This window comes from Silene latifolia, chromosome 9 (genome assembly GCF_048544455.1).
Source record: "Silene latifolia isolate original U9 population chromosome 9, ASM4854445v1, whole genome shotgun sequence".
NCBI classification, from domain to species: Eukaryota; Viridiplantae; Streptophyta; class Magnoliopsida; order Caryophyllales; family Caryophyllaceae; genus Silene; species Silene latifolia.
In genome coordinates this window covers 130,462,996-130,535,084 of record NC_133534.1, presented here as the reverse complement: position 1 = coordinate 130,535,084, position 72,089 = coordinate 130,462,996, and the positions used below count along the sequence as shown (strand labels likewise).

General features: G+C 39.6%; 2 protein-coding genes and 3 non-coding genes across 5 annotated transcripts; 2 read left to right on the top strand and 3 right to left on the bottom strand.

Annotated features, from left to right (window-relative positions):
* Nucleotides 1-11,092: 11,092 nt before the first annotated feature.
* Nucleotides 11,093-11,199, bottom strand: LOC141603026 (small nucleolar RNA R71). Its single transcript, XR_012524926.1, has one exon. It is a non-coding gene; the product is annotated as a small nucleolar RNA R71 (small nucleolar RNA).
* Nucleotides 11,200-20,514: 9,315 nt separating this feature from the next.
* Nucleotides 20,515-20,621, bottom strand: LOC141604382 (small nucleolar RNA R71). The gene has a single exon (XR_012526084.1). It is a non-coding gene; the product is annotated as a small nucleolar RNA R71 (small nucleolar RNA).
* Nucleotides 20,622-32,217: 11,596 nt separating this feature from the next.
* Nucleotides 32,218-32,324, bottom strand: LOC141602935 (small nucleolar RNA R71). Its single transcript, XR_012524838.1, has one exon. It is a non-coding gene; the product is annotated as a small nucleolar RNA R71 (small nucleolar RNA).
* Nucleotides 32,325-50,393: 18,069 nt separating this feature from the next.
* On the top strand, nt 50,394-52,231 carry LOC141601593 (uncharacterized). Its single transcript, XM_074421888.1, has 3 exons — nt 50,394-50,564; nt 50,657-51,289; nt 51,518-52,231. Exons 1-3 carry the CDS (start codon nt 50,394-50,396, stop codon nt 52,229-52,231), a joined length of 1,518 nt encoding a protein of 505 aa, XP_074277989.1.
* A 469-nt stretch (nt 52,232-52,700) lies between these two features.
* On the top strand, nt 52,701-53,657 carry LOC141601592 (uncharacterized). Its single transcript, XM_074421887.1, has 2 exons — nt 52,701-53,054; nt 53,109-53,657. Exons 1-2 carry the CDS (start codon nt 52,701-52,703, stop codon nt 53,655-53,657), a joined length of 903 nt encoding a protein of 300 aa, XP_074277988.1.
* The last annotated feature ends 18,432 nt before the right edge of the window (nt 53,658-72,089 follow it).

Genomic DNA, 72,089 nt, shown 5'->3' with positions numbered 1-72,089 from the left:
GTCTTAAACAAGCATCAAGGAGTTGGAACCATCGATTTAATCATGTTATAAGAGAAAATGGTTTTACTTGAAGTGTTGAGGAACTATGTTTATACATGAAGTTTAGTGGGAGCAATGTTGTGTTCCTAATATTTTATATGGATGACATACTGCTTATTGGAAATGACATCCCTATGTTGTCCTCCGTCAAAGAGTGGCTGGGAAATTATTTCCAAATGAAGGATTTAGGAGAAGCACAACGCATATTAGGTATCCGGATCTATAGAGATAGACCCAAAAGGATATTGGCATTAAGTCAAGAATCTTATATTGACAAAGTTCTTCGACGCTTCAACATGGACCAGTCTAAGAGAGGCTTAATTACTATGGGTAGTGGGATAATTTTGAGCAAGTCTCAATCACCCACCGAACCCGAAGATGTTGAACGCATGAAGTTGATTCCCTATGCTTCCACTATTGGATCACTCATGTATGCCATGATATGCACTTGTCCAGATGTCTCATATGCTTTAAGTATGACAAGTAGATATCAAGATAATCCAGGTGAGAGTCACTGGATAGCTGTTAAGAACATCCTTAAATACTTACGAAGGACTAGGGATTCTATCTTAGTGTTTGGAGGAGACTCCGAGCTTTGTGTTAAGGGTTTCACAGACTCGAGCTTTCAAATAGATAGAGATAACATAAAATCCCAAGGTGGGTATGTTTTCATGCTCAATGGTAGTGCCGTAAGCTGGAAAGCTTCAAGGAAGCTGTGATTGCGGATTCTACTACGGAGGATGAGTACGTTGCAGCATCAGAAGCTGCCAAGGAAGCCGTGTGGATTGATACGTGCATTTTAAATAGTCTTTATAAGCCTTTTATGCCCGTATTCCTATGCGATTTTCTTGGTTTTATGCTACGAAATGCCCCGAATATTCTACTTTGGTTTGTTTTTCTTTATTTGCAGGAATGGACCCATAAGTAGGGGAATCGAGCCTTTTATCGTCCGTTTTGCAAGCATTTAGAGGATGAGTGGATGTGGAGCGGAGATGCTACTGTCATGGGACACGTGAAGTCATTTCGGGAGCTAAAACAACAAGTCAATGCTGAAATTAACGATGCAATGTTGCTGGCTGAGTTAAAGTCACTCGATCGAAGGTTCTATTGATCGATCGAGCACTTTTGGAGAAGAGAAGACCTCGATCGAATGCTTTATGTGTTCGATCAAAATCTGCTTTTTAGGAGTTCCTCGATCGAGTAGCGTGTTCACTCGATCGGGTGATTTTTGTTGAATTCTGTTTGATCGAGCAGTTTCAAATGGCTCGATCGAGTAGTTAGTATTGAACACGGGCTTTTTAGCTTAATAATGTGCTTTTTAGTTCTTCTTTTACCTCTGGATACTGTTCGACGTTACTGTGACTCTACTTCCCGGATCTCTTAATTTGTAACTCTCCCTTTTACTCTTTCTCTTTCTTTACTCTCTCCTTAATTTGTGATGTTTATTATTCCTCTATTCTTTCGCTCTTGTTCTATTTACTAATATGTCTAGCTAATTTACTTGCTAGGATTTAGGGGATTCAATAACTGTTGTTAGTTGCTAATTAGGTTTACAGATCTTTTGTTGTTATCACGTCTCTGTTGTTAATCACTGCAAGTAACTGTAAATAGCTGCTTGAATTGATGCATTTAGCTAATTAACCTTGGTAAGCCTTGACCTAGACCAGGAGGTTGGAAGGGGTGAGACCTACATTGAACATTAGGATGCTTTAGTGAGGGCGGAAGCTAAGCTAATAGTATTTTAGAGCGAATTGAGACCAGAAGGAGATATTAATTGCCCCTTAGACCGATACAATTGACCGATCTGTGACCTTAGCTGCAATTATTTGACATTCATTAATGACCCGACAATCCTAGTTCTCTCTCTCTCTCTCTTGCTAATCTCTCTTGTTATATTCTCTCGCTTTAATCTATTTTAGTTTAGCTTAAACAAATCAAACCCCTAACTGTGACCTTAGACAGACCGAATAGACAAGTAGATAGTGACCGCCTCCCTGTGGAGATCGACCCTACTTACCGCTGACTTCTGTTAGTAGCACTTAGGTATTTATTTTTGGTACCTGACGACGGTATCAAATTTTTGCGCCGTTGCCGGGGAGGCAACTATTTTATTTTCTTGTTTAATTTTGTCTGTTTTTAGCCTCAAGGGATTTATTCCTTGAGGCAGTTCTGATCTTTTTCTCTAGTGTTGTTTTGATAGGCCCTAGAGGTCCTACCTAGGCAGTTCTAGGTAAAAGATCATCAAAGGGAAGGCATGAGTTCCTTTGATCTTCCACCTATGTTCCATCCTATGGCGCAGCAGGTGGTTTACTGTGAGAGATGTGGTGCTGCAGGGCACAATGCTGTCGTCTGTCTAGCGGGAAATGACCGTGTAAAAATTTGGCGCGACGAAGTCTATGCGTTTAGGCAGCGTAGACAAGATAGTCATTCCGTTACATATGTGCCACCACATCCGTTTCAAGAACAAGGCTATCAAAAGCCTCCATTTGCTTAGCCACCGCAACAAGAAGCTCCTCCTCCTGATAAACAGAAAGAAGCGATTGCTGAGTTGAAATCTTTGATTAAGACACTTGCACTTAAACTGCAAGAAGATGATAGATATAAGGAAGCTCAATTCAATGAGCTGGAGTCTCAAATAGCTCGGTTAGCTGCTGAGTCGAACTTTAGCCACTCAGAGAAGGTACACGCTGCCTACACCGATATAAGTCTTTCCCATGAAGGACCCGAGTTGCCTATCGATACTGATGATTTGTATGACTCGGAATACAAAGATCTATCTGAAAATGACGCATTACTTGAAGATTTATGCACTGTATAGCAACAAACACTCGATCGAACTGGTTATATTGTTCGATCGAGTAAAATATTTGAGGAAGTGTTCGATCGAACAGAGTTATCCACTCGATCGAACAGCTATTATGAGGAAGATCTCGATCGAGCAGATCTCTGTGTTTAATCGAGTGATATTCAAGAGGAAAGCTTTCGATTGAGTTCCATCCTTTCTCGATCGAACATATTGGGCATGGAGAGCAACGATATGTCACTTTGGTCCATTTTGGATGACGATTTTGAAGAAGACAATGGTTATGGTGAATCCCCCATTTTAAAAGCCAAGCTGGATGCCTTAGAGGCTGCGATTTATGGGATAGAACCCACAGAGGAGGGGTATGAGAAGGTAGCTGAGTCTGGAAATGTTCCTAGCACGGTAGAGGTAATACATTCTTTTATCAATGATTCCGACGTTAGGAGCGACCAACCTGAGGTAATTAGCGATCATTTTATTATTATTGCTATAAATAGTACGTTACCTCATATAACTTCTGCTCTGTATTTCAATACTCCACCCCCTCCTAGTTGGACAGATAGGCAACTAAAGATTCACCATATTTGTCATCGGAAATTTGTTAGGCTGAGACGGTACTCCAGATTGCTTTCATTTGCTCCTTTTCTATTTTGGTGCTACTTATGCTCTTGTGTAGCACATGCGCAGATTTATGATCTACTGCTAAGAGCCTTGAGTTGCTTTGATCGTGACCACTGGATTGGCTGAGGTGAAAAAGAAAAGATGGTCGAGTTGGGACCTGTCTGAAACTAGCGCTACCGGGGAGGCAACCCGGAGTTTAAATTTTTAGTTGATTTGCATTTTAGTTTTTGTTGTGTGTGTAATAAATGGTTTTTACAACCATAGACTGGATCAATTAGCTTGTTTTGTTAGTTCTGCGGGCTGTTTATTGCGTCTTTGTAGGAATCTATCGTGGATGGCTCAATCGAGTACTTTATATACTCGATCGAACTATTTTGTAGCTTATTTTACTTGATCGAACATCTGCTCCCTTCGATCGAGTGCCTGCAAAAGAGAGTCTTTCGATCGAGTAACCTTTCTCCACGATCGAACAGTTTTGCAGCCTCATGTACTCGATCGAGTACTAAATCCACTCGATCGAGTACTCTCGAGTAAGTTGGCTTGATTTGCTTCCAATGACGCTGTTCTGGAGCTGTTTGTGACCTCCCATGTTGCTGGCTGGTTTGGGGAGGTCCCTACTTCGCGTATTCTTGTGAGTTTTCCGCATCTCTACTCTCTCCTTTTTAGTTTGCATTTCTTTTCCCTATTTTTGGGTACAATGAGGGCATTGTACGGTTTGGTTTGGGGAGGTTATGCATCCATATCTGTGTCAGCATTTATGTTTTTATTGCATTACTGTTATCACGTTTAATTTCTGTATGCATTGTTGGTTATTTTTATAAAATTCAAAAATCTCATAAAAATTGGAATTTTTCAAAAAAAAAAAAATCAAAAAATTTCATGTTTATTTTTGCATGTAGGTTGAGTTGGAACGGTGGATTTCAATGATGATATTGCACTATAATTTGTCCTTTTACTTAAGCCTTGCATAAACTATTATATTCTTTTAGCATTGTCTTATTGCATATCTACGAGTTTATGTTAAAATTCAGCTGAACGAATAGACTTGACCTGAAATTTTGGCAACCGATGGGACCAGAGTTGGTCGTCACACATCCAATCAAACATATTTATAATACTCAACATCCAACTAGTTAGTGGTAAGTCGAGGTCGATCCATGGGACGGTGTGCTTTGGGTTCTAAGTCTATCTACCTCAATTTATGCTAGTGTCACGATTTGTTTGGGTTTGTAGTTGTGTCTAGACTAATGCAACAACAAGTAATAAAAGGAAGGATGTAAACAATTGATTAAAAGTGCTAGGATGTCATGGGTTCATAAGGGATTCATGGGAGTTGATCATACAAACATGTTCACATAGTTGCAAGCAATTAATGTTGTGGAGGAACCGAGTTGGTTTATGTCTTACGGTTCATAGGAAGAGCTGGGTCCCGGAGCCGAATCGATTAGATTGTACAACACCTACAAGTCGACTTACTTTCCTTCTATTCAACTTCGATGCATGGTCTAACAAGGCTCAAGTTGGTTTATATCTTACAAGTCAAGTCGAGTAGATAAGAGATGGTTGTAAATGCAAGGATTCATAGGCTTAGCATTTCATCAAACATAACATGTGCATAAAGTTGACATCACAACAAGCAAGCAATTTGATCATGAAAACATATTAGATTAAGCATGAATCATTCCCCATGTTTGTTTCCCCTAATTACCCATTAATTCTAGCTAAGTAACTACACACTCATGATCAAGTTTAACATGTTAATAAGGTTGTCAATCATACTAACAAGGTAAAACATGATGAACAAGTAAGAAAGATTAATAATAATTAAAACAAGGATTAAGAGAATTATACCCACGGAGATTCCAAAATAATAATGCAAAGAATAATAGAAGAACTTGATTGATTGATGAAGGGTTGTCAATCCTCCAATAATAACCCAATAATCTTCAATTACCCAAAAGTAACAAGCTTGAACAATAATTAAGGAGAGATTAATGTGTAATTTGTGGAAAGATTAGAGATAAATCTATTCTAATCTACTCCTAATTGAATCTAAGGAAAGATTTGTTCTTACTAAAAGAGATCCCCCAATTGATTACTACAAATGGGGTATTTATAGTAGGGATTAATTAGGTTAACTAAGGCTAAATTAGTAATTACACTTTTGAGTTTAGAGCAGGGAAACGCTAGTCTTTTTAGAAGGATGGGCATCTTTCATGGAGAAAGAAGACGAAAGTTGCTGTAAGAGAATCCGGGCGTTCAAGGAGGAAGACGGGCGGATTGTTGTGGTGGTGCACGGGCGTCTTCGTGGGAATCCGCTCGGATTCTTTGGAGGAATCCGGGCGTCTTTGTTGCTGGGACGCACGGGTTGTCACTTCAGGACGGGCGTCTTGTGGGTAAGCCGCTCGTCTTCTGTGACAGAATCTTATTTCTTCACTTCCTTTTTATTCTTGTGGTATTGGTCTTTAGCTCTTGCCTCCTCTTCATACTAGTCCATCAAACATCGCCAAATAGCTTCCGAATACGCACGAAAGACGGGAATTTCCGCCTTATTATCTTCTTTCCTACAAATCACATGAAATGCGATAGAAAAGCAAATAGGAAGGTTTTGACGGATAAAATGACCAAAGAATGTTATAATAGTATGCAAAATAGGCTCAATTAGGGGACTAAATGTGCTCAAATAATGTTCACATCAAATATCCCCAAACCGAACCTTTACTCGTCCCGAGTAAAGAGGTGACAAAAACTAGACTTTTATTTAAACTATCCTACTAATATAGCCGATATGAGACAATTAGCGGGTCTCACTCCGCCCTTTCAACTCACAACAAGACAACCATGAGGTAGGATGCCTTCTTGCAAGGCAAGGTGGGTCTTGCCAAAATGGCGACATATCCAAACATTAAGCACACAAAACAAGTAATGGATGCATCTACAAAAGAATAGCCACTTTCCTCATCTAAGTGGCGGAAATTATCTACAAGGGAAGCAATTCAAGGGTACACACTCCTTCATAGATGAAATTTCTTCAAACTACTAAGCCTAGAAGAATACCAATAAATCACCTCCAAGTTATGTCAAGCTAGGGTACCTTTGTCCTCGATCGTTAAATGCTTTTGTCAAGAATAGACTCCCTATGGTGTTAGAAACACTGGAGGATCGCGGAATTCCCCCTCTTGCCTAGACAAGAAGAAGGGTCGTCCTCTCTCTACCATGCACAAAAGTGGATACGATGGATAAAGGGATCAATAGATATTTGAGTTTCACTTTGGGAGTTTGCTTTTGTTTTTGTTTTTCCCCCCAATTTCTTGTGGCATATAACATTTGAGAACACTTCCTTGCCATTCTTTTTGATTTTTGGCATTTCATTACTTGACAACTTTTCAACTTTTTGCATTTTCTTTTTGAACATTTTCAAAGTCACCCCATATGTAGTGAGGGTGTCTTATATTTGAAGCTTTAGGAGTTCTATTTTTGCTCCTCTTTTCATTAGATGCATTTTTGCAAACTTTCTTTCACTTTTCATTTCATTGAACTCAAATTGATTTTTTTTGTGCCCATTCCCTTTTATGACAAAAATATGGTAGAACATGGATGATGGATGGATGGATGCATGGTTTCAAGGGTCACCTTGGAATAAACGGTAGCCAAGGAGTTATCACACCACAAGGTACTCTTGACTAGGCCTTAAACCATGGGTCAAAGGATACTAGCATGACACATCCTAGGGTGTTTTACAAGTATTCTAACAAGCAAAGTTTTAAGAAGAAAAAGCATCTACTAGGGCCTATATACACTTGTCAAGCTTCCCAAGTAGACGGTTTCGCAAAATTTTTCTAACATGCAACTACATGCCATGATGCAACTAACATATAAACATCCTAATGCAAATGATTCTACCAACTAATATGACATATAAACTAAATGCAAGTCCTAAATTCACATTGTTATACCGCATCAATCAAAATAAAGCCACATAGTCATTAACATAAAGAGGAAAAGGGAGATTGGAAAGATCATACCATGCGGTCATCATGATCCTCATGTCTCGGATGTGGCGCAGTCGATCAATGTGAAAAGGATGAACAAACACAATATATACAAACAATATATACAAGACTACACTACAAAAGAAATGAACATGTTTTTGGATTTTTCAATTTTTCAAATTTTTATGGGTTTTGTTTTTATGAAATTAAAAGACATATTTTTGTATTTTTCAAAATTTTCAATTTTTATGTGTTTTTTGAATATGTGTTTTTTGAATATAAATTCCCATCCCCCACTTTATTTTGGACATTGTCCTCAATGTACATGTAGGAGTAGGAATGAAAAAGAAAATACATGTTTTTGAATTTTTTTGATTTTTTTAAATGAAGTGCAAATGCAATGATGTGATATGAATGAATGCATGCTCTAACTAAATGCAATTCTATATGATATATATAACAAATGAATGCAATCTACATTACACTAAATGATGCATGATTTCTATTAAACTATGGTCACCTATGATCAAACCTCCCCAAACCGATTTAAACACTATTTCTAGTGTAGAAATGAATAGGTTTATGCATGAATGCTAGTCTATATGAAACTATCTACATGAATCATGTGGGATATATTACAATGCAACTATACTATATGAACTAGCTAATGCAAATGAAATATGATACAAATGCATGCGAAAATTACACTAAATGCAATGTATATACAAAAGAGAGAGGGAGAGAGGGGTATCATACAAATGGAGGTGGTGAGGTAGGCCTTTTTCACTCGTCATCCTCCTCATCTTGGTAGCCATATTGGTGAGAGCTCCCGGCTTGGTCATACCCTCTTGGTTGGCCCCAATACCCTCCTTGGTCAAACTCTCCTCCTTGACCCGAGTACCCTCCACCTTGGCTAGAATGCCCTCCGACGTCGCGATCCCAAGCTTGGTTCCCTTGATTAGGGAACAAGTGTTGTGGTTGGGCCCAAGTGGGCAAAGGGCCATTAGGGTCAACATACCCTTGTTGAGCCATGTTATAGTATTGGGGATAAATGGCTAAGTAGTTGTCGACCCTCCCTTCATGTACCCCGATATCCACTATATTCATGAGTGCCATCAAATCATTAATGCCCGGGGTATTGGGGATTTCCGGTTCAAATTTGGTATGAGGGTGATGTGACCATAATTAGCGCATATTTAGCCCCCGAATTAGCCTTGTTCCCATGCTTTTTAGTGCTTATTTGGGTCATTTCTTATCTTTAGTTCTTTGTTTTGCATATTCTTTGAGATTTTGATCCCTTGGTAGGAAAGGAGTAAGAATCTTGCATTTTCATGGCAAAACGAGACTAAATTGATCGAATTCAATGACCAAGCATCAAGGAGAGACAAGATTAGAAGGCCTTTGTACATATTATAGTAGAAGAGCAATGTTGAGAAAGGATCCTTGAGTCCCCAAGGAAATCCCCAAGGAATTTATGAAGAAAAGGGAAGAAAAGAAGAAGATATGTTGCTGAGTGACAATCCGAGCGGATTGTCACCCAATCCATCATCCCGCCGCAAAGACAATCCGAGCGGCTTTGCCCTATTCCGCTCGGATTCCACCTCCACAATCCGACCGGATTCCCTTGAATCCGCTCGGATTCCAACGCCGGAATCCGCCCGTCCCGACCCTATTCCGCCCGGATTCCAGCACAGCACGAATTGTCTTCTCCAAGCTACGAAGAAAGAAGCCCTTCTCTCGAAAAATACCGGCTCCTCCTTGCTCAATCTAAAAAGTGTAATTACTAGTTTAGCCCTTAGTTAACCCTAATGCATCCTCCCTAATTTCCACTATAAATACCCCATTAGTCTAATTAGAGGAGCATGTTCTTCTTATCAATAATTAGTGTAGTTAATATCAATCAAATCTCTCTTTAATATTGTAATCAAGTATTAATCAAGTTTTAATCCAAGTTTTAGTTCTTTAATCTCTCTTTTGTTCATCCTTTATTTTGGGAAATTGAAGATTATTTGGGTTATTGTTGGGAGATTGACAACCTCTCAATCAAGTATTCAAGTACTTCTTTTATCTTTGCTTTATATTGGAATCATTAGTAGGTATAATCTCTTAATCCCTTTTTAATTATTGTTAATTACTTTCATTTATTCATCATGTTTCATATTGTTGGTATGATTGACAACCTTGCTAGCATGATCAACATGATAATGAGTGAGTAGTCTCTTAGCTAGGGTTAATGGGTGATTAGGGGAAACCAACATGGGGAATGATTCATGCTTAAATTAATATGCTTTCATGTTTTATTTGCTTGCTTGTTTTGATCTCAACTCATGCACATGTTATATTTGATGAAATGCTAAGCTTATGAATCCTTGCATTTACTATCATCTTCTATCTTTTCAATGAGACTTGTAAGACATAACCCAACTCGAGTCTCATTAGACCATGCATGTTGTTGAGTAGGGAAGATTAAGTCGACTTGTAGGTGTTGTACAATCTAATCGATTCGGCTCCGGGACCCAAACTTTCCTAGGATTGTAAGATATAACCCAACTCAATCCATCACAACAATAATTGCTTGCTTATAATTTGAGAACATGTTTGTATGATCATATCCCATGATTCCCCTATGATCCCATGACACCCTAGTGCCTTTAATCAATTGTTTACACCCCTTTAATTCATCTTGCTTGTTTATTTTCATTGCTATTTTAGTTTAGTAACCTTCTACATCAACCCAATTTGTGACACCCCTTAGACACCACTAGTTGCAATAGAAATCTCATTTCAATACCCGTCCCTTGGGATCCGACCTTTACTTGCCTCTTTACTAATTGTAGAGTTGTTTGTGAAGCTATAAATTGTGTTTTGATTCGACCGTGACCCAATGACCACATCTTAATTTGTGAACACTAAGCGGACTCGCATCAAAAATGGCTCCGTTGCCGGGGACGGTGTTTGTTTGATTTAGATTTATTTTTATTGTTATTAGTTGTGTCTTTCTTCGCCTTGGGGAAGTAAAACTCCTCAAGGTTTGTTCTAATTGTTTTCGAGTTGTTTGATATTTTGCATGTCTAGAAGGTTACAAGGTGATTTGTTACCTTTTGACCGTGAAATCGAAAGAACCTTGACGAACAATAGGAGACTTGTTAGGAGGAATTTAAGAGGTATTAGTGAAGTTGTTCAACCCACTAGTGAGTTTGTCAATCCTTTCGCAATAGAAGGAGAAGAGAACCCATTACACAATACCCCACAAAATCCACCTACAATGCCAAAATTCTCGTCACACTCCGTACCCACCGAGGAGAATCTACCAAATGGTACTCCTACACCGCAACATCTAACCGGAAATTTTATTGCCAAGTCCGCCTTCATCCAATTAGTTGAGAGGAGCCAATTTGGGGGGATGCCTAGTGAGGACCCTCATTCTCATATTGAAACCTTTTGCGACTATTGTGATGCAATCTCTCAAACGGGCGTGACTCAAGACCAAATTAGATGGGTCTTATTTCCTTTTTCCTTAATCGGCACCGCGAAGCAATGGTTGAAGGGCTTTGATAAGGCCACCCTTGGAATAGATTCTTGGAAGAAGTTGGCTCTAGCTTTCTACAAAAAATTCTACCCACCGGAAAAGACTAACATGCTAAGAGCTCAAATTACGGGTTTTAAGCAAAGGGATGAAGAGTCTTTGTATGAAGCTTGGGAGCGGTTTAAGGGAATTTGTCGCTCATGTCCTCACCATGGACTTAGCGAATGGTTTTTGGTACAACAATTTTGGAATGGTTTATATGAAGATTCTAGGAACATTCTCAATATGGGATCAAATGGAATGTTCACCGAAGTTGATGACAATCAAACATGGAACAATATTGAGGAAATGGCGGTCCATAACTCACAATATAGTAGACCTTGCAAGGCTACTAGAGGAGCAAAGCATGAAGTGGACTTCGTTACTCAATTGGGTGCTCAACTTAGTGCTCACATTGACACAATCAACTTGAAGTTTGAACAAGCTATGGCTAGACTTGAGGAAAACTCAAAATCATCAAAGCATCATGTTAATGCCATGACGGCATCCTCATCAATCCCAAGTGGGATATGTGAGAATTGTGGAACTTTGGGACATGACCAAGGTGAATGTAGGGGAACAAATGAACAAGTGAATGCTTTCCAAGCATACAAGAGTGGTACCCCTTATTCTAACTTTTACAATGAAAACACCAAATTCCATCCAAATCTCTCATACAAAAGCCAAAATGTTCAAAACCCTCAAACAACATACACTCCACCACCCATGAGAAACCAAAATCAAAGACCCTTTTACAATCAAAACCAAGGTTACCAAAATCAAAATCCATACAATCACCAAAATGACCAAGGTTTTGATGTCCAAAAAGCGGTCCTCCAAATGCAAAAGAATCAACAAGAATTTTTCACTCAAATGCAAAAAGATAGCCAAGCAAAGGAAACCACCATCAACAACATTCTAGCTCACACCAAGATGTTTGAAACACAATTGACTCAACTAGCATCTTCAAGCTCACAAAGACAAAAGGGGCAATTACCACCTCAAAGTAATCCCCCTAGACATGAAACGGTTAGTGCCATTCACTTGAGAAGTGGTACAAGGTATGAAGCACCAAAGAAGCAAGTTGAGGATGAAGTTGTGGAAGTTAGTGAAAAGGAAGAAATTGTGCAAAACTCCAAAGATGGAGAATCATCAAAAGAAGAAAGTTCAAAGAAAAATGAAGACAAGGCCAAGGAGAAGGAGCCCATTGTGATTAAACTTCCTTTTCCAAGTCGTCAAGCCAAGCCCAAATTTTATGATCAACTTGGAAAGTTCATGGAAATTGTGAAGAATTTGGAAGTCTCAATTCCTTTCACGGAATTAATCAATCACGTGCCGGCCTATGCGAAATACATGAAAGATATCCTCACAAAGAAGAAGTCAATCCGGAAGCTTGAGACTATCGCCTTCACTAAGGTGAGTAGTGCAATACTTCAAGGGAGTTCACCTCCAAAGTTAAAGGATCCGGGAAGCTTCTCAATACCGTGTACCATTGGCGACACGACGATCAACAAAGCCTTATGTGATCTAGGGGCTAGTTTGAGTGTCATGCCGTACTCGGTGAGTAAAAGGTTGGGGATGGGAGAGCTCAAATACACTAACATCACACTCCAAATGGCCGATAGATCGACGAAGACACCATTAGGGATATGGGAATATGTCCCCGTGCGAATTGGGAAGTTTTTCATCCCGGTAGACTTTGTCATTGTTGATATGGAGGAAGATTCCAACATTCCAATCATCCTAGGAAGACCTTTCCTACACACCGCGGGTGCGGTGATTGATGTCAAACATGGTGAGCTCACTCTAGAAGTTGGAGATGAAAGCATAACCTTTAATCTTGACAAGACTATGAGAGCTCCTCGTTTGCATGAACCATGTTTCATGATTTATCATTATAGCCGAAAGGATGAAAGGAAGAAATCGGAACTCCAATGAAAGAAGAAAATTGAAGATGCTCCATTCAAAGAGCAAGTGAATTGTGACAAGGAGAGCTTGCAAAGCTCATCAAAATCAATCAAGGAAGAAGAGGATGGCCTCATTGGCCAAGAGAAGAAATTGGGAGAGTTGTCTCCATCTAAGCAAGAGATTTTCAATGATCAACTTAATGAAGTTTGTGGTCTTTGGGACGACGAATTTGAAGGGATTTTTAATCCCTACATTGGTAATGCCATCGATCAAGACCAACAACAAGGGCCAAGGTCTATTGAAGACCTCTACCATGATAATGAACAAGCCTTTGATTACTTCTTCAAGGTGTTGAGCAACATCAACAACACCTTGGACATGCCCCCTTGACATCTCATCAAGAATGAGAGTTTGGTGGAGTCCTCCCTAAACCACCACTTGTAAATATTTCTAACTCCCTAACTTACATTTCAATTTTTGTATTGCATTTTTGTCATCTTTGGATATTTATTTACTTTGATCAAAATAATTGTCAAGTTTGAGAGAAGTGAGGGAGGGACTAACAATTTCAATTGATATGTAGTGCTTTTGGCTTAGTGTGGGGATGACAATTGCCTAGGCTATCCATGCCTTAGTAGTGCCCCCACAATGAAGAACACAAGACTTGAAGAAATAATGGAAGAATGGTAAGGGAAATGCATTGTGCACGGATGGAACTGAATCCGTGTACACAGGGGAAGAATCCGAGCGGATTCCACAGAATCCGCCCGTCTTAAAGAATCCGAGCGTATTGCAGAAAAGACGCCCGTCCTGAACTGAGCTGAATTTTGAAAATTTCTTGACTGTGACTGAATCCGGGCGTCCTGAGTAGAAATCCGCCCGTCTGAGAAGAATCCGCCCGTCTTGAAAGAAAGACGTCCGTCTTTGCAGTTGAGGAAAACAAGCAAAATTTTCTGGACTGAAATTCGTCCGTCTTTAAGCAAATCCGCCCGTCCCGTGTCAAGCAAATCCGAGCGTCTTCCTCAGAATCCGCCCGTCTTTAGGCGAGTTTTGTAAAGCCCATAAAGAGCAGAATCCGCACGGATTGGGCAGAATCCGCACGGATTGCCCCTGCAGATTCGAAAATTTCGGTCTCTTTAAAACCCCTCCCACCTTCAATCATTCATTCATTCACTCATAAACACTACCCACAACATCAAAACCCTCATCCTCTCCATCACAAAAACAAAAACCCTCAACAACATTCACCAAAAACAAATCAAACCATCCTTCCAACAACAAATCAATCAATCCTTCTTCATCAAAAATCAAAACCAAACACAAAATCTTCAACCTTTGAGTCGATTTTTGATTTCATAAAGGCAAAGCCTTTCACCTTCAAATCGATTTGGGTATACTACAAATTGAAGATTTTTCATTCTTTTCTTGGTTAGTTCATCAATGGCAAGGACTAAGGGAGAAACAAAGGCAACAAAGGCACCAAAGGCTAAGGTACTCTCACAAAGGCAAAAGGCTCTTCAAACAAAAAAAGCATTGGCTATGGTGGTAGCAACACCAAACTTGGAAGTGCTACAACAATAACAACCTTCTATGGGAGCAACAACACCTTCTACTCCGGTAATTGATCAACTCTTGCATTATCCGGAGGTAACTTTTATTTCCGATACCCATAGAAATAACTTTGTCAAGTTTGCTATGAAGTCATTACAATCCACCAAATTTATATGTGAAGACACCTTAGAAAAATTGGGTGTTCTTGAGCAAACTAGAGCCTTTTTCAATGTCATGGGATTGAAGAAATTGTTTGAAACAAAGGAGTTGACATACCCCTCCCTTACCTTGGAATTTTTAAGTTCTTTGAAAGTCACCAAAGTTGAGAATAGAATCTCGAGTTTCGTCTAGCTAATGTTAGTAGACGCATTACCTTTAGGGAATTGAGTGAAATTTTGGGTCTTAGTGATGAACCAAGTTATTTCAAGAATTATGGAAAGTATGACCCCGAACCTTTTTGGGAGGCAATCTCCGGGAAGAAATTTGAGGATTTTCATGCGAGTCGTGCTCTTTTGGTCCACCATCCGGGCATAAGAGTATGGCACAAGATCGTGGGTAACACCATAATTGCTAGGAAAGATACCAATCATTTCACAAAACTTGATTTTATTCTCCTTGAATCGGCTTTGATCATCCTTACAATTCTTTGAGGCTCTTGGTAGATAGATGGCTCAACATTGATTGTGGGAAGAAGGGCACAACCGTTATTGTCAATGGCGGCCTAGTCACTATCCTAGCAAAGCACTTTGATCCTAACTTCAATAAGGATAACAAGTACAAAGTAAAGGAGGGTGGCCATCTTGTTGATATGCATACTATGATACACAAGTTCAAGTGGGTTGCCCATAACCCCCTTGACACTAAGTATGGATGGCTCACTAGCGAAGCTAGATCGTTCACCTTGCCTTCAAAGATTTGTCGTCTAAGTGTCCACCGGACCAATTATCTACTTCCCCTTTCTAAAGAGGCCGAGTACATCATTCAACAACAAAAGGGTGATCTTGAAATGCCCTCCTCTTCCATTGTCATACCACCTTACCCATTTGAGTATGAAGAGTTCAAGCCGGAAGGAGTGGAAGCTAGAAAAGATTATGTGACTCTTCTCATGCAAGCAATGCACAAGCAAGCCTTTGAAGATCGGAAAAATGCTTACTTGGCTCAATATCCACCCCTCCTACACTTAGCTAGGCAAGGACTACTTGATCCATCTTGTCCTTTGCCTAGTTGGGCGGATAGAGAAGTCCTATTTCCGGGTGCATCTAGGGTCATTTTGGGTGACAATGAGGTTGTTGGTAATCATGAAGAAGTTGATGACAACATTGATGAAAAAGCAAGTGAAGGATAAAAGGATGGTGAAGATGATGATGAGGAAGATGAGGAAGAAAGTGAAGAAACAAATGACAAGGGAAGTGGCAATGTGACCACTTCTAATGAGGGAAGTGATGGTGATAGCATGATGGAAGATTAGCAAACCTTGGAGACTCCTACCCTCTCATGGTTTGTCTATTTCTCTCTTTGTATTTTCATTAATTTTGATCATTGTTGGAGTAGTCCTAGCACCATTAGAGGACTCACACCTCGGTACCATTGAGGTGTTCTCATTTTATTGTTCCCATTTTCAAAATCCAAAATGACAAATTAGTTTCATGCATAGCATAGTGTGTGCATGAACTACACCCATCCTTGGACATTAGCAATAGTGTCTCACTCGGTTTGGGGAAGTTAATGCATACACAACGGGAGGTAATCTAAATTATCCTCTCCGTCATAACAAAAACCATGCATCATGTAGTGTAGCTTAGTGTAGATTGCATTTAGTATAGAAATCATGCATCATCTTTGCATAATTTCCATCATTTTTGCCATTGAGGACAATGCCCATATTAGTGTGGGGATGGGAATTCTAACATTTAACTTTTATTCAAAAACCCAAAAAAATTGAAAAATCTCAAAAATCATAAAAATTTGAAAATTGAAAACCCAAAAACATGTTTATTTCCTTTTGTAGTCTTGTATATATTGTCTTGTATATATTGTGTTTGTTCTATCCTTGTTCACATTGATTGACTACGCCACATCCGAGTCATGAGGATATTGAAGACCGCATGGTATAATCTCTCCAATCTCCTTTTTCCTCTTTATGTTAATGACTATGTGGCTTTATTTTGATTGATGCGGTATAACAATGTGAATTTAGGACTTGCATTTAGTTTATATGTCATATTAGTTGATAGAATCACTTGCATTTGGATGTTTATATTAGTTGCATCATGGCATGTAGTCGCATGTTAGAAATGTTTTGAAAAATGCCTATTTAGGAACTTTGACAAGAGCAACTAAGCCATTACAAATACTTGTTCAACTTAAGACTTTGCCTACTAGAATGGTTGTAAAACACCCTAGATAGTGTCATACTAGTGTCTTTTGACCCATGACCCAAGGCCTAGTCAAAGGTTTGCATGTGAGTCACCTATCCAACCCCGTGATGCGATGTGGACTTGGTTAACTTGTCTAGGTGACCTTGTTTGACCTTGTGGTAAGGCAACCCAAAAATATTTTCTATCAATAAGCTTGAAGTGCTCATTTCAAAGAAATTTTGTCATGTGGAAGTAATGTAATGCCAAGGAAACCTCAAATGTTATGAATTGTTGAAAGTTGAGAAATTTAAGTTGTTTTGATGGAGGCGTACCACTTCGATGTGCTTTGGTGCGGGATCCATTGAATTGGGCCCCCATACGGTTGTGAATTCGACCGCCCAGAGACAGAGTGACTATCACCCCGAAAAGCTATTGTCTAGAGGTTAACCGGTTGCCTAATAAGCGATTGGCGAAAGCAAAGGACACTAGCCCGGAAAGGACAAACCCCATCTTAAATTTTTGAAATGTGAAAGTGAAATGAGGACAATTTTGAATACTAGTCATATCCACCCATTGTGAATAAAGATTTGAGCATTTCATTCCCAAAAAGCCTTTTGTCAAGCCACTTGGTCGAGTTTGGGACGATCCATGACCTTTACTTTTGTAGAGAATTCGAGACTTGTCATGTCATATGCTACTAGCATCATAGGGATCATCATTCCACCACCATCCGATCGCTCTTGACGAAAGCATTTGGAAATTGAGGACGAAAGTAGTCTAGTTTAACACCATTTGGAGGTGATTTAGTGCCATCCTCTTAGACTTAGTAATTTGTTGAACTAGTATTTGTGAAGGATTACATGCTCTTAAATTTGTTCCTCTTTAGTGCCTCCGCCACTTGATGAGGAAGTGGCTATTCTTTTTGTAGATGCATCCATTATGTGTTTTTGTGTGCTTAAAGTCTGGATGTGTCGCCATTTTGGCAAGACCCACCTTGCCTTGCAAGAAGGCATCCTACCTCATGGTTGTCTTGTTGTGAGTTGAAGGGGCGGAGTGAGACCCGCTAATTGTCTCATATCGGCTATATTATTAGGATAGGTTAGTATTGGTCCTAGTCTTTGTCACCTCTTTACTCGGGACGAGCAAAGGTTCGGTTTGGGGATATTTGATGTGACCATAATTAGCGCATATTTAGCCCCCGAATTAGCCTTGTTCCTGATGTGACCATAATTGGCGCATATTTAGCCCCCGGATTACCATTGTTCCCATGCTTTTTAGTGCCTATTTGGGTCATTTCTTGTCTTTAGTTCTTTGTTTTGCATATTCTTTGAGATTTTGATCCCTTGGTAGGAAAGGAGTAAGAATCTTGCATTTTCATGGCAAAACGAGGCTAAATTGATTGTATTCAATGACCAAGCATCAAGAAGAGACAAGACTAGAAGGCCTTTGTACATATTATAGTAAAAGAACAATGTTGAGAAAGGATCCTTGCGTCCCCAAGGAAATCCCCAAGGAATTTATGAAGAAAAGGGAAGAAAAGAAGAAGAATTGAAGCTGACCAACATTCCGAACGGATTGTAGACAATCCGCCCGTCCAGCCAGCACAATCCGAGCGTCCCTCCTTGGAATCCGCTCGGATTCCCCCTCAACAATCCGAGCGTCCCTCTCCTGAATCCGCTCGGATTGCACAGCCCAAATCCGGCCGTCCCGACTCTAATCCGCACGGATTCACAAAGACGGATTTCATTCTTCAAGCTACGAAAAGAGAAGCCCTTCTCTCAGAAAATACCGGGTCCTCCTTGCTCAACTTAAAAAGTGTAATTACTAGTTTAGCCCTTAGTTAACCCTAATGCATCCTCCCTAATTTTCACTATAAATACCCCATTAGGCTAATTAGAGGAGCATGTTCTTCTTATCAATATTTAGAGTAGTTAATATCAATCAAATCTCTCTTCAATATTGTAATCAAGTATTAATCAAGTTTTAATCCAAGTTTTAGTTCTTTAATCTCTCTCTTGTTCTTCCTTTATTTTGGGTAATTAGAAGATTATTGGGTTTATTGGGAGATTGACAACCTTCCATCAATCATCAAGTTCTTCTATTATTCTTTGCATTATTATTTTGGAATCATTAGTAGGTATAATCTCTTAATCCCTTTTTAATTATTGTTAATTACTTTCATTTATTCATCATGTTTCATATTGTTGGTATGATTGACAACCTTGCTAGCATGATCAACATGATAATGAGTGAGTAGTCTCTTAGCTAGGGTTTAATGGGTGATTAGGGGAAACCAACATGGGGGATGATTCATGCTTAAATCAATATGCTTTCATATCTTATTTGCTTGCTTGTTTTGATCTTAATACATGCACATGTTATATTTGATGAAATGCTAAGCCTATGAATCCTTGCATTTACTATCATCTCCTATCTTTTCAATGAGACTTGTAAGACATAACCCAACTCGAGTCTTGTTAGACCATGCATGTGTTGAGTAGGAAAGATTAAGTCGACTTGTAGGTGTTGTACAATCTAATCGATTCGGCTCCGGGACCCAAACTTTCCTAGGATTGTAAGACATAACCCAACTCAATCCATCACAACAATAATTGCTTGCTTATAATTTGAGAACATGTTTGTATGATCATATCCCATGATTCCCCTATGAACCCATGACACCCTAGTGCTTTTAATCAATTGTTTACACCCCTTATTTTATTCATCTTGCTTGTTTATTTTCATTGTTATTCTAGTTTAGTGACCTTCTAGACCAACCCAATTTGTGACACCCCTAGACACTACTAGTTACAATAGAATTCTCATTTCAATACCCGTCCCTTGGGATCCGACCTTTACTTGCCTCTTTACTAATTGTAGAGTTGTTTGTGAAGTATAAATTGTGTTTTGTATCGACCATTGACCAACGAACACATATACTTAATTGTGAACACCAAATGGACTCGATCAAAAATGGCGCCGTTGCCGGGGACGGTGTTTAATTGATTTAAGATTTCTTTTATTGTTATTAGTTGTGTCTTTTTCACCTTGGGGAAGTAAAACTCCTCAAGGTTTGTTCTAATTGTTTTTGAGTTGTTTGATATTTTGCATGTCTAGAAGGTTACAAGGTGATTTGTTACCTTTTGACCGTGAAATCGAAAGAACCTTGACGAATAATAGGAGACTTGTTAGGAGGAATTTGAGAGGTGTTGGTGAAGTTGTTCAACCCACTAGTGAGTTTGTCAATCCTTTCGCAATAGAAGGAGAAGAGAACCCATTAAACAATACCACACAAAATCCACCTACAATGCCTAAATTCTCGTCACACTCTATACCCACCGAGGAGAATCTACCAAATGGTACTCCTACACCACAACATCTAACCGGAAATTTTATTGCCAAGTCCGCCTTCATCCAATTAGTTGAGAGGAGCCAATTTGGGGGATGCCTAGTGAAGACCCTCATTCTCATATGGAAACCTTTTGCGATTATTGTGATGCTATCTCTCAAACGGGCGTGACTCAAGACCAAATTAGATGGGTCTTATTTCCTTTTTCATTAATCGGCACCGCAAAGCAATGGTTGAAGGGCCTTGATAAGGCCACCCTTGGAATAGATTCTTGGAAGAAGTTAGCTCTAGCTTTCTACAAAAAATTCTACCCACCGGAAAAGACTAACATGCTAAGAGCTCAAATTACGGGTTTTAAGCAAAGGGATGAAGAATCTTTGTATGAAGCTTGGGAGCGGTTCAAAGGTGTTTGTCGCTCATGTCCTCATCATGGACTTAGCGAATGGTTTTTGGTACAACAATTTTGGAATGGTTTATATGAAGATTCAAGGAACATTCTCAATATGGGATCAAATGGAATGTTCACCGAAGTTGATGACAATCAAACATGGAACAAGATTGAGGAAATGGCGGTCCATAGTTCACAATATAGTAGACCTCGCAAGGCTACTAGAGGAGGAAAGTATGAAGTGGACTCCGTTACTCAATTGGGTGCTCAACTTAGTGCTCACATTGACACAATCAACTTGAAGTTTGAACAAGCTATGGCTAGACTTGAGGAAAACTCGAAATCATCAAAGCATCATGTCAATGCCTTGACGGCATCCTCATCAATCCCAAGTGGGATATGTGAGAATTGTGGAACTTTGGGTCATGACCCAAGTGAGTGTAGGGGAACAACCGAACAAGTTAATGCTTTCCAAGCTTACAAAAGTGGTACCCTTATTCAAATTTTTACAATGAAAACACCAAGTTCCATCCAAATCTCTCATACAAAAGCCAAAATGTTCAAAACCCTCAAACAACATACACTCCACCACCCATGAGAAACCAAAATCAAAGACCCTTTTACAATCAAAACCAAGGTTACCAAAATCAAAATCCATACAATCACCAAAATGACCAAGGTTTTGATGTCCAAAAAGCGGTCCTCCAAATGCAAAAGAATCAACAAGAATTTTTCACTCAAATGCAAAAAGATAGCCAAGCAAAAGACACCACCATCAACAACATTCTAGCTCACACCAAGATGTTGGAAACACAATTGACTCAACTAGCATCTTCAAGCTCACAAAGACAAAAGGGGCAATTACCACCTCAAAGTAATCCCCCTAGACATGAAACGGTTAGTGCCATTCACTTGAGAAGTGGTACAAGGTATGAGGCACCGAAGAAGCAAGTTGAGGATGAAGTTGTGCAAGCTAGTGAAAAGGAAGAAATTGTGCAAAGCCCCAAAGAAGGGGAATCATCAAAAGAAGAAAGTTCAAAGAAAAATGAAGACAAGGCCAAAGATAAGGAACCCATTGTGATTAGACTTCTTTTTCCAAGTCGTCAAGCCAAGCCCAAATTTGATGATCAACTTGGAACGTTCATGGAGATTGTGAAGAATTTAGAAGTCTCAATTCCTTTCACGGAATTAATCAATCACGTTCCGGCCTATGCAAAGTATATGAAAGATATCCTCACAAAGAAAAAGTCGATCCGGAAACTTGAGACTATCGCCTTCACTAAGGTGAGTAGTGCAATACTTCAAGTGAGTTCACCTCCAAAGTTAAAGGATCCGGGAAGCTTCTCAATACCGTGTACCATTGGCGACACGACGATCAACAAAGCCTTATGTGATCTCGGGGCTAGTGTGAGTGTCATGCCGTACTCGGTGAGTAAAAGGTTGGGAATGGGAGAGCTTAAATGCACCAATATCACACTCCAAATGGCCGATAGATCGACGAAGACACCATTAGGGATATGGGAAGATGTCCCCGTGCGAATTGGGAAGTTTTTTATCCCGGTGGACTTTGTCATTGTTGATATGGAGGAAGATTCCAACATTCCTATCATCTTAGGAAGACCTTTCCTACACACCGCCGGTGCGGTGATTGATGTGAAATATGGAGAGCTCACTCTAGAAGTGGGAGATGAAAGCATAACTTTTAATCTTGACAAAACCATGAGAGCTCCTCGTTTACATGAGCCATGTTTCATGATCGATCATTTTAGCCGAAAAGATGAAAGGAAGAAATCGGAACTCCAATGGAAGAAGAAAGATGAAGATGCTCCATTCAAAGAGCAAGTGAATTGTGACAAGGAGAGCTTGCAAAGCTCATCAAAATCAACCAAGGAAGAAGAGGATGGCCTCATTGGCCAAGAGAAGAAATTGGGAGAGTTGTCTCCATCTAAGCAAGAGATTTTCAATGATCAACTCAATGAAGTTTGTGGTCTTTGGGACGACGAGTTTGAAGGGATTTTTAATCCCTACATTGGGCATGCCATCGATCATGATCAACAACAAGGGCCACGGTCTATTGAGGACCTCTACCATAATAATGAACAAGCTTTTGATTACTTTTTCAAGGTGTTGAGCAACATCAACAACACCTTGAACATGCCCCCTTGACATCTCATCAAGAATGAGAGTTTAGTGGAGTCCTCCCTAAACCACCACTTGTAAATATTTCTAACTCCCTAACTTACATTTCAATTTTTGTATTGCATTTTTTGTCATTTTTGGATTTTCATTTACTTTGATCAAAATAATTATCATGTAAGAGAGAAGTGAGGGAGGGACTAACGACTTCAATTGATGTGTAGTGCCTTACCTTAGTGTGGGGATGGGAATTGCCTAGGCTATTCATGCCTTAGTAGTGCCCCCACAATGAAGAACACAAGAAATGAAGAAGAATGGAAGAATGGTAAAGGGAAATGCATTGTGTGCGAATGGAATGAATCCGGGTACAAAGGACCAGAATCCGAGCGGATTGTACCAAATCTGCCCGTCTTCAACAATCCGAGCGTCCTGCTGAGAAGACGCCCGTCCTGAGCTGAGCTGAAAATTGAAAATTTCTTGACTGTTGAAGAATCCGAGCGGATTTCCGGAAAGACGCCGTCTCATAGAATCCGTCCGTCTTGTGAAGAAGACGCCGTCTTTGCATTTGAAGAAAACAAAGAAATTTCTCTGGACTGAAATCCGTCCGTCCTGCAGCAAATCCGCCCGTCCCATCACAGAAGAATCCGAGCGGATTCCCCAGAATCCGCCCGTCTTTAGGCGAGCTTCTGAAAACTTTCAAGCTGCAGAATCCGCACGGATTGGGCCTAATCCGCACGGATTGCCCTGCGTTTTCGAAAATTTCGACTTCTTTAAATACCCTCCCACCTTCATTCCTTCCTTCATTCATTCATAAACACTACCCACAACATCAAAACCCTCATCCTCTCCATCACAAAAACAAAAACCCTCAACAAAATCCACCAAAATCAAATCAAACCATCCTTCAAACAACAAATCAATCACTCCATCTTCAATAAAAATCAAAACCAAGAACAAAATCTTCAACCTTTGAGTCGATTTTTGACTTCATAAAGGCAAAGCCTTTCACCTTCAAATCGATTTGGGCATTCTACAAATTGAAGATTTTTGACTCTTTTCTTGGTTAGTTCATCAAATGGCAAGAACAAAGGGAGCAACAAAGGCACCAAAGGCAAAGGCTCTCTCTCAAAGGCAAAAAGCTCTCCAAACAAAGAAAGCTTTGGCAATGGTGGTATCAACACCAAACTTGGAAGTGCAACCACAACAACAACAAATTTCTATGGGAGCATCACCTTCTACTCCGGTAATCGATCAACTCTTGCATTATCCGGAGGTAACTTTTATTTCCGATACCCATAGAAATACATTTGTCAAGTTTGCTATGAAATCAATTCAATCCACCAAATTCATATGTGAAGATGCCTAGGAGAAATTGGGTGTTCTTGAACAAACAAAAGCCTTTTTCAATGCCATGGGTTTGAAGAAATTGTTTGAAACAAAGGAATCAACATACCTATCCCTTGTCTTGGAATTCTTAAGTTCTTTAAAATTTACCAAAGTTGAGGATAGGGAAAATCTTGAGTTTCGTCTAGCTAACATTAGTAGACGCATTACCTTTAAGGAATTAGGTGAAATTTTGGGTCTTAGCGATGAATCGAGATATCTTAAGCATTATGGAAAGTATGACCCCGAGCCTCTTTGGGAGGCAATCTCCGGGAAGAAATTTGATGATTTTCATGCTTGTCGTGCTCTTTTGGTCCATCATCCGGGCATAAGAGTATGGCACAAAGTTGTGGGAAATACCATAATTGCTAGGAAAGACACCAATCATTTCACAAGACTTGATTTTATCCTCCTTGAATCGGCTTTGAATGTCGGAAGAATCCATACCAAGCCTTTCAATTCTTTGAGGCTATTGGTTGATAGATGGCTTAATGTTGATAATGGGAAGAAGGGTACAACCGTTATTGTTAATGGCGGCCTAGTCACGGTCCTAGCCAAGCACTTTGATCCTAATTTCAATAAGGATAGCAAGTACAAGGCAAAGGAAGGTGGCCATCTTATTAATATGCACATTATGATTAACAAGTTCAAGTGGGTTGCCCATAACCCCCTTGACACTAAATATGGATGGCTAACAAGTGAAGCTAGATCGTTCACCTTACCCTCGAAGATTTGTCGTCTAAGTGTCCACCGGACCAACTATCTACTTCCCCTATCCGAAGAAGCCGAGTACATCATTCAACAACAAAAGGGTGATCATGAAACCCCCTCCTCTTCCATTGTTATACCGCCTTACCCCTTTGTGTATGAAGAGTTCAAACCGGAAGGAGTTGAAATTGGGAAAGACTATGTCACTCTTCTTATGCAAGCCATGCACAAGCAAGCTTATGAAGATCGGAAGAATGCATATTTGGCTCAATATCCTCCCCTTCTACATTTAGCTAGGCAAGGACTCCTTGATCCATCTTGTCCTTTGCCTAGTTGGGCGGATAAAGAAGCCTTGTTTCCGGGTGCATCTAGGGACGTGGTGGAAGATAATGAGGTTGTTGGAAATGGTGAAGAAATTGATGATAATGTTGAGGAAGAAGCAAGTGGAGATGTAGAAAGAGATGGTGAAGATGATGATGAACAAGATGAGGAAGAAAGTGAAGAAGAAAGTGCCAAGGAAAGTGGCAATGTGACCACTTCTCATGAGGGAAGTGATGATGATGATAGCATGATGGAGGACTAGCAAGCCTTGGAGACTCCTACACTCCCATGGTTTGTGTCTATATCTCTTTGTATTTTATTTCATTTTGATCATTGTTGGTTTAGTCCTAGCAACATCAAAGGACTCACACCTCGGTACCATTGAGGTGTTCTTTATTGTTCCCATTTGTAAAATCCAAAATGACAATCTAGTTTCATGCATAGCATAGTGTGTGCATGAACTACCCCAATGCTTTGACATTAGCAATAGTGTCTCATTTGGTTTGGGGAAGTTGATGCATACACAACGGGAGGTAATCTAAATTATCCTCTCCGTCATAACAAAAACCATGCATCATGTAGTATAGCTTAGTGTAGAATTGCATTTAGTATAGAAATCATGCATCATCTTTGCATAATTTCCATCATTTTGGCCATTGAGGACAATGCCCATATTAGTGTGGGGATGGGAATTCTAACACTTAACTTTTATTCAAAAACCCATAAAAATTGAAAAAATTCAAAAACCATAAAAATTTGAAAAATTGAAAACCCAAAAACAAGTTCATTTCCTTTGTATATATTGTCTTGTATATATTGTGTTTGTTTTATCCTTGTTCACTTTGATTGACTACGCCACATCCGAGACATGAGGATATTGAAGACCGCATGGTATGATCTTTCCAATCTCCTTTTCCCTCTTTATGTTAATGACTATGTGGCTTTATTTTGATTGATGCGGTAAAAACAATGTGAACTTAGGATTGCATTTAGTTTATATGACATATTAGTTGGTAGAAACATTTGCATTAGGATGTTTATATGCTAGTTGCATCATGGAATGTAGTTTGCATGTTAGAAAAATTTTGCGAAACCGTCTACTTGGGAAGCTTGACAAGTGTATATAGGCCCTAGTAGATGCTTTTTATTCTTAAGACTCTGCTTGTTAGAATGCTTGTAAAACACCCTAGGATGTGTCATGCTAGTATCCTTTGACCCATGGTTTAAGGCCTAGTCAAGAGTACCTTGTGGTGTGATAACTCCTTGGCTACCGTTTATTCCAAGGTGACCCTTGAAACCATGCATACATCTATCATTCATCCATGTTCTACCATATTTTTGTCATCAAAGGGAATGGGCACAAAAAGAAATTGTTCAAAAATTTGAGTTCAATGAAATGAAAAGTGAAAGAAAGTTTGCAAAAATGCATCAAAAGAAAAGAGGAGCAAAAATAGACTCCTAAAGCTTCAAATACAAGGCACCCTCGTTACTAATTGGGGTGACTTTGAAAATGTTCAAAAAGAAATGCAAAAAAGTTGTCAAGTATTGAAATGCCAAAAATCAAAAAGAAATGGCAAGAAAGTGTTCTCAAATGTCAAATGCCACATGAAATTGCGGGGAAAAACAAAAACAAAAGCAAACTCCCAAAATGAAACTCAAATATCTATTGATCCCTTCATCCATCGTATCCATTTTTGTGCATGGTAGAGAGGGGACGACCCTTCTTCTTGTCTAGGCAAGAGGGGGAATTCCGCGATCCTCCAGTGTTTCTAACACCATAAGGAGCCTATTCTTGACGAAAACATTTAACGATTGAGGACAAAGGTACCCTAGCTTGACACAACTTGGAGGTGATTTATTGGTATCCTTCTAGGCTTAGTAGTTTGAATAAATTGCATCTATGAAGGATTGTGTACCCTTGAATTGCTTCCCTTGTAGATAATTTCCGCCACTTAGATGAGGAAAGTGGCTATTCTTTTTGTAGATGCATCCATTATGTGATTTTATGTGCTTTAATGTTTGGATGTGTCGCCATTTTGGCAAGACCCACCTTGCCTTGCAAGAAGGCATCCTACCTCATGGTTGTCTTGTTGTGAGTTGAAGGGGCGGAGTGAGACCCGCTAATTGTCTCATATCGGCTATTATTATTAGGATAGGTTAGTTTTGGTCCTAGTCTTTGTCACCTCTTTACTCGGGACGAGCAAAGGTTCGGTTTGGGGATATTTGATGTGACCATAATTGGCGCATATTTAGCCCCCGAATTACCATTGTTCCCATGCTTTTTAGTGCCTATTTGGGTCATTTCTTGTCTTTAGTTCTTTGTTTTGCATATTCTTTGAGATTTTGATCCCTTGGTAGGAAAGGAGTAAGAATCTTGCATTTTCATGGCAAAACGAGGCTAAATTGATTGTATTCAATGACCAAGCATCAAGAAGAGACAAGACTAGAAGGCCTTTGTACATATTATAGTAGAAGAACAATGTTGAGAAAGGATCCTTGCGTCCCCAAGGAAATCCCCAAGGAATTTATGAAGAAAAGGGAAGAAAAGAAGAAGAATTGAAGCCGACCAACAATCCGAACGGATTGCGGACAATCCGCCCGATCCAGCCCGGCCAAAGACAATCCGAGCGTCCCTCCTTGGAATCCGCTCGGATTCCCCTACAACAATCCGAGCGTCCCTCTCCTGAATCCGCTCGGATTTGCACAAATCCGGCCGTCCCGACTCTAATCCGCACGGATTCCTGCACAGCACGGATTTCATTCTTCAAGCTACGAAAAGAGAAGCCCTTCTCTCAGAAAATACCGGGTCCTCCTTGCTCAACTTAAAAAGTGTAATTACTAGTTTAGCCCATAGTTAACCCTAATGCATCCTCCCTAATTTTCACTATAAATACCCCATTAGGCTAATTAGAGGAGCATGTTCTTCTTATCAATATTTAGAGTAGTTAATATCAATCAAATCTCTCTTCAATATTGTAATCAAGTATTAATCAAGTTTTAATCCAAGTTTTAGTTCTTTAATCTCTCTCTTGTTCTTCCTTTATTTTGGGTAATTAGAAGATTATTGGGTTTATTGGGAGATTGACAACCTTCCATCAATCATCAAGTTCTTCTATTATTCTTTGCATTATTATTTTGGAATCATTAGTAGGTATAATCTCTTAATCCCTTTTTAATTATTGTTAATTACTTTCATTTATTCATCATGTTTCATATTGTTGGTATGATTGACAACCTTGCTAGCATGATCAACATGATAATGAGTGAGTAGTCTCTTAGCTAGGGTTTAATGGGTGATTAGGGAAACCAACATGGGGAATGATTCATGCTTAAATCAATATGCTTTCATATCTTATTTGCTTGCTTGTTTTGATCTTAATACATGCACATGTTATATTTGATGAAATGCTAAGCCTATGAATCCTTGCATTTACTATCATCTCCTATCTTTTCAATGAGACTTGTAAGACATAACCCAACTCGAGTCTTGTTAGACCATGCATGTGTTGAGTAGGAAAGATTAAGTCGACTTGTAGGTGTTGTACAATCTAATCGATTCGGCTCCGGGACCCAAACTTTCCTAGGATTGTAAGACATAACCCAACTCAATCCATCACAACAATAATTGCTTGCTTATAATTTGAGAACATGTTTGTATGATCATATCCCATGATTCCCCTATGAACCCATGACACCCTAGTGCTTTTAATCAATTGTTTACACCCCTTATTTTATTCATCTTGCTTGTTTATTTTCATTGTTATTCTAGTTTAGTGACCTTCTAGACCAACCCAATTTGTGACACCCCTAGACACTACTAGTTACAATAGAATTCTCATTTCAATACCCGTCCCTTGGGATCCAACCTTTACTTGCCTCTTTACTAATTGTAGAGTTGTTTGTGAAGTATAAATTGTGTTTTGTATCGACCATTGACCAACGACCACATATACTTAATTGTGAACACCAAATGGACTCGATCAGTTCCCATGCTTTTTAGTGCTTATTTGGGTCATTTCTTATCTTTAGTTCTTTGTTTTGCATATTCTTTGAGATTTTGATCCCTTGGTAGGAAAGGAGTAAGAATCTTGCATTTTCATGGCAAAACGAGACTAAATTGATCGAATTCAATGACCAAGCATCAAGGAGAGACAAGATTAGAAGGCCTTTGTACATATTATAGTAGAAGAGCAATGTTGAGAAAGGATCCTTGAGTCCCCAAGGAAATCCCCAAGGAATTTATGAAGAAAAGGGAAGAAAAGAAGAAGATATGTTGCTGAGTGACAATCCGAGCGGATTGTCACCAATCCGTCTATCCCGCAGCAGCACAATCCGAGCGGTTTGCCCTATTCCGCTCGGATTCCACCTCCACAATCCGACCGGATTCCCTTGAATCCGCTCGGATTCCAACGCCAGAATCCGCCCGTCCCGACCCTATTCCGCTCGGATTCCAGCACAGCACGAATTGTCTTCTCCAAGCTACGAAGAAAGAAGCCCTTCTCTCGAAAAATACCGGCTCCTCCTTGCTCAATCTAAAAAGTGTAATTCCTAGTTTAGCCCTTAGTTAACCCTAATGCATCCTCCCTAATTTCCAATATAAATACCCCATTAGTCTAATTAGAGGAGCATGTTGATGTGACCATAATTGACGCATATTTAGCCCCCGAATTAGCCTTGTTTCCATGCTTTTTAGTGCTTATTTGGTTCATTTCTTATCTTTAGTTCTTTGTTTTGCATATTCTTTGAGATTTTGATCCCTTGGTAGGAAAGGAGTAAGAATCTTGCATTTTCATGGCAAAACGAGACTAAATTGATCGAATTCAATGACCAAGCATCAAGGAGAGACAAGATTAGAAGGCCTTTGTACATATTATAGTAGAAGAGCAATGTTAAGAAAAGATCCTTGAGTCCCCAAGGAAATCCCTAAGGAATTTATGAAGAAAAGGGAAGAAAAGAAGAAGATTTGTTGCTGACCGACAATCCGAGCGGATTGTCACCAATCCGACCGTCCCGCAGCAGCACAATCCGAGCGGCTTTGCCACAATCCGCTCGGATTCCCCCTCCACAATCCGCCCGGATTCCCATGAATCCTCTCGGATTCCAACTCCACAATCCGCCCGTCCCGACCCTATTCCGCCCGGATTCTAGCACAGCACGGATTGTCTTCTCCAAGCTACGAAGAAAGAATCCCTTCTCTCAGAAAATACCGGCTCCTCCTTGCTCAACTTAAAAAGTGTAATTACTAGTTTAGCCCGTAGTTAACCCTAATGCATCCTCCCTAATTTCCACTATAAATACCCCATTAGTCTAATTAGAGGAGCATGTTCTTCTTATCAATAATTAGTGTAGTTAATATCAATCAAATCTCTCTTTAATATTGTAATCAAGTATTAATCAAGTTTTAATCCAAGTTTTAGTTCTTTAATCTCTCTTTTGTTCATCCTTTATTTTGGGTAATTGAAGATTATTTGGGTTATTGTTGGGAGATTGACAACCTCTCAATCAAGCATTCAAGTACTTCTTTTATCTTTGCTTTATTATTGGAATCATTAGTAGGTATAATCTCTTAATCCCTCTTTAATTATTGTTAATTACTTTCATTTATTCATCATGTTTCAAATTGTTGGTATGATTGACAACCTTGCTAGCATGATCAACATGATAATGAGTGAGTAGTCTCTTAGCTAGGGTTAATGGGTGATTAGGGGAAACCAACATGGGGAATGATTCATGCTTAAATTAATATGCTTTCATGTTTTATTTGCTTGCTTGTTTTGATCTCAACTCATGCACATGTTATATTTGATGAAATGCTAAGCCTATGAATCCTTGCATTTACTATCATCTTCTATCTTTTCAATGAGACTTGTAAGACATAACCCAACTCGAGTCTCATTAGACCATGCATGTTGTTGAGTAGGGAAGATTAAGTCGACTTGTAGGTGTTGTACAATCTAATCGATTCGGCTCCGGGACCCAAACGTTCCTAGGATTGTAAGATATAACCCAACTCAATCCATCACAACAATAATTGCTTGCTTATAATTTGAGAACATGTTTGTATGATCATATCCCATGATTCCCCTATGATCCCATGACACCCTAGTGCCTTTAATCAATTGTTTACACCCCTTTAATTCATCTTGCTTGTTTATTTTCATTGCTATTTTAGTTTAGTAACCTTCTACATCAACCCAATTTGTGACACCCCTTAGACACCACTAGTTACAATAGAAATCTCATTTCAACTCCCGTCCCTTGGGATCCGACCTTTACTTGCCTCTTTACTAATTGTAGAGTTGTTTGTGGAGCTATAAATTGTGTTTTGATTCGACCGTGACCAACGACCACATCTTAATTTGTGAACACTTAGCGGGATCGCATAAAAAATGGCGCCGTTGTCGGGGACGGTGTTTGTTTGATTTAGATTTCTCTTTATTGTTATTAGTTGTGTCTTTCTTCGCCTTGAGGAAGTAAAACTCCTCAAGGTTTGTTCTAATTGTTTTCGAGTTGTTTGATATTTTGCATGTCTAGAAGGTTACAAGGTGATTTGTTACCTTTTGACCGTGAAATCGAAAGAACCTTGACGAACAATAGGAGAGTTGTTAGGAGGAATTTAAGAGGTATTAGTGAAGTTGTCCAACCCACTAGTGAGTTTGTCAATCCTTTCGCAATAGAAGGAGAAGAAAACCCATTACACAATACCCCACAAAATCCACCTACAATGCCAAAATTCTCGTCACACTCCGTACCCATCGAGGAGAATCTACCAAATGGTACTCCTACACCGCAACATCTCACCGGAAATTTTATTGCCAAGTCCGCCTTCATCCAATTAGTTGAGAGGAGCCAATTCGGGGGGATGCCTAGTGAGGACCCTCATTCTCATATGGAAACCTTTTGCGACTATTGTGATGCTATCTCTCAAACAGGCGTGAGTCAAGACCAAATTAGATGGGTCTTATTTCCTTTTTCCTTAATCGGCCCCGCGAAGCAATGGTTGAAGGGCCTTGATAAGGCCACCCTTGGAATAAATTCTTGGAAGAAGTTGGCTCTAGCTTTCTACAAAAAATTCTACCCACCGGAAAAGACTAACATGCTAAGAGCTCAAATTACGGGTTTTAAGCAAAGGGATGAAGAGTCTTTGTATGAAGCTTGGGAGCGGTTCAAGGGAATTTGTCGCTCATGTCCTCACCATGGACTTAGCAAATGGTTTTTGGTGCAACAATTTTGGAATGGTTTATATGAAGATTCTAGGAACATTCTCAATATGGGATCAAATGGAATGTTCACCGAAGTTGATGACAATCAAACATGGAACAAGATTGAGGAAATGGCGGTCCATAACTCGCAATATAGTAGAACTCGCAAGGCTACTAGAGGAGGAAAGCATGAAGTGGACTCCGTTACTCAATTGGGTGCTCAACTTAGTGCTCACATTGACACAATCAACTTGAAGTTTGAACAAGCTATGGTTAGACTTGAGGAAAACTCAAAATCATCAAAGCATCATGTTAATGCTATGACGGCATCCTCATCAATCCCAAGTGGGATATGTGAGAATTGTGGAACTTTGGAACATGACCAAGGTGAATGTAGGGGAACAAATGAACAAGTGAATGCTTTCCAAGCATACAAGAGTGGTACCCCTTATTCTAACTTTTACAATGAAAACACCAAATTCCATCCAAATCTCTCATACAAAAGCCAAAATATTCAAAACCCTCAAACAACATACACTCCACCACCCATGAGAAACCAAAATCAAAGACCCTTTTACAATTAAAACCAAGGTTACCAAAATCAAAATCCATACAATCACCAAAATGACCAAGGCTTTGATGTCCAAAAAGCGGTCCTCCAAATGCAAAAGAATCAACAAGAATTTTTCACTCAAATGCAAAAAGATAGCCAAGCAAAGGAAACCACCATCAACAACATTCTAGCTCACACCAAGATGTTGGAAACATAATTAACTCAACTAGCATCTTCAAGCTCACAAAGACAAAAGGGGCAATTACCACCTCAAGGTAATCCCCCTAGACATGAAACGGTTAGTGCCATTCATTTGAGAAGTGGTACAAGGTATGAAGCACCGAAGAATCAAGTTGAGGATGAAGTATTGGAAGCTAGTGAAAAGGAAGAAATTGTGCAAAACTCCAAAGATGGAGAATCATCAAAAGAAGAAAGTTCAAAGAAAAATGAAGACAAGGCCAAGGAGAAGGAGCCCATTGTGATTAGACTTCCTTTTCCAAGTCGTCAAGCCAAGCCCAAATTTGATGATCAACTTGGAAAGTTCATGGAAATTATGAAGAATTTAGAAGTCTCAATTCCTTTCACGGAATTAATCAATCACGTTCCGGCCTATGCGAAATACATGAAAGATATCCTCACAAAGAAGAAGTCGATCCGGAAGCTTGAGACTATCGCCTTCACTAAGGTGAGTAGTGCAATACTTCAAGGGAGTTCACCTCCAAAGTTAAAGGATCCGGGAAGCTTCTCAATACCGTGTACCATTGGCGACACAACGATCAACAAAGCCTTATGTGATCTAGGGGCTAGTGTGAGTGTCATGCCGTACTCGGTGAGTAAAAGGTTGGGGATGGGAGAGCTTAAATGCACCAACATCACACTCTAAATGGCCGATAGATCGACGAAGACACCGTTAGGGATATGGGAAGATGTCCCCGTGCGAATTGGGAAGTTTTTCATCCCGGTGGACTTTGTCATTGTTGATATGGAGGAGGATTCCAACATTCCAATCATCCTAGGAAGACCTTTCCTACACACCGCCGGTGCGGTAATTGATGTGAAACATGGTGAGCTCACTCTAGAAGTGGGAGATGAAAGCATAACTTTTAATCTTGATAAGACTATGAGAGCTCCTCGTTTGCATGAGCCATGTTTCATGATTGATCATTATAGCCGAAAAATGAAAGGAAGAAATCGGAACTCCAATGGAAGAAGAAAATTGAAGATGCTCTATTCAAATAGCAAGTGAATTGTGACAAGGAGAGCTTGCAAAGCTCATCAAAATCAACCAAGGAAGAAGAGGATGGCCTCATTGGCCAAGAGAAGAAGTTGGGAGAGTTGTCTCCATCTAAGCAAGAGATTTTCAATGATCAACTCAATGAAGTTTGTGGTCTTTGGGACGACGAATTTGAAGGGATTTTTAATCCCTACATTGGACATGCCATCGATCATGATCAACAACAAGGGCCACGGTTTATTGAGAACCTCTACCATGATAATGAACAAGCTTTTGATTTCTTCTTCAAGGTGTTGAGCAACATCAACAACACCTTGGACATGCCCCCTTGACATCTCATCAAGAATGAGAGTTTGGTGGAGTCCTCCCTAAACCACCACTTGTAAATATTTCTAACTCCCTAACTTACATTTCAATTCTTGTATTGCATTTTTGTCATCTTTGGATTTTTATTTACTTTGATCAAAATAATTGTCATGTTTGAGAGAAAGTGAGGGAGGGACTAACGATTTCAATTGATGTGTAGTGCTTTTAACTTAGTGTGGGGATGGCAATTGCCTAGGCTATCCATGCCTTAGTAGTGCCCCCACATTGACGAACACAAGACTTGAAGAAAGAATGGAAGAACGGTATGGGAAATGCAATGTGCACGGATGGAACTGAATCCGTGTACACAGGGGAAGAATCCGAGCGGATTCCAGAGAATCCGCCCGTCTTACAGAATCCGAGCGTATTGCAGAAAAGACGCCCGTCCTGAACTGAGCTGAATTTTGAAAATTTCTTGACTGTGACTGAATCCGGGCGTCATGTGAAGAATCCGCCCGTCTTAAAGAATCCGTCCGTCTTGTAAGAAAGACGTCCGTCTTTGCAGCTGAGGAAAACAAGCAAAATTTTCTGGACTGAAATCCGTCCGTCTTTAAGCAAATCCGCCCGTCCCGTGTTCAGCAAATCCGAGCGGATTGTCGCAAATCCGCCCGTCTTTAGGCGAGTTTTGCAAAGTTCGAGAAAAGAGCGAGAATCCGCACGGATTGGCGAATCCGCACGGATTGCCCCTGCAGATTCGAAAATTTCGGCCTCTTTAAAACCCCTCCCACCTTCATTCATTCATTCATTCATTCATAAACACTACCCACAACATGAAAACCCTCATCCTCTCCATCACAAAAACAAAAACCCTCAACAACATTCACCAAAATCAAATCAAACCATCCTTCCAACAACAAATTAATCACTCCTTCTTCAACAAAAATCAAAACCAAGCAAAAATCTTCAACCTTTGAGTCGATTTTTGTTTTCATAAAGGCAAAGCCTTTCACCTTCAAATCGATTTGGGCATACTACAAATTGAAGATTTTTCATTCTTTTCTTGGTTAGTTCATCAATGGCAAGGACTAAGGGAGCAACAAAGGCAACAAAGGCACCAAAGGCTAAGGCACTCTCACAAAGGCAAAAGGCTCTTCAAACAAAGAAAGCATTGGCTATGGTGGTAGCAACACCAAACTTGGAAGTGCAACAACAACAACAACCTTCTATGGGAGCAACAACACCTTCTACTCCAGTAATTGATCAACTTTTGCATTATCCGGAGGTAACTTTTATTTCCGATACCCATAGAAATACCTTTGTCAAGTTTGCTATGAAGTCATTACAATCCACCAAATTCATATGTGAAGATACCTTACAAAAATTGGGTGTTCTTGAACAAACAAAAGCCTTTTTCAATGCCATGGGGTTGAAGAAATTGTTTGAAACAAGGGAATTGACATACCCCTCCCTTACCTTGGAATTTTTAAGTTCTTTGAAAGTCACCAAAGCAGAGAATAGGGAGAATATCGAGTTTCGTCTAGCTAATGTTAGTAGACGCATTATCTTTAGGGAATTGGGTGAAATTTTGGGTCTTAGTGATGAACCGAGTTATTTTAAGAGTTATGGAAAGTATGACCCCGAACCTCTTTGGGAGGCAATCTCCGGGAAGAAATTTGAGAATTTTCATGCGAGTCGTGCTCTTTTGGTCCACCATCCGGGCATAAGAGTATGGCACAAGGTCGTGGGTAACACTATAATTGCTAGGAAAGATACCAACCAATTCACAAGACTTGATTTTATTCTCCTTGAATTGGCCTTGAATATCGAAAGAGTGCACACCAAGCCTTACAATTCTTTGAGGCTCTTGGTAGATAGATGGCTCAATATTGATTGTGGGAAGAAGGCCACGACCGTTATTGTCAATGGCGGCCTAGTCACACTCCTTGCTAAGCACTTTGATCCTAACTTCAATAAGGATAACAAGTACAAAGCAAAGGAGGGTGGCCATCTTATTGATATGCATATTATGATTCACAAGTTCAAGTGGGTTGCCCATAACCCCCTTGACACTAAGTATGGATGGCTAACTAGTGAAGCTAGATCGTTCACCTTGCCTTCAAAGATTTGCCGTCTAAGCGTCCACCGGACCAATTATCTACTTCCCCTTTCCAAAGAAGCCGAGTATATCATTCAACAACAAAAGGGTGATCTTGAAATGCCCTCCTCATCCATTGTCATACCACCTTACCCCTTTAAGTATGAAGAGTTCAAGCCGGAAGGAGTTGAAGTTGGGAAAGACTATGTGACTCTTCTCATGCAAGCAATGCACAAGCAAGCTTATGAAGATCGGAAAAATGCCTACTTGGCTCAATATCCACCCCTCCTACATTTAGCTAGGCAAGGACTACTTGATCCATCTTGTCCTTTGCCTAGTTGGGCGGATAGAGAAGTCTTATTTCCGGGTGCATCTAGGGTTGTTTTGGGTGACAATGAGGTTGTTGGAAATGATGAAGAAGTTGATGATAATATTGAGGAAGAAGCAAGTGAAGGAGAAAAGGATGGTGAAGATGATGATGAGGAAGATGAGGAAGAAAGTGAAGAAGCAAATGACAAGGAAAGTGGCAATGTCACCACTTCTTATGAGGGAAGTGATGATGATAGCATGATGGAAGATTAGCAAGCCTTGGAGACTCCTACACTCTCATGGTTTGTCTATTTCTCTCTTTGTATTTTATTTCATTTTGATCATTGTTGGAGTAGTCCTAGCCCCATTAGAGGACTCACACCTCGGTACCATTGAGGTGTTCTCATTCTATTGTTCCCGTTTTCAAAATCCAAAATGACAAATTAGTTTCATGCATAGCATAGTGTGTGCATGAACTATACCCATCCTTGGACATTAGCAATAGTGTCTCACTCGGTTTGGGGAAGTTAATGCATACGCAACGGGAGGTAATCTAAATTATCCTCTCCGTCATAACAAAAACCATGCATCATGTAGTGTAGCTTAGTATAGATTGCATTTAGTATAGAAATCATGCATCATCTTTGCATAATTTCCATCATTTTGGCCATTGAGGACAATGCCCATATTAGTGTGGGGATGGGAATTCTAACATTTAACTCTTATTCAAAAATCCAAAAAAATTGAAAAATTTCAAAAATCATAAAAATTTGAAAATTGAAAACCCAAAAACATGTTTATTTCCTTTTGTAGTCTTGTATATATTGTATTGTATATATTGTGTTTGTTCATCCTTTTTCATATTGATTGACTACGCCACATCCGAGACATGAGGATATTGAAGACCGCATGGTATGATCTTTCCAATCTCCTTTTTCCTCTTTATGTTAATGACTATGTGGCTTTATTTTGATTGATGCGGTATAAATAATGTGAAATTAGGACTTGTATTTAGATTATATGGCATATTAGTTGGTAGAATCACTTGCATTAGGATGTATATATGTTAGTTGCATCATGGCATGTAGTTGCATATTAGAAAAATTTTGCGAAACCATCTACTTCGGAAGCTTGACTAGTGTATATAGGCCCTAGTAGATGCTTTTTCTTCTTAAGACTTTGCTTGTTAGAATACTTGTAAAACACCCTAGGATGTGTCATGCTAGTATCCTTTGACCCATGGATTAAGGCCTAGTCAAGAGTACCTTGTGGTGTGATAACTCCTTGGCTACCGTTTATTCCAAGGTGACCCTTGAAACCATGCATCCATCCATCATTCATCCATGTTCTACCATATATTTTTGTTATCAAAGGGAATGGGCACAAAAAGAAATCAATTTGAGTTCAAAGAAATGAAAAGAAAAGAAAGAAAGTTTGCAAAAATGCATCAAATGAAAAGAGGAGCAAAAATAGAACTCCTAAGCTTCAAATACAAGGCACCCTCGTTACTAATTGGGGTGACTTTGAAAATGTTCAAAAGAAAATGCAAAAAGTTGAAAATTGTCAAGTGTTGAAAAGCCAAAAATCAAAAAGAAATGGCAAAAAGAAAGTGTTCTCAAATGTTATATGCCATAAGAAATTGGGGGGAAAAACAACAATGAAAGCAAACTCCCAAAATGAAACTCAAAATTCTATTGATCCCTTTATCCATCATATCCATTTTTGTGCATGGTAGAGAGGGGACGACCCTTCTTCTTGCCTAGGCAAGAGGGGGAATTCCGCGATCCTCCAGTGTTTCTAACACCATAGGGAGTTTACTCTTGACAAAAGCATTTAACGATTGAGGACAAAAGTACCCTAGCTTGACACAACTTGGAGGTGATTTATTGGTATCCTTCTAGGCTTAGTAGTTTGAAGAAATTGCATCTATGAAGGAGTGTGTACCCTTGAATTGCTTCCCTTGTAGATAATTTCCGCCACTTAGATGAGGAAAGTTGCTATTCTTTTTGTAGATGCATCCATTATGTGATTTTGTGTGCTTAATGTTTGGATGTGTCGCCATTTTGGCAAGACCCACCTTGCCTTGCAAGAAGGCATCCTACCTCATGGTTGTCTTGTTGTGAGTTGAAAGGGCGGAGTGAGACCCGCTAATTGTCTCATATCGGCTTTATTATTAGGATAGGTTAGTATTGGTCCTAGTCTTTGTCACCTCTTTACTCGGGACGAGCAAAGGTTCGGTTTGGGGATATTTGATGTGACCATAATTGACGCATATTTAGCCCCCGAATTAGCCTTGTTTCCATGCTTTTTAGTGCTTATTTGGGTCATTTCTTATCTTTAGTTCTTTGTTTTGCATATTCTTTGAGATTTTGATCCCTTGGTTGGAAAGGAGTAAGAATCTTGCATTTTCATCGCAAAACGAGACTAAATTGATCGAATTCAATGACCAAGCATCAAGGAGAGACAAGATTAGAAGGCCTTTGTACATATTATAGTAGAAGAGCAATGTTGAGAAAAGATCCTTGAGTCCCCAAGGAAATCCCCAAGGAATTTATGAAGAAAAGGGAAGAAAAGAAGAAGATTTGTTGCTGACCGACAATCCGAGCGAATTGTCACCAATCCGTCCGTCCCGCAGCAGCACAATCCGAGCGGCTTTGCCACAATCCGCTCGGATTCCCCCTCCACAATCCGCCCGGATTCCCCTGAATCCGCTCGGATTCCAACTCCACAATCCGCCCGTCCCGACCCTATTCCGCCCGGATTCTAGCACAGCACGGATTGTCTTCTCCAAGCTACGAAGAAAGAAGCCCTTCTCTCAGAAAATACCGGCTCCTCCTTGCTCAACTTAAAAAGTGTAATTACTAGTTTAGCCCTTAGTTAACCCTAATGCATCCTCCCTAATTTCCACTATAAATACCCCATTAGTCTAATTAGAGGAGCATGTTCTTCTTATCAATAATTAGTGTAGTTAATATCAATCAAATCTCTCTTTAATATTGTAATTAAGTATTAATTAAGTTTTAATCCAAGTTTTAGTTCTTTAATCTCTCTTTTGTTCATCCTTTATTTTGGGTAATTGAAGATTATTTGGGTTATTGTTGGGAGATTGACAACCTCTCAATCAAGCATTCAAGTACTTCTTTTATCTTTGCTTTATTATTGGAATCATTAGTAGGTATAATCTCTTAATCCCTCTTTAATTATTGTTAATTACTTTCATTTATTCATCATGTTTCATATTGTTGGTATGATTGACAACCTTGCTAGCATGATCAACATGATAATGAGTGAGTAGTCTCTTAGCTAGGGTTAATGGGTGATTAGGGGAAACCAACATGGGGAATGATTCATGCTTAAATTAATATGCTTTCATGTTTTATTTGCTTGCTTGTTTTGATCTCAACTCATGCACATGTTATATTTGATGAAATGCTAAGCCTATGAATCCTTGCATTTACTATCATCTTCTATCTTTTCAATGAGACTTGTAAGACATAACCCAACTCGAGTCTCATTAGACCATGCATGTTGTTGAGTAGGGAAGATTAAGTCGACTTGTAGGTGTTGTACAATCTAATCGATTCGGCTCCGGGACCCAAACTTTCCTAGGATTGTAAGATATAACCCAACTCAATCCATCACAACAATAATTGCTTGCTTATAATTTGAGAACATGTTTGTATGATCATATCCCATGATTCCCCTATGATCCCATGACACCCTAGTGCCTTTAATCAATTGTTTACACCCCTTTAATTCATCTTGCTTGTTTATTTTCATTGCTATTTTAGTTTAGTAACCTTCTACATCAACCCAATTTGTGACACCCCTTAGACACCACTAGTTACAATAGAAATCTCATTTCAACTCCCGTCCCTTGGGATCCGACCTTTACTTGCCTCTTTACTAATTGTAGAGTTGTTTGTGGAGCTATAAATTGTGTTTTGATTCGACCGTGACCAACGACCACATCTTAATTTGTGAACACTTAGCGGGATCGCATCACATGTTCTTCTTATCAATAATTAGTGTAGTTAATATCAATCAAATCTCTCTTTAATATTTTAATCAAGTATTAATCAAGTTTTAATCCAAGTTTTAGTTCTTTAATCTCTCTTTTGTTCATCCTTTATTTTGGGAAATTGAAGATTATTTGGGTTATTGTTGGGAGATTGACAACCTCTCAATCAAGCATTCAAGTACTTATTTTATCTTTGCTTTATTATTGGAATCATTAGTAGGTATAATCTCTTAATCCCTTTTTAATTATTGTTAATTACTTTCATTTATTCATCATGATTCATATTGTTGGTATGATTGACAACCTTGCTAGCATGATCAACATGATAATGAGTGAGTAGTCTCTTAGCTAGGGTTAATGGGTGATTAGGGGAAACCAACATGGGGAATGATTCATGCTTAAATTAATATGCTTTCATGTTTTATTTGCTTGCTTGTTTTGATCTCAACTCATGCACATGTTATATTTGATGAAATGCTAAGCATATGAATCCTTGCATTTACTATCATCTTCTATCTTTTCAATGAGACTTGTAAGACATAACCCAACTCGAGTCTCATTAGACCATGCATGTTGTTGAGTAGGGAATATTAAGTCGACTTGTAGGTGTTGTACAATCTAATCGATTCGGCTCCGGGACCCAAACTTTCCTAGGATTGTAAGATATAACCCAACTCAATCCATCACAACAATAATTGCTTGCTTATAATTTGAGAACATGTTTGTATGATCATATCCCATGATTCCCCTATGATCCCATGACACCCTAGTGCCTTTAATCAATTGTTTACACCCCTTTAATTCATCTTGCTTGTTTATTTTCATTGCTATTTTAGTTTAGTAACTTTCTACATCAACCCAATTTGTGATACCCCTTAGACACCACTAGTTGCAATAGAAATCTCATTTCAATACCCGTCCCTTGGGATCCGACCTTTACTTGCCTCTTTACTAATTGTAGAGTTGTTTGTGAAGCTATAAATTGTGTTTTGATTCGACCGTGACCCAACGACCACATCTTAATTTGTGAACACTAAGCGGACTCGCATCAGAGGGATAGGGTATGGTGGGATAGGCACATAAGAAGGTGGGTGAGTAGGCCTTCCCGGTACCCCACGAGGTACTTGTTGTTGGCGGGGTGGCTCTTCCCTTTGAGGGGGATTGTCGAGAATTTGGATATCAAGGAGGTAGCTTGGTGGAGGCGAATATGGGCTCAATCTTGGGTCAATGTCCGGTATCTTCCAACCCTCAAGGATGATTGAGGTGCATCCTTTGGTGTACCATTCTACACTCCCATCTTGAGTGTAGTTACACCACCGGTGATGGGTGAAGACGGTGTGCTCATCAATCAAAGTCCTCCCTTCAAGAGGAGTATAGGTCCCACGGGAGTTGAACCCGGAGCAAAGGTTGTTGGCCAAAATATTAATTAGATCTCCCATTACGAAGGTCTTGAGTTTGGAGGTCCCTTGAGCAAAATCAGGAAACCTAGTAAGTATCTCAAGGGGTGTGTTGAAGTTATAACGCCTCGTCCCTCGAACATTCGAATAGGACTCAAGAAAAGTTAAATCAATGAGAGTGCACCTATCTTGTTCGTATCTCCCATTGATGGTACCGGCCACAAAGCGCTCAGTGATTCGAATCACCGGATGTTGAATGGCGAAGGTATAACATTGCTTTAAACCGGTAAAATTCCTCCCAGAAATAGCCCTCCAAAGATGGTCCACATCGAAATTATCGGGTTTATCGGTATAGTTGGTGGGCACTTCAAGACCGAAAATGTAGGCAAATTAATCAAGTGAAATACTATGGTCTAGGTTGCACAACCTAAACTCCATTCCCACAGTTGTTCGAGTATTCGTTACAATGCGAAGGCTACTCAAAAACTCAAGGGTGAGACTAAGGTACGTCTCCTCATGGGCATGGAAAAATTTTCCAATCCCAAGACCATCAAAGAACATCTCGGTAGGGTACCTTATCCTAAGGGTTTCCAACACCCTAGTATCTATGAATTGAGTGGGTTTATAGTTCTTACCTAGCAATTTGACAAAGTTCTTGCGGTGGTCATCGGATTCAAAAAGCACCTCTTGGAAGTACTCAAGTTGTTCAATTCCTCCTCTCATTATGGGACGGAAGTTCCTTGGTAGCGCTACCTCTAGCGGAGTTGATGAGGATGATCCCTTGCGCTTCCTTCCGGTGGATTCAACCAACTTCTTAGCCTTGCCTTTGAGGTTCATCATCTTGAAGTTGAGGAAATGGGGGTTTTGTTGGCTTTTGATGTTAGGGGAGTGTTGTTGAGGAAGGAGATGAGTGTTTAGGGTTTGATAAGGTGAAGAAATGAGGGAGAAAGGGGGTGATTTTATAGAATAAGGGGGAATCCGAGCGGATAAGAATGGGACCCGGCCGGATTATTCGAGAAAAAGGCAACAATACGGGCGGCTTTCATGCGGGACGGGCGTCTCGTGCCTGTAGAAGACGGGCGCCTTCATTCAAATCCGCGCGGATTCTATGACAGGGTCTCAGCAATTTTGGGAGCAAGGAGAAGATGGGCGTCTTCTCTTTGAGACGGGCATTTTGTTCGGGACGGGCGGATTTTCAAGAATCCGCTCGGATTTCCTTGCAGTCTCAAAATATTGTTTCAGATGACATTCAGGACGGGCGTCCCGTGGAGAAAACGAGCGTCTTCTTTCAGGACGGGCGTCTTGTGCTGAATCCGCCCGGATTCTTAGACAGTGCCAACCAGTTTTTTTTGACGAGGGCCCTGGACGGGCGTCCAGGCCTCGGGACGAGCGTCTTCAGCTCCTTTTCTTCTTTTTCTTTCTTTTTCCTTTCACAATCATGCCCTTTCATCGATTTGCTATTGCTCCTTATCTTTTTCTGAAATTTGCTCAATAAAAATGTAAGATGACTCTCTCTCTCACTACTCTCATGTAAGAAATCAAATGCAAATACAAGAATGTACAATATTATACAAAGTAAGGGGTCCAAGAAATATCATACAAACGGTGGTTTGAGATAGGACTCCACCAAACTAGTTCAAATTGTAGAAATTCTTGTCCATAGAGCTTAAAGCTCTTAACAAGAGATCAAAAGCTTGTGAACAAGCTCCAAATAGACACAAGTATGGGTTGCTCCATTTGAACATGAAATTTGGCCAAGGAAGCTTGTAAAATGCTCTTTCTTTTGCTTTGTCCTTGGCATTAGAGTCTTCCCAATGCTTCCAATAAACAAGCCCATGATTCTTTCCCATGAAGTATGGTTCCATTTTCATCCGTAGACTTCCACTCACCAACCTCTTCTTTAATTCCGGTGATGATGATAGCATTTTGATTTCTCAACCCTTCCAAGGTGGAAGGAGAATTGTCATGGCTTTGATGATCGAGTTCCTTAGAAATTGTCACTGTGGGTGCCAAATCTCCACATGTGGCTTCACGAGCAATTTTCTCTTTGAGCTTTTTCACCAAGTAGCTTTTGTACGATGCTTTGGCCTTTTGAAGAAGGTCTACCATATCCTCTTCAATGATCATTCGCTCCATGATAGGTGTCAAGTGGTCTTCATGAGGAATAGGGGAAGGACGTTCTTCATCATGATAGGGTATCTCAAATGTCTCAAGGATAGGCTCCTCAAGCAAGGTGATATTACGAGTCCATCCCTTAGGCTCATCATCATTGTTGCTATCTTCATATGAATCATAAATGGGGGCTTCATTTAACTCTTTCTCCAATGTCTCAACATTCACTTCAAAGGACACACCCTCATACTCACAAAGGCTAAGAGTATTTGGCTTACTCAACCTCATGTCTTCCTCATCGAACACAACACTTTCATAGTCACAAGAGCTCAAGGAGATTGGCTCTTCCCATTCTTCACTTTTCATGTAAGAAGTTACTACTTCAAATTCGCATTCATGCTCAATGTCCAAAGAACGGTGGGGAGTGATTGCTTGGGATTCTTTCATTTGGGAAATTTGAATCTCCAATTCCTCACCTTGGGCAACAATGCCTTGAAGAACATTGTCCCTCTTTTGGCTCTCTTCTAGCATTTGTTTGAAGAAGTTTTGTTGATCTCCCATCATTTGGAGAATCGCATTTTGAATGGGTTCATTTTCTTGTTGTGGGTAAATGTGAAAGTGGTTGTATTGCGGAAATTGAAACTCATTATGAAGTGGGTATTGAGTGGGTGGTTGTTGTGGATATTGAATGTGAGTGTTTTGGTTGGAAAATTTGAGGTAGTAGTTAGGATTTTCATTGTATGAGTTGTAAGGTAGGTTTGTGTTGACTTGCTCCTCAAACTCCCCATACCCATAGTCATACTCAAAAGATCCACCACATACTCCATGTACCAAGTCTTGGGCCATCATAGCTAAGACAAGAAAGCAACTACAACATGGAAACTACACAAAAACGGTAAGAACAATCCTTGAGGAACAAGTTCCTCAAGGTGAAAGCAATATCAAAATAGACAAACAAGTAAGAACTTAATCACATAGCACCATCCCCGGCAACGGCGCCATTTTGATGGGACAAGAGTTGGTCGTCACACATCCAATCAAACATATTTATAATACTCAACATACAACTAGTTAGTGGTAAGTCGAGGTCGATCCATGGGACGGTGTGCTTTGGGTTCTAAGTCTATCTACCTCAATTTATGCTAGTGTCACGATTTGTTTGGGTTTGTAGTTGTGTCTAGACTAATGCAACAACAAGTAATAAAAGGAAGGATGTAAACAATTGATCAAAAGTGCTAGGATGTTCTGGGTTAATAAGGGATTCATGGGAGTTGATCATACAAACATGTTCACAAAGTTGCAAGCAATTAATGTTGTGGAGGAACCGAGTTGGTTTATGTCTTACGGTTCATAGGAAGAGTTGGGTCCCGGAGCCGAATTGATTAGATTATACAACACCTACAAGTCGACTTACTTTCCTTCTATTCAACTTCTATGCATGGTCTAACAAGGCTCGAGTTGGTTTATATCTTACAAGTCAAGTTGAGTAGATAAGAGATGGTTGTAAATGCAAGGATTCATAGGCTTAGCATTTCATCAAACATAACATGTGCATAAATTTGACATCACAACAAGCAAGCAATTTGATCATGAAAACATATTAGATTAAGCATGAATCATTCCCCATGTTTGTTTCCCCTAATTACCCATTAATCCTAGCTAAGTAACTACTCACTCATGATCAAGTTTAACATGTTAATAAGGTTGTCAATCATACTAACAAGGTAAAACATGATGAACAAGTAAGAAAGATTAACAATAATTAAAACAAGGATTAACAGAATTATACCCATGGAGATTCCAAAATAATAATGCAAAGAATAATAGAAGAACTTGATTGATTGATGAAGGGTTGTCAATCCTCCAATAATAACCCAATAATCTTCAATTACCCAAAAGTAACAAGCTTGAACAATAATTAAGGAGAGATTAATGTGTAATTTGTGGAAAGATTAAAGAGCAATCTATTCTAATCTACTCCTAATTGAATCTAAGGCAAGATTTGTTCTTGCTAAGAGAGATCTCCCAATTGATTACTACAAATGGGGTATTTATAGTAGGGATTCATTAGGTTAACTAAGGCTAAATTAGTAATTACACTTTTGAGTTTAGAGCAGGGAAACGCTAGTCTTTTTAGAAGGATGGGCATCTTTCATGGAGAAAAAAGACGAAAGTTGCTGTAAGAGAATCCGGGCGTCCAAGGAGGAAGACGGGCGGATTGTTGTGGTGGTTCATGGGCGTCTTCGTGGGAATCCGCTCAGATTCTTTGGAGGAATCCGGGCGTCTTTGTTGCTGAGACGCACGGGTTGTCACTTCAGGACGGGCGTCTTGTGGGTAAGCCGCTCGTCTTCTATGACAGAATCTTATTTCTTCACTTCCTTTTTATTCTTGTGGGATTGGTCTTTAGCTGTTGCCTCCTCTTCATACTAGTCCATCAAACATCGCCAAATAGCTTCCGAATACGCACGAAAGACGGGAATTTCCGCCTTATTATCTTCTTTCCTACAAATCATATGAAATGCGATAGAAAAGCAAATAGGAAGGTTTTGACGGATAAAATGGCCAAAGAATGTTATAATAATATGCAAAATAGGCTCAATTAGGGGACTAAATGTGCTCAAATAATGGTCACATTAGCAAACTACTTATAATTTCTAAGATTTAGAGCCGTATAAACTAGTGTCATTTGTGACCAGTTTCATGTAGGTTTGTGAGTAGTTACTCCTTGCATAACATGTTCATTTTGCACATATATGAAATTCAATTGCTTTTTGCCTACATACATTTGGGTTAGTGGTTGGTGTCACATGCAGGGAGGCGCTTACATTTCCCTTTTCTTTCATTTTTACCCAATTAACTCCACATTAGCCAAATTTGCCTTTTGACCCTTAACTACACCCAAATTTAGCCTGCCTTGTCAAGCTAGTTTAGTGTATGTTTTTGCGGTATATTATTTATTGAGCCGAGTTTGGTTTGTATTAATTATCGGAGTTGGTAATTTATGAAAGGAGAAAGGAGGATGAAAAAAAAAGAAAAAAAATAGAAAATCAGAAAAAAACGTGAAGAAGAAAAAAAAAAAGGAAAAACAAAAAAAAGACCATGAAAAAGAAAAAAAAAGGTTTGTTGCCTAAGTCGGTTTTCACTCCTATGCGATCATTATATCTATTGAGGAGTATGTTTGGTTCAGTTGGTGAGTTTGAATGCAATTCAAGGGCATTGTGCTTAATTATGATGGATTAGAAATGGATATGTTCCATTTGGTTCTGTTTAGGTACTAGCTTGGCCGCCTATACCCTCACATTCCCAAAAATGTTTGGGCTTTTCTTACCCATTACCTCACTTTACCATACTTTTGTAAGCCCTCGGCTGTGACAGACTTTGTTTGGTTGGAATGTATGTATGGTAGTTAGAATTGTCTATCATATTAGTTGGATGCATGTTTATGTAGGTTGTAGTTTAGGTGAGCGACTACTTTTCTTTCTCTCTTACATTCATATGCTTACCCTTTGCTTCATGAGAGAAGAGTGACCCGTGAGAGTCCATCATCAAAGGTCTTGCAAGGTCGACGGTTCGGCTTTATTATAAACATCTCATAACTCGTTTGCATTTGGCTGTTTTGCAATAAGTGTTAGTTTGCTGCATTAAATTGGTTTAAGTGGGCATTTGTAGCTAGCTCCGAGCTTTCTTTTCCGTTCCATTAGTTTTCATTTAGTTTACTCGAGGACGAGTAAAGGTTCGGTTTGGGGAGATTTGATACGTGCATTTTATATAGTCTTTATAAGCCTCTTATGCACGTATTCCTATGCGATTCTCGTGGTTTTATGCTACGAAATGCCCTGAATATTCTACTTTGGTTTGTTTTGCTTTATTTGCAGGAATGGACCCATAAGTAGTGGAATCGAGCCTTTTATCGTCCGTTTTTCATACATTTAGAGGATGAGTGGATTTGGAGCGGAGATGCTACTGTCTTGGGACACGTGAAGTCATTTCGGGAGCTAAAACAACAAGTCAATGTTGAAACTAACGACGCAATGTTGCTGGCTGAGTCAAAGTCACTCGATCAAAGGTTCTATTGATCGATCGAGCACTTTTGGAGAAGAGAAGACCTCGATCGAATGCTTTATGTGTTTGATCGAAATGTGCTTTTTAGGAGTTCCTCGATCGAGTAGCGTGTTCACTCGATCGAGTGATTTTTGTTGAATTCTGTTCGATCGAGCAGTTTCAAATGGCTCGATCGAGTAGTTAGTATTGAACACGGGCTTTTTAGCTTAATAATGTGTTTTAGGTCAAATAACAAATTCTTCTCCTATAAATAGGAGAAGGGTTAGCAAAAAACTTTCTCTCTCTTTAACAAACTTTCTCTCTCTTTAACAAACTTTCTCTCTTTTTCTCGAAAAAAACCAAAAAAAACACCATTTTTCATGATTTTCTTTGCTTCTCTGTTCTTCCATGGATAATCCATGGCGCGAACTCAAGGTAGCATAGCGCGGATTCGATCAACTGCTAGTACTAGTACTCCTAAAGTTCCGATTCCATCTGATAAATCTCTTGTTGTCAATAATGAAGATTCTATAGTGGATCTCCAAGCTCCCATGGAATTGGGGACAGTAAACGATTTGATCTCCTCTGCCATTAAAGCAGCTGGTATAAATCGTTCTTCTCCTAGTTCATCTAAGCTTTCTTCTGTTAATGATGTCCCTTTGTCAACTACTGTAATTGCGACAAACCCTAGTTCATCTTCGGGTGATCCTATGACTGTTGTTCCATCTACGGTAGTTGAAAATTCAGCGAGTCTAAGTCCTATAGTGGTTAATTCTGTGATTCCGTCTGATTCTTTGAAGTCTGGTTCAGTTGTTTCTGAGGTAGGGGGTAAAAATTCTGCAAAAACTTGGTCTCATGTGGTTAAAGCTCCGCAGAATTTGGGTATGAGCTTACATTTCTGTCAAAATAGTGCTGTTGCTTCATAAATTGAGATTGATGAAACTGATTTTGTGGAAGAGCTTAAGATTTGGGAATTCACTTTAATGGGTCACATAATTGGGGCAAAACCTACTCTAAAAGTTGTCCAGGATTTTGTCTCGAAACATTGGGCAAAAATTGCTAGTCCTGTAGTTCAATATTACAAAAAAGGGTGGTTTTCTTTCAGTTTCTCTTCTTTGGAGGATATGAACAAAGTTCTGAGGCTAGGACCTTGGATGATAGGTAGGAATTCTCTGATTCTTAAACAATGGACTCCTAATTTTTCTGGTGATATGGAAAGGGTTGCCAAAGTTCCTGTTTGGATCCTTTTCCCGGGTCTGGATCCTTACTTGTGGTCTGAAATTGTTCTTAGAAAAATTGCAAGTAAGATAGAAAAGCCTCTTTTTGCGGACCCTGCTACTACTAATAAGGAGAAGTTTTCATTTGCTCGTGTTCTGGTGGAAATTGATGTCTCCAGTGAGTTTGTAGACACTGTTGTCATTAATACTCCTTTTTTGGGACAAATTTCCCAGAAAGTGGTGTATGAGTGGGTACCTTTTTACTGTACTGGTTGTGGCAAACTGGGGCATAAAATTGCTACTTGTAAGTGGAATAAAGAGACTGCTTCTAAGAGCACAAAGCCTGTGCTGGCTACTGCTCCTTCTGAGACTGATCCCATTGTGGTTGAGGAGCAGCTAAATGAGGTTAAACAGTCTTATGATGCTGACCCTTTCCTTGATGGTACTTTTACTGAAGTTCCTGGAGAGGATTTGCAGGAAACTACAGAAATCTCTTCTTTTCTGAATGGTTCAGTTCCTCTTGCTAATAAGTATCAGGTTTTGGAACCAGGAGAGATTCTAGAGGCTGTTGAAATTATTTCTGAGACTGATTTGGTACTAGGTGCTACTTCTGAAGGGGTCAAAATTGGTATGGCATCCACTCTGGAGAATGTAGACTCAGGATGCTCTTTGCTAGGTCAGGGATCTCCAGTGGGAATGCCTTCCTCTTCTGATTCTTCTTCTGAGTTGCACTCAGGATGTGCTGTGTTGGATGGTAAGATTGTTGTCCCTCCTGATAAATCACAATGAAGATAGCTTCCTGGAATATAAGAGGGTTCAACTGTCCTTTAAAACATAGTGAAGTTAAAGATTACTTAGTGGTTAATAAGCTTGATATTATGGCTCTCTTAGAAACCAGGGTTAAGGAGCATAAAGCTTCAAAAATCATTAAAAAGAAGTTTAGTAATTGGCATGTGGTTTGCAATTATTCTCACCATTATAATGGGAGAATTTGGGTTTTTTTAACCCTAGTACTGTTACTATGCTTAGTAATACTGTTGCTGATCAGATTATTCACTTTAAGGTGAACCATCATGAGTCTTGCTCTACTTTCCATTTGAGCATTGTCTATGGGTGTAATGATCCTTTGGATAGGCATAGGCTATGGTCTAGTCTTGTTGCTGGTTCCACTGCAGAACCTTGGTTGGTGCTTGGAGATTTTAATGTGGTGAGAGCTCCTTCTGAGAAATTAAGTAACACTCCTCTTGTGCTTCAGGATATGCTTGACTTCAATGATTGTCTTGCTTCATGTAATCTTGATGATCTCACTTGCATTGGGATTAATATGACATGGACTAATAAGCAGGATTCTGGGACTAGGGTTTGGTCTAAACTGGACAGGGTCCTAGCAAATCCTGGCTTCATTTCTTCCTTCCCCAATGCTTTTGGTCATTTCCAGGAGCCTGGTATATCTGACCACTCTCCTGTATTAGTCCATCTTTCTTCTGATAAAAAGGTTGCTAAGAGGTTTAGTTTTCTCAATAGTTGGGCTGGGCATCCTGATTATTTACAAACTGTTAAGGCAGCATGGGAAACTCCTTTGCAGGGTAGTCCTATGTACTGCTTCTTTCAGAAGTTAAAAAGTGTCAAGCATGCTCTTACCCACTTTCATAAGCAGCATTTCAGTAATATCTCTCAAAGAGTTTAGTCTGCTAAAGATGCTTTGGTGGAGTGTCAACACACTCTTGCTTCAAATCCTTACTCTGATAGTCTTATTCAGGAGGAAAGGCTCTTAATTGCTCAGTATACCAAGCTTAAAGAACAGGAGCTCTCAATCCTTTCTCAAAGAGCAAAAATAAGGGATATCCAGGACTCTGATTGTAGCTCTAAATATTTTTTTGCAAAGATTTCTGAGAGAACTCATTAGCAGGTTATTGGTGGCATTCATGATCACCGTGGCAAGCTTCATATGGGTTTTTCTTCGTTAGTCTTTGCTTTTAATCAAGTATTACCGGGACTCTTTGGGCACAGCTCTACTATCATTCCCTTAGATACTGCTTTTATCTCTTCTGGAGCTGTGGTTAATTCTTCAGATAGTCACTCCTTGGTTAGGGAGATCTCTCCTGCTGAAATCAGAGATGCACTCTTTAGTATGGACTTTAATAGTAGTCCTGGAATTGATGGTTTCTCAGCTGGGTTCTTTAAATCTGCCTGGAACATTATTGCCAAGGATTTTTGCAAAGCTGTGAACCAGTTTTTTTCTTCTGGCAGAATGTCTAAGCAGGTTAACTCAACTATTATTTCTCTAATCCCTAAGAAGGCCATACCTAATGCTGTCACTGATTATAGGCCTATATCTTGCTCCACTGTTTTCTATAAGACAGTTAGTAAGATACTTGCTAACAGGCTTCAAAGTATTCTTCCTTCCATTGTTGGTGCTGAACAGGCAGCCTTTATTAAAGGTAGAAGCATTTTTGAGAACATTATGCTATCTCAAACTTTGGTCAAAGGTTACAATAGGGCTAATATTTCCCCTCGCTGCATGATCAAGGTGGACATTATGAAGGCCTTTGATTCCCTCCAATGGTCTTTTATTGCTAATATGCTTTCTGGTTTGGGTTTCCCTCAGCAATTCATTGACTAGGTGCTTGGCTGCATTCAAACTCCTTGGTACTCTTTAAAAATCAATGGAGAGCTCTCTGGTTTTTTTTCAAGGGAAAAGTGGCATTAGGCAGGGTGATCCCCTTTCCCCTTACTTGTTTGTGCTTAGTATGGAAGTTTTGTCAAGATATCTCAGGACTCTTTGTGATCAACCCCTTGTCTCTTATCATCCTAAGTGCTTTAGGCTTAAGCTTAATCACTTGGTCTTTGCTGATGACTTGATGATCTTTGTTAGGGGAGATGTCCCCTCTGTTACAGCAGTTAAGAGTACTCTGAGTTTTTTTGCTGAGCTTTCTAGGCTTCATGCTAACATTGAGAAAACCAACATGTATTTTGGAGGGGTGCATCCTGATGTTAAGGAGGCTATGCTAGCAGCAACTGGTTTCTCTGATGGTCAGTTCCCTTTCTGATACTTAGGAGTCCCCTTGTCCACTTCTAGAATTTCAGTGGCAATGTTTGATTCCCTAATTCTCAAGATTAAGCACTCTATCCAACATTGGTCCTCTAACTTCCTTACCTATGCTGGTAGGGTGCAGTTAATCAATTCTATCATTTTTGGCATGGAAACGTTTTGGTGTTCTTGTACTCTTTTACCCCAGGAGGTTCTGCGAAGAATCAATAAGCTTTGTAAGGACTTTTTTTGGGGAATACTGCCTGATGGTAGAAGAATGGTGTTTAAGAAATGGAAGGATATATGTTTGCCATGGGATGCAGGAGGATTCAACGTTAAAGACCTCTCCACTTGGAATGATGCTCTGCAGTGTAGATGGATTTATCTGCTGGCTCATACTACTGAGGGGAGTTGGGTTTCCTGGCATCAGACTTATATTTTGTAGCATCAATCTATCTGGTTTGTACAGTCCCAGGACAGTTTTTCCTCTAGTCTTAAAGGCATCTTGGCTGTACGGGACAGGCTAGTTGCTCTAGCAGGTAGCATTACTGCTGCTTCTTCTCTGATTAACAGCTGGTACTCTCGTGGTAAATTCAAAGTTACTGCAGCCTATAGCTATTTGAGAGGTGTTGTCTTAGCTGGTCCTTGGACTGCAACTCTGTCTCATCCTCATCTTGTTCAAAGTCACAAGATTATTTGTTCTTTGGCAGCTCAACAGAAATTGGCCACAGTGGACAATCTGCAAAGTAGAGGGTTTTATGTGGTTAATCGATGTTCTCTCTGTGAACTTGCCCTTGAATATCATGCTCACTTGTTCTTTAATTGTTCATTCTCTAAGGATGTCTGGCATCAGCTTCTACAGTGGATGGGTATGCACCGTGCTGGTTCTTGTTTACTGACTGAACTTGAACACACAAATGTTGGGAGTACACACAATTGGAGGATGGCCTGGTATTGTACTTCATTGGCAGCTGCTGTTTATCAAATCTGGAATGAGCGAAATACTCGTCTTTTTTAGAGGAAGAAAGGTTGCTGTTACTGAAATTGTTAGCAGGGTTAAATTTCTTGTTTCTACTCGACTTCTAATGTGGACTAGTCATAAGCAATACTCGATTCTAGCTGCTAGTTTATGATCTTGTTGTATAGTGGATAGTCTTTGCAAAAATATCTTGTAATTTCTTTCATAATTTGAATGAAATGATAAATTTTTTGCAAAAAAAAAAAAAAAAAAAAAAATAGGAGAAGGGTAATTAGTTTAAAGGAGTTCTTGTTTTACCTCTGGATACTGTTCGACGTTACTATGACTCTACTTCCGGATCTCTTAATTTGTAACTCTCCCTTTTACTCTTTCTCTTTCTTTACTCTCTCCTTAATTTGTGATGTTTATTATTCCTCTATTCTTTCGCTCTTGTTCTATTTACTAATATGTTTAGCTAATTTACTTGCTAGGATTTAGGGGATTCAATGACTATTGTTAGTTGCTAATTAGGTTTACAGATCTTTTGTTGTTAGCTCATCTCTACTGTTAATCACTGTAATTAACTGTAAATAGCTGCTTGAATCGATGCATTTAGCTAATTAACCTTGGTAAGCCTTGACCTAGACCGGAAGGTTGGAAGGGGTGAGACCTGCAGTGAACATTAGGATGCTTTAGTGAGGGCGGAAGCTAAGCTAATAGTATTTTAGGGCGAATTGAGACCGGAAAGAGATATTCGTTGCCCCTTAGACCGATACAATTGACCGATCTGTGACCTTAGCTGCAATTATTTGACTTTCATTGATGACCCGACAATCCTAGTTCTCTCTCTCTCTCTCTTGCTAATCTCTCTTGTTATATTCTCTCGCTTTAATCTCTTTTAGTTTAGCTTAAACAAATCAAACCCCCAACTGTGACCTTAGACAGACCGAATAGACAAGTAGATAGTGACCGCCTCCCTGTGGAGATCGACCCTACTTACCGCTGACTTCTGTTAGTAGTACTTAGGTATTTATTTTTCGTACCTGACGACGTTATCATGGATTAGGCAATTCATGAAAGGGCTAAAGGTAGTTTCTACCGCCAAGGATCCCATTACTCTCTATTGTGACAACAATGGGACAATCTTCCAAGCTAGAGAGCCCAAGTCTAGTAATAGATCTAGACATGTACTCAGAAAATTTCATATTATTAGAGATTTTATTGAAAGAAAGGAAATTGCGATTTGTAAGGTTGGGACAGATGATAACTTGGCTGATCTTCTTACCAAGCCTTTTTCGCAGGCTAAACACGATGGACATGTTGTCTCCATGGGCCTTAAACGTATGCCAAATTTGTACTAGATTATTTGATATGAAATAAAATGTTGTTTTTATTTGTTCATATATGATAATCGCATTTGCCTTTTAGATTTTTTATTACTTTGTCATATCCAAATGGGTTGTTAAGACAATATTGAACCCCATTAAAATGAACTAGATTGACATAGTAATCGCCCATAGTTACTTACATGAGGTGACGTCTCGAAGTAACTAGAGTGTGATGCGATTGATGGCGAGTTCAAGTGCCATGGAGTCATGAGAGATGACTAGTCGATCACATAGGCAGACTGTATGGGACACTCTGTCGGGCTTATGACCGCTTATAGAGTTATGGAAATTTTTATAGCCTGGTCGTGGCGAGAGCTACTATAGTATTCTTATGAGTCGATTCTTTGACTAATGACTGTTCGCCTAAGATGGCACAATTTTAGAGTGACTTTGATTTGTGTTCTATGACCTTCGTAATTGGGGTCAAATGGGCACGTTTTGGGTTATAATGAGTTGTGGCTATTCGAAGGGAAAAGTGCAATAGGAATTGTCCACCCCTAGTCAGGGTTATCTTATATCTCAAGGCCACTCGAGGAGTAATGAACTGGAAATGCGTGGCCACGCTCGGAAGGTATCTACGGTAGATAATTCCGGTCAGTCAGTTATTCTCCAGATCGAGGAAACCACTCATGATATGATCAAATGCAAGTACGACCTGCAAGACACCTTGCATTGAGTGGGAGATAGTAATAGGACAAGAGAATTGGTGACGCACACTTGTCGCAGACAAGTGGGAGATTGTTGGAGGATGTGTCCTGGACAATAATGCGATCATATGTTTAAATCTCATAATAAGAATGCATGAGGGACTGTTATATTTTATTATCAAGTGATCCACATTAATCAGTAATGGTTGAATTGGCTGACTAGAGTTTGACATTACTGTCGTATGACGGTGGTGATCAGTTGATCCCTTAAGGTCATACCTCTAGGATAACACTCTTAATTGATCAATTAATTATTTGTATAATTGTAGATACCCAGTATCTGCACCTTCCAAAAACCACCCGATGATGATCGGACTGTAACGTGTTTTTGATATGCGTGCGTGGATTGGCTATACATGAGACGGTTTAATGCACTACTCGAATATGAAAAATGATTTCAAAAGTTTTCTAACTTCATTTTCATTAAAATAACACTATTTAGAGTTAAAACCGTCTTCGGACCCAAAACCGACTCAGAAACCCGCAACTATAGTCAACCTGAGTCAACCCGAGTCAACCCAAATCCCGAATGTCAAAAATAATTCCATGAATGTCTTTATCATGTCATTTCCATTAAAATGACCCTAACTAGAGTCAAAACCGTCTTCGGACCCAAAACCGACTCAGAAACTCGCAACTCGAGTCAACCTGAGTCAAACCGAGTCAAACCAAATCTCGAATGTCGAAAATAATGCCATGAATGTCTTTATCATGTCATTTCCATTAAAATGACCCTATTTAGAGTCTAAACCGACACCGAGCCAAAAACCGACTCGAGATTCAAATCCCGACTCATACGGGTCAAACCCGAGTCAAGCACACAAAACACCTACCTCAAGTAACACCCAAAATCATCTTATTAGGTTCCCATATTGCTACACGACATCTTATATCAATACCACGTATCAAACCTACCAAACAATGGATGGAGAATTGGCCACGTCCAAATTGAAAAGGACAGGGCACCCCATTACATCCCGAGGTAGCTCGCGCCTCTTTAGGCATGCCCTTGGCCAGCAAGCAAACTTAACCGACTTGCTACCACCCCCATTTCTCTATCAATACCAACCTTCACACACTACAAACCTCACGCAAGAGTCCGCCCCCCCCCCTCTCCCTTAAACTTCTAGACCCGACTTCCTAAGTCACAAAATCGACACGTGTTTACGACCTACTGATCGTAAACACAAGCCTTACACATTTTGTTTGGTACCGTCGCCGTGCATTCGACCGACCCATTTGACCAACTCAATTCATCAATAAACATGTTTTAATTAACATATTTTCAACATATTTTCAAAACAAAATCCTTTTTTAAGGCACTCTTTTAAAACTTCTTTGATCGCGAGTAGTCACAATGAGAAAACCGGCTCTAAAGTCGTCTACGTCGCAAACATCAATACACGTAAGTTTGAGGGTGTAAATATCTCATTTATTTCACGTCTTTACTGTTTTTATGAGTTTACATGCATGAACAATGCATAACACGATTCAAACATAGGTTAGACGAGCCAAAACTGTGTTTTGGCCTGAGACAGAAGCCCCTTGCTAGGCAAAGAGGCTCGCGTCTCAATGGGGTGTCCAGGTCAGACTCAAACGTGTTTGAGTTCGTCTTTCCTTCAACACTTTCTTTTATTTTTACTTCTTTCCTTTTACGGTTTCTACCGTTTCAAATGTTTCAAATCATTTTTATGACAAACTTTTTAACCATAAATCATAATCACCCTTGGTTCCATATACCATGACGGTTTAATCCGTGACTCGGTGATATTAATTGGTTAATTACATTTTAAAGGAAATTCTTTTCTTTTATTTACCATTGTAATTCATTTTTATGATAAAACATATTTTGACCATTACAAAAATCATCTTTGGTTCTTTATACCATGACGGTTTATCCCGTGACTCGATGATATTATTGTTTAATTACATTTTAATGGGTATTTTAACACCCTTTTCTTTATTTACCATTTTTCTCATTTGTTTACATTTGTAAATATATTAGTCATAACTCATAATCATCCTTGGTTCTTTATACCATGTCGGTTTAATCCGGGTACGATGATTAACTTCACTAATTACAAAGAAATGAACTTAACATGATTAGTTCAAATCAAACATTTTACATTTTTATTTGTAAACTATGCTTTTCAAACTTGCAAATCCGACAACGAATATTACTAACACAATAGTAATTATTCCGAGTCATGCAAACAATATTTGCAATCATTCATCACAAATACGGTTCTAAATAACCCTTTTTAACAACCTTTTAAAATGGTTTTAAACAACCTTTTTACAACCAGGAGATGCCTCTTGGTTCGGCTCATGGCTCGCGCCCCAAGGCGTCCTGTTTTCATATTTTAAAACCAAGGCAGATCCCATTCCCTCGCCAATAGGGTCGCGCCCCAATAGGGCTGCCTGGCACTGTTCTGTCTCATTTTGATACTTGTCTACGACGATCTCGATTACGGTTAATCCGAATACATGACGGATCAGATTGACAAGCTTACGTTTTTACACTTTGTCATTTGACACCCTTTTTCAAATAATGGATCGTGTTAAGCATCATAACCCGAATTTGGTAAATGGATGTTTAATTTCCGTTATCACATGCAAATCAATCTAAATCCAACTTGACATCTTATACTTGATACTTGGATTAAATCAACCGACATAGAAAGCTCTCACATGTTAGGTTAAACTTTTGGATGCACATTCATGCATTTAAACCGTTTTATCAACTTTTGCACTTAAACAACCACGATCAATAAGTAGAGGCCTCTAACGCGGGCGGGATTGGGTGTCCGATTAAAGCGCTTCCCAATAGGTACCCTCACCCCTTACTCAGAACCTTTGGATAGTGGATGGCCTTATCCAAGGCGTACGAGAGTCATTTTAGGCATAGAATGCTAAAAGGGGGACGAGTCCTTATCTTTAGTACCTATGTCAAACACCGCTTTTTGCCTTGATTGACCTAGGTATAATATGGATTCGAACGGGTTCCAGGCATCCCACAAATGCTTGGTGGCGACTCCGACCATCTCTAATTGTTTCGAGACCTTTACCGAGAAGAAACCGACCGATCTAAAGCGATCCGGTCGAAAGCATTTTTACGCCGCCGAGCGTGACTTTGTAGACCGCTTCATGTCCACAGATTGGCTTGGCGTGCAGGTGGCCCATGACCGCAGATTGGTAGGTAGCCCAAATCCACAGACCGGCCTGTGGCCCATGTCCACACATTGGCGACTCCGCTGGGAAAACTAGGACACTTGTGTCTTTGTGATCCATAGACGTGAAACTCGAACGAGATCGTGCTTAAAGTGCATTAATTGATATTATGGTCATAAGTCGTGTTCCTTGTCCGGGCCTACAACCTAACCCTTTTCGACCAATTGGCTCGTCTCGTCGGCGTGAGTTTTCTCATCCCCGCGTTTCGAATCCCGATTGAGTCAAGCATACCGTTGACGTTACACATTTCTGTTTCGTCAAAGAGCTTTCATCACCTTCGTGCACGAGGCTAGGGCACCCTCCTTACAAACTTTGTTTGGATTGGTATCCCTCTCGCAAATCGGGGTTTGATTGCTTGGTGTGTAACCCACCCTTTTAAGCCAAAACCCGTGTCAGCATTATGCATAATATAATGAAACTGCGAGTGCTTATGTGTTATGTGATCATAAGTCCTTCCGTGTCATTTCAAAAACACTTTTTGCGCTGTTATAATGGCCATTTCAAACCTCGGTCTTTCGCCGACCGTTGCACGCCTTTTACGCCGTCGCAATGACGATTTTCAAACCCGGTTTTTTACAACCGTTTCAAAACACCTTTTTATGTCGTTACAGTGGCCATTTGAAAACCCGGTTTTTATAACCATTTCAAATGCCCTTTTTACGTCGTCGTAATGGCCATTTCAAACCTCGGTCTATCGCCGACCGTTGCATTCTCAAACAGCCTTTTTACGCCGTCGTAATGACGATTTTTACCCGCGAATTTTCAAAATTCGAAATCAGTTTTCAAATAAAAACGGTTTTCAAACCGTCGTAATGACGACTTCAACTCGTGCAACTTTCCAAATTTAAATCTCCTTTTCGAAATCAAATTTGGCTTTTCTAAGCCGTCGTAATAACGATTTCAATTCTCACAATTTTCGATTTGCATACCGTTTTTCAAAGTTTAAAACGGTTTTCTAACCCGTCGTAATGACGAATTCAATCCTTGTAATTTCCAATTTCAAACCATTTGAAAACAAATTTAACCGTTTTCAAATTTCAAATTCAAGATCAAATCTTTGAATACAAATCTATCCGTTTTCAATTTTCAAATCCAAAATCAGTTTTTTTTTTAAAACAAATTTAACCGTTTTCAAATTTCAATTCAAAATCAAATCATTTGAAGGCCAATTTAACCGCTTTCACATTTCAAATCCAATTTCAAATTATTTGAAAACGAATTTAACCGTTTTCAAATCTCAATTCAAAATCAAATCTTTGAAAACAAATTTAACCGTTTTCAAATTTTAATTCAAATCAACCATTTGAAAACAAATTTAACCGTTTTCAAATTTCAATTCAAAATCAAATCTTTGAAAAAAAATTTAACCGTTTTCAAATTTTCAACCCAATTTTAAATTCTTTGAAAACAAATTTAACCGTTTTCATGGCCATTGTGATGACGATTCCAAATTCTTCGATTCTCGATTTTCAAATCCGTGATTCGGAATTTCAAAAACCGTCTTCGGAAACAACACATTATTTTCATAGCCGCCGCAATCTTAACTTAAACCGTCTTTTGAAAACAAACCTAAGACAACCCTTTCAACTGGCCGACGTTCTAAAGATCCCTACTCTCCGAAAGTCGTCTATAAAACGACAAATGAATCTTTTTGAAAATTTCTATTTTCAAAAATTTCAGTCCGCCTTTCCGATTCAGCCTCGAGTCGATTAGAGTCCAGTCAGTTTCAAGTCCAGTCGTCTGGATAACGTCGAGTCTCTGCAGAGGTTAGTACCTACCTTCTGGTCTAGGTCGTGTCGCCTAATTGTCGAGACATCTCCAATGGCGTTAGCAGAGTCAAAACCGGTCGGGTTTTAAACCCGCATTTCCCCTACATTACGGGTCAAAGGTCAAGTTTATGTACATGTCTTGTCCAACGGCGTCACGCCTGCAAAAAAAAAACCTCCAAATCTCGTAATAAGACGTCTGTCTAGACATCACTATGCCAAAGTCGGCACTCGAGTCTAAATCGAAGTCATGCACCAAGAGTTCAAACACAAGAGGTCGTTCACGATCTTTAATGAACACATAACCTAGTCACATCGTCGTGTCTCCACAACAAAACTGCCTTTTGTACATATATGTGGTACTTGCCTTTGTTTGTGCAATACCTTGCCAAGACAAGTTATAACGCCTATCGTTATGTCAAATAGGAATCCTTTGGGTGCCATCGATCGCCAACTAGAAACTCAACAAGTTGATCAACCATCATCCGCCATGAATTCTGCTGAAACCAACAACATGGTCCTTCGACTCATAGCTACCGTGGAAAACTTGAGCACTGGTCTCTCCCAAGTTGAGGACAAAATGATAACCGGGAATTTTCCCTCTTCTGATATTGATCAAAGGGTTAAGCTCCTTGAAAGCCGGCTACTTGCCAACGACAAAACCAACCCTAGTTGGGGGGCTACCAAAACCACTGAAGCAAATCCCCTGGGAACTCAACCAAACAAAACCAGACGACCTCATAGGCCCTTCCCTGATTTGGGTGTGCCTTATGCCACAACCTTGGAAAGGCTAATCTCCAAGAGAAAGCTCAAACCGATTGGTCCAACTCCGGACCCTCTACCAAACAATCGAGGTCGAAGATGGAATGGAAACCTCTTTTGTCAATATCACCAAGGTGGCGGACATGACACTGAAACGTGTCTCCCTCTAAAAGGCGCCATCCTTGATATGATTGAAAAGGGCGAGTTACCATTACCTCCCTCAGTAAACGACAAGAAAAACCCTCCAAAAAACCCTGTTGGACACAGTCAGAAATCTTCCTTAGACTGCTCTCATCTCATCTCATCTCTCCTGACGATGAGAAAATTCATGCAATTGACGAGGATAGCATACAAAGTGATATAATGATGCTCTCTGTCTCCATCAACAATATATTCTCAAAGCTGCAAGTGGCTATCGATGATTTGAATACCCGGGTAGCTAATTTGGAGGAGAGGTTTGGTAGTACCAAAAATGAACCTGACCACCAAGGAGAAAACCAACCCTCCGTTCACCAACCAACAACTGTTGAAATTGAGGAGCCGTCTGATGGTTCCCAAACCCACCAACAACAAACATGAAATTGCCTTATCAAAATCACTTTCAAATTACCAAGCAACATCCCAAAAACTTCTCATTGACAACAACCAAATCCTGTTTTCGCCCAGGATTGACAAAAACAAAAACACAAACAAAACTCACAAAAACATCCCCAAAAACACCAATGTTGGAACCATGGCAAAACATCAAAGGATATTCACAGATCTGGGAATAGCATATGGCACTGCTCTGGGGATACTTGCTTCAGAAGAAATGCTCCAACCCATTCGTCCGACTCCGGACCCACCAGAACATAGGAGAGCCCGATTCTGGGATGGTAATGCCTATTGTCAATACCATCAAGGCAAGGGCCATGACACTGAAGCCTGCTTCAAACTCAAGCATGCCATTCAAGATATGATTGAAGCTGGCAAAATCATAATTGCACCTCTCACTTAAAATAATCCACTCGGATGTCTCAAGTCAAATAGCAAGGTTGAACGTTCTCAAAGGACATTCACCAACCTCAACACAACCTATGCCGCAGCTCTTCAAAAGCTTGTGACTGAAGGGAAGCTATGACCAATCGGGCCCACTCCAGACCCGTCTGAAAGCAGAAAAACCCGTTTCTGGGACGGCAGTGCCTATTGCCAATATCATCAAGGAAAAGGTCATGACACTGAAACATGCTTCAAACTGAAACATGTTATTCAAAATATGATCGATAACCATGAACTGATGGCTTCATCCCTATGCCAACCAAGTGATGAAAACAACCCTAATGAACATCTCTTTCTGCAAGGAGATGAAAGCCTCATCGACTATTGTCCTCATATCATTCCCAACAACGAGAGTGAAGTGCTCAAGTGGGTCAACGCTCGAGACCAGACATTCAAGCCGCTGGTGTTAGAAATCTAGATCTATTTACTCAACATATTCATATATGTTATAAATTTAATTTAGTCATAAAATTAAAAGGTGGTCTTATGCATGCAAACTATAAGAAACATAAGGAAGAAATCTTCATTCTTACAATGCTTTTTCGGATCAAAGGGCACAAGAGAGTTCTCCTACTCTCTTGTTCTTGAGCTCTCCTTAAATGGATGAACAAAGGACTCAAGTATAGAATCCCTCCCAAGGAATAATACCCACGATAAACTCTTAATAAAATTAATATTATTAATACTAGAATAACATTAATTTAAATAAAATGACCCCAAAATATTTTGGTCCTCTTTGGATTTCGGTTAAGAGGAGGAAGAAGAAGGAAGAAATATTTTATCTCTCTAAAATATTTTTATGATGTTAGAATGAATGAATAATCCACACACTTTTGCATGTAGTGAATAATAGCCATATTGAGCAAAAGAGCCTTGACTCTTTTTCAAGGGAAACCGGGTAGGAGGGTGGGAAAATGGCCAATGCATGAGCTTGGTGCTCTACACAAGAGGCACTAGGTTTGCATGGCTAGCTTTAGGAAAAATAATCATGTTTTCCACTAACTCAATTAACATAATATATATTGTTAATACCACCCAATATTTCGGTCCATATAGAGATAAAATGGATTCCATTTTATCTTTGTCAATTTGTCACATGTCACATGTCATGTAAAATTGTTATGTATTTTTAACATATTAAAAATCAACGCATTAATTAAAATACGTCATATACAAAATTGACTTAGTAATTCACAATTACTTGTACCAAAATAATTTACCAATTATAAATCACAACATCTTGTATTTATAATAATTTATTCATTCAATTGCAATTGTTTCCTTAAACAATAATTTCATCCAAGTAATAAAACAATTCGATCACTTAGACCGTATCTTATTTAATCAGATTATAATGAGATACGTAAATTTTACTTCCAAAATCGTCCGTCAATTTTCAAGTAATTTAATTAACTCGTAACGTTATACGATTAATTAAATGATCAATTAAGAGTATTATCCTTTAGGTATGACCTAGGGGATCAACTGATCACCACCGTCGCACGACAGTAATGTCAAACTCTTGTCAGCCAATCATTACCGATATGTGTGGACCAGTTGACAGTAAAAATACTTCCCAAATGTATTCTTTAAAATGAGACATAAACATGTGATCATTGTGATCGACAGTTGTGATCGCATTATTGTCGGAGGACACATATTCCAACAATATCCCACTTGTCCTCGACAAGTGTGCGTCACCAATTCTCTTGTCCTATTACTATCTCCCACTCAATGCAAGGTGTCTTTCAGGTCGTACTTGCAAGTGATCATATCGAGAGTGGTTTCCTCGATCTGAAGAAATAACTGATTGACCGGATTTATCCACCATGGATACATTCCGAGCGTGGCCACGCATTTCCAGTTCATTACTCCTCGAGTGGCCCTGAGATATTGTTATAACCCTGACTAGGGGTGGACAATTCCTATCGCACTCATTCCCTTTGACTAGCCACAGCCATCATAACCCAAAATATGCCCATTTGACCCCATTTACGAAGGTCGTAGTAACACAAATCAAAGTTAATCTAAACTGTGCCATCTTAGGGGAATAGTCTTTAGTCAAAAGAATCGACTCATTAGAATACTATAGTAGCTCTCGCCACGACCAGGCTATATAAATTTGCCAGAACTCTATAAGCGGTCATAAGGCCCGACAAGGTGTTCCTAATAGTCTGCCTATGTGATCGACTAGTCATCTCACATGACTCTATGGCATTTGAACTTGCCATCAATCGCATCACACTCTAGTCACTTCGAGACGTCACCTCATACAAGTGACTATGGGAAAATACTATGTTAATCCGTGTTCACTTTAACGGGGTTCAATTGTCATTACAACCCATTTGGATGTAACAAAGTATAAATTAAAGATAAAAGACAAATGTGATTATGAACATGAACAAAAACAACACTTTTATTTCATTCCAAAATCTAACATAAACTTGGTACACGTTTAAGTCCCATGGACGCAACATGTCCATCATGCTTGGCCTGCGATAAAGGCTTTGTGAGCGGATCGGCTATGTTGTCATCCGTCCCAACCTTACAAATCGCAATTTCCTTTCTTTCAATGAAATCTCTTATTACATGATATTTTCTAAGTACATGTCTAGATCTATTACTAGACTTTGGGTCCTTAGCTTGGAAGATCGTCCCACTATTATCACAATAGAGAGTGATGGAATCATTGGTGGTAGGTACTACTCTTAGACCTTCCGTGAATTGCCTGATCCACACAGCTTCCTTGGCGCAGCCTTCCGATCCGCAATGTACTCGACCTCCGTTGTTGAATCCATGATTCTGACTTCCTTGAAGCTTCTCCAGCTAACGGCACCACCATTGAGCATGAAAACGAAACCAGCTTGTGATTTTTATTTGAGTAGTTTATTTCACATGATAATATGGGTTAAATGCATGTCTATTTCATGTCTTTTGTTAGTTTAAGTTAACATATTCGTATAGGAATGATTAATTGATGCTTCAGACGATGTTAAACTGAACAAAAATGGAGAAATGGAGGGTTGGGGGTGGCGGCCAGCCAGACCGTGGCAGCAGCAGCCCACGGCAGCCCAGGTTGGCCGGGTTGGCCCGTTGCTTGTTTCGCGGTTTTTCATGCATTATTTGTCATTTCGGGTTCATTAATGTTATAGTTAGTATAAGTCACATATGGGTACACTTTTGAAATGGATCATATTAGTAGTAAAAATTATGTTGATGGTAAAAATTATGTTTATATTGGTAGTTGCACATGTTAGGATAGAATATAATATGAAATTGTAATGAATAGGCTTAAAATGAATTTTATAGCGATAATTGCAATGTTTTGGTGATTAAGCTGAAAACTGAGCCTTGGTCCCTTTGACTGAATCGATGTCAGTCAATTGTGTGATTGGTCACCGCAATTTAACCCGCACTGTCGCAGGGGGGGTTGCGGGTAAAAATTCGGTTGGATGAAATTTTGTATGAATTGGATAATTGGCCTTATTCTTGTTTTAGGCCATTTATTAAGTTTTTAGTTCACATGTGTTGTTGGTTGAATTTAATAGTTTCTTATATTGTAGAAACGGCCCTAGATTCCCTGAAACCTTTAATATTGTTAATATTGTTAGAATTGGAATTGGTATTGAATACTTCTTGCAGGTTGTTGTGTTTGTCATAGATAGGTCTTTATAGTCTTTGACGAGTATATGTTCACTACTTAATAGCCTTTGTGTTCCTGACTTGGTGGGATTATATCCAAGTTGGGGCATGACCTCGTTACTTATTTTGAGGGTAAGTGGTCAGCTTAAGTACTAGCCAACCCTTTGGTGGACTCCTTAGGGTACTCACTTTGTTTTAGAAAAATTGTGGGTCTTGGGTGCGGTGGTGTGTATCCGCATGTCTAGGTCTGCGCAGATTTTAGGCTAGGGTTGTGTTGTGTCTTGGCCATGTTTTGATAGAACCTATGAGCCAAGATACCGGTTCGATTACCTTCCCTACCTCGTGGTATAGACTCGAGTTACAGAGTGACTATTGACCGTACTAAGAACTTATGCCTGTCTTTGATATATTGCCCTTTCTTGTATGGTGATTTTATGAATTGTAATAGGTGAGATGTAAGCCGGTTACAATTGATAAAGTTTGGATTACTGTTTGTTATATGTTTCACATGATAGCTTAAATTGGTCAGTTTAGTGTTCATATGTTAGAATACTTGATAATTAAATTATTTATCATGTTGTTTACATGTTACACTACATGTTACATTAAATATGACATTTCGTGGCTGGGAGGACTCGAAGTTACTTCCCACTGAATTGTGGCTTTCGTGTTTGTATAAAATGCGATTGACAGGTTGGTGATGCTTAAATGGGGTACACAGACGAGCTAGTGAGCAAAAGAACCTTGGACTTAGTTTGACTATATTTTGTAATAACCCTTTAAACAGTTGGTTGTGTATATATTTTGAAGGGACATATGTCTCCCTCTTTTACTTTGGTTTGTATCTCTATATTTTCTTGCCATTAGCATAGTTATGTAAATTAGTTTGTTAGTATTTACAGGTTTTGGCACCCTCCTCTTGGAAATGTTTGTGAATGGTTTAGAAAAGTTTTAAAAATTACAGGTTTTGTCTAGTTGAACCAATTACAAACATATCCTGTCAGTTTTTCTGTAGAATTTACGTGTTTATTTATCGCTAAGTTTGAGGGTGTCACAGTTGGTATCAGAGCTTGTTGCTCCCGACGCACGTTTGTGCACCCCACTTAAAATCACTTTACCTTTAAATAATAAACTTGAGAGATGGGTAGGATGGGTAGATTTAGGATTTTATGTGGTAGTCTGTTTATGATTGCTAATTGTTAGGTACTAATTAAATTTTCTCTTTTGTAAGATGGCTCCGCCAAGAAGAATTGATGATGCTATTTTACTAGTTCTTACTCAAATTCTCCAAAACCAACAAAATCAGCAGAATCAACAAGCTCCTCCTCCTCCCCCGCCTCCTGAGGGTACTCCAGGCACCTATACTTGGGTGGCTAACCAATTAACCCGAATCAACACTCCCACTTATGGTGGAGAGATTGATCCAGTTGCTCTTACGGGGTGGTTTCGGGAGTTGGAGAAAAGCTTTACGTTGTATGATGTTAAGAAGGAACATAAAGTGAAGCTGGCATCTCACTTCCTAGTACGAGAAGCAGATCGATGGTGGTCCATGACTGGGCCTACCGTTTCATCTGAACCGGGATTTGACTGGGAACGTTTCAAGGAATTAGTGGAGGCCCGATTCTATCCGCAAGAACTTAAACAGCAGAAGTTGAAGGGGTTCATGGAATTAAAGCAAGAAAGCCTTCCTGTTCAGACCTTCACTGATAAATTCAACGAGTTGGCTCATTATGCAACTAGATTGGTGAAGGATGACAACGAAAAAGCCTTCTTTTATCTTGAAAAGCTCTCTCCTAAAATCAAAAGCATGGTCCGACGGGACTCCACCAGCTTTGTTTCAATTTACAATGATGCTTTATGGGCTGAGAATTCCCTGAAAGACATCGAAAATGAAGCTCGTGCAACCAGTTCCAATCTTGGCAAGAGGCCTTTATATCCATCTTCTAGGCCTTATACTCCTTCACCCAGGTTCATCTCTTCTCCCTCTGACCCAAACAAGAGGAGATTTGTTTCTAATGTGTAAGTTAACCGGGGTGGTCAATCTTCAGCTCTTAACAACAATAAAGGTGCTAAAGACCGAGTGTGCTATAACTGCAAGAAACCAGCACATCCTGGTAAGTGCTTCGTTGATCCTATCATATGCTTTTCATGCAACAAACCGGGCCATAAGGCCAATGTTTGCCCGGAGAAGAAGGTGACGGCTCCTACTACTCCTGCCGCCCCAGTGAGGCCAGTGAGACCGAAAGGCCGGATTTTTGTCATGAGCCGAGCAGAAGCTGAGGCACACCCTGATATCATTACTAGTACATTTTCTATTTTTGATGCTCCTTGTTTGGTACTATTTGATACGGGTGCCTCTTTATCTTTTATTTCAATAAAACTCTCCGATAAATTATCACTTGAATCATCACATGGAGAAAGCACATCTATATCCTTACCCTCTGGGGATGTCTTTTCCTGTTCTAAAATCTATCCGGAAGTCCCTATTTCTATTGCGGGATCTATATTTCCAGCAAATCTTTTCCAATTTCCGCTTGAAGAATTTGATGTCATTTTGGGCATGGATTGGTTACATACTTATCATGTTCGATTTGAATGTCGGGACCAGAAAATAATTCTTACAAGCCCTTCAGGTCACCGTGTGTCTTATCAAATGGTTAAAAGAAAAACCGGTACTAAATTAATTTCTGCTATGAAGTTTGTCAATGCGATGAAAAAGGGTCATCAAGCCTTCTTGTGTATGGTGACTCCTTCTGATTCTTCCTCTCTGCCTCCTAAAGAGAATGTTCCTGTAGTATGTGAATTTCCCGATGTTTTTCCTGATGAGCTACCGGGAATTCCTCCTGAAAGGGAAGTTGAATTTACTATTGATCTCATTCCTGGTACCGGCCCTATTGCTAAAGCTCCTTATAGGCTGGCACCGTCTGAAATGAAAGAGCTGAAGACTCAGCTGGACGATTTGTTTGCCAAAGGTTTTATCCAACCTAGCTCTTCACCTTGGGGTGCTCCTGTTCTCTTTGTAAGGAAGAAGGATGGATCTATGCGGTTATGCATAGATTATCGTGAACTTAACCGGGTTACTATCAAGAATAAATATCCTCTTCCTAGAATTGATGATCTTTTCGACCAACTCCGAGGTGCTTCCACTTTTTCTAAAATTGATCTTCGTTCGGGCTATCATCAAATTCAAGTCCGAGAAGCTGACATTCCTAAAACCGCCTTCAGTACGAGATATGGTCATTTCGAGTTTACGGTGATGCCATTCGGTTTGACCAATGCTCCAGCAGTATTCATGGATCAGATGAACCGTACTTTCAGAGAACACCTTGACAAATGCGTTGTAGTGTTCATTGATGACATCCTGATCTATTCTAAATCTGAAAAAGAACATGCCAAACACCTTCGTGTTATTTTAGAGATTCTGCGCCGTGAAAAATGGTATGCTAAATTCGTTAAATGTGAATTCTGGTTACCTAAAGTGACCTTCCTTGGGCACGTCATTTCAAAAGAGGGCGTTATGGTAGATCCTGCCAAAATTGAAGCCGTTGTTGATTGGAAAAGTCCGACCAATGTTTCTGAAATGCGTAGTTTCCTTGGCTTGGCGGGTTACTATCGGCGATTTGTGAAGGATTTTTCAAAGATTGCTAGGCCGATGACTCGATTCTTTCAAGAAAGAGTCTAAATTTGTGTGGTCTGAGGAGTGTGAAAATGCCTTCCAGGAATTGAAAAAGAGGTTGACTACCGCTCCGGTGTTGACCTTACCTGAAGAAGGAGTGGACTTTGATGTTTACTGTGATGCTTCAAAGCATGGTATAGGTTGTGTCTTGATGCAAAAAGGGAAAGTCATTGCATATGCCTCTCGATAGCTTAGAGTTCATGAAGTTAACTACCCGACTCATGATCTTGAATTAGCTGCGGTGGTGCATGCTTTAAAGATTTGGAGACACTACCTCATTGGAGTCCATTGCAACATCTACACCGACCACAAAAGCCTGAAATATCTCTTTACCCAAAAAGAGCTGAACATGAGACAAAGAAGATGGTTGGAATTGGTGAATGACAATGATGCCGATCTAATTTATCACGAAGGAAAAGCTAATCTGGTGGCCGATGCTCTTAGCAGAAAATCCTGTCATTCTTTGAATTCTTTTTAGGAATTACCTCCTGAACTTGCTATAGAACTTCAAAAATTAGGAGTAAGCCTTGTAAAAAGGGGCTCTCATCATCTTGATGCCATGTCAGCCGAACCTGACTTCTACCGTGAGATCCGTGCTTGCCTTCCCGATGATCCTACTTTCAAATCCATTCGAGCTAAAATTCAACTTGGGCAAGCTAAGGATTGTAAGATTGATGATGATGGGTATCTTCGTTATCATGGTAGAATCTATGTTCCGAGTGCAGCCGATTTGAGAAAAAGAATTCTTGATGAAGCACACCTCTCTCCTTACTCCGTTCATCCGGGAGGTACCAAAATGTACAAAGATTTGAGATTGCAATTGTGGTGGCTTAGGATGAAGATTGAAGTTGTGGAGTATGTCAGTAAATGCCTCACCTGCCAGAAAGTAAAGATAGAGCATCAAAAGCCCAGGGGTTTGCTTCAACCCTTGGATGTTCCTCTTTGGAAATGGGAGTCTATTTCCATGGATTTTGTGATGGCTTTACCCAGAACTTCCACTGGGAAGAATGCTGTTTGGGTGGTTGTGGACCGATTGACTAAGTGTGCTCGGTTTATTCCTATCAAAGAGACCTGGAGATTAGAAGTTCTAGCTGGTGTCTATGTGAATGAAGTAGTGCGCTATCATGGGGTTCCTAAAGATATAGTTTCAGATCGAGACCCTCAATTTTGTTCTCGTTTCTGGGCTGCATTACAGGAGGCCTTGGGTAGTAAACTATTGATGAGCACTGCTTTTCACGCCGCCACTGATGGCCAAACTGAGAGAACAATTTAAACTTTAGAGGATCTTCTTCGTGCCCGTGCTTTAGATTTCCAAACTTCTTGGGAGAAATGTTTACCTCTGGTTGAGTTCTCTTACAACAACAGCTATCAAGCCTCCATTAAAATGGCACCATATGAAGCTCTGTACGGTAGAAAATGCCGTACTCGATCTCTGTTAGGATCAAACCCAAAATGTTCCAATGTTAGGACCCGATTTGGTGACCGAGTCCATTGAACAAGTTAAGATCATTCGGGAGCGGATGAAAGCCGCTCAGGACCGTCAAAAATCATATGCTGATGTCCGTCGTCGACCACTTTCTTTTGTGGTTGATGATCAAGTATTCCTTAAAGTGTCACCTATGAAAGGGGTGAAACGGTTTGGAGTAAAAGGGAAGCTGAGCCCTAAATATATTGGACCTTTCCGGGTGATTGAAAAGATTGGTCCTGCTGCTTACCGTTTAGAATTGCCCCCAAATCTGAGCAAGGTTCACAATGTCTTCCATGTTTCTCAGTTGAGGAAGTACATTAGTGACCCTAGCCATATCATCCAAGAAGAGATCCTTGAATTGGAGCCTAACTTGGCAGTTGAAGAAAGGCCAATTCGGATTCTTGAAAAAGCCAATAAGCAACTTAGGAGCAAAGTTGTACCTCTAGTCCGTGTTCTTTGGCGTTGTGGAAATGTCGAAGAAGAGACTTGGGAGACTGAAGCTTCTATGTTAGCTAAATATCCTGAATTATTCTCGTAAGGTATTCCTTTTCTTACTCTTTTTCCGAGTTACTAAGCCGTGTTTAATCATAATTAGTAAAGATATTATTCTTATTATAGAACTTTAAACTAATATTTTGAAAATGCTTTTATGATTTTTAATGGTTTTAACATTAGTGAATGTTAAATCTCGTTGTTGGAGACATCCCAATAATGGGTTTTCTCATTTATTGGTGTAGAAATATTTTTATATCTTGATATGAATGTGGATGTTCTTGTCTGATCAACAAGAGTATCACCGTTTCATTGAAAAGAT

Bases quoted from the DNA above. Each gene is read 5' to 3' on its own strand.
- LOC141601593 (XM_074421888.1), top strand. From the start codon at position 50,394: ATGAAGATAGCTTCCTGGAATATAAGAGGGTTCAACTGTCCTTTAAAA. The intron at 50,565-50,656 runs GTTTGCAATTAT...GTTGCTGATCAG, and splicing joins AGTTTAGTAATTGGCATGTG to ATTATTCACTTTAAGGTGAA. The intron at 51,290-51,517 runs GTTTAGTCTGCT...ACTCATTAGCAG, and splicing joins TCAGTAATATCTCTCAAAGA to GTTATTGGTGGCATTCATGA.
- LOC141601592 (XM_074421887.1), top strand. From the start codon at position 52,701: ATGTTTGATTCCCTAATTCTCAAGATTAAGCACTCTATCCAACATTGG. The intron at 53,055-53,108 runs GTTTCCTGGCAT...TGGTTTGTACAG, and splicing joins ATACTACTGAGGGGAGTTGG to TCCCAGGACAGTTTTTCCTC.